The sequence below is a fragment of the Filobasidium floriforme genome (genome assembly GCF_021052385.1).
Source record: "Filobasidium floriforme strain CBS 6241 chromosome Unknown HD553scaffold_13, whole genome shotgun sequence".
In the NCBI taxonomy this organism is placed as follows: domain Eukaryota; kingdom Fungi; phylum Basidiomycota; class Tremellomycetes; order Filobasidiales; family Filobasidiaceae; genus Filobasidium; species Filobasidium floriforme.
Window position 1 is genome coordinate 1 of NW_025763634.1, and position 63,067 is coordinate 63,067.

At 52.6% G+C, this 63,067-nt stretch overlaps 22 protein-coding genes across 22 annotated transcripts; 12 read left to right on the forward strand and 10 right to left on the reverse strand.

Moving 5' to 3' along the window:
* Positions 1-963: 963 nt before the first annotated feature.
* HD553DRAFT_324392 (uncharacterized protein) lies at positions 964-2,777 on the reverse strand (the record flags this gene model as incomplete). Its single annotated transcript, XM_046181485.1, has 6 exons — positions 964-983; positions 1,103-1,170; positions 1,452-1,518; positions 1,802-1,860; positions 2,133-2,262; positions 2,645-2,777. The coding sequence occupies 6 exons, from the start codon at positions 2,775-2,777 to the stop codon at positions 964-966; spliced, it is 477 nt and encodes a 158-aa protein (XP_046035864.1).
* Positions 2,513-4,731, forward strand: HD553DRAFT_312472 (chaperonin 10-like protein). The gene is made up of 5 exons (XM_046180102.1): positions 2,513-3,190; positions 3,311-3,535; positions 3,621-3,692; positions 3,831-4,210; positions 4,290-4,731. The coding sequence occupies exons 1-5, from the start codon at positions 2,988-2,990 to the stop codon at positions 4,589-4,591; spliced, it is 1,182 nt and encodes a 393-aa protein (XP_046035865.1). The 5' UTR covers positions 2,513-2,987; the 3' UTR covers positions 4,592-4,731.
* A 260-nt stretch (positions 4,732-4,991) lies between these two features.
* On the forward strand, positions 4,992-6,126 carry HD553DRAFT_45154 (uncharacterized protein). The gene has a single exon (XM_046184235.1). The coding sequence runs from the start codon at positions 5,054-5,056 to the stop codon at positions 6,044-6,046; it is 993 nt and encodes a 330-aa protein (XP_046035866.1). The 5' UTR covers positions 4,992-5,053; the 3' UTR covers positions 6,047-6,126.
* Positions 6,127-9,098, forward strand: HD553DRAFT_45155 (fungal-specific transcription factor domain-containing protein). Its single transcript, XM_046184236.1, has 12 exons — positions 6,127-6,361; positions 6,461-6,862; positions 6,965-7,140; positions 7,212-7,320; positions 7,390-7,830; positions 7,903-7,960; positions 8,027-8,167; positions 8,233-8,311; positions 8,369-8,524; positions 8,595-8,674; positions 8,736-8,859; positions 8,921-9,098. Exons 1-12 carry the CDS (start codon positions 6,207-6,209, stop codon positions 9,019-9,021), a joined length of 2,022 nt encoding a protein of 673 aa, XP_046035867.1. The 5' UTR covers positions 6,127-6,206; the 3' UTR covers positions 9,022-9,098.
* Positions 9,046-11,331, reverse strand: HD553DRAFT_45138 (uncharacterized protein). The gene is made up of 9 exons (XM_046184234.1): positions 11,121-11,331; positions 10,965-11,003; positions 10,547-10,908; positions 10,397-10,457; positions 10,218-10,306; positions 9,949-10,120; positions 9,641-9,843; positions 9,361-9,562; positions 9,046-9,293 (listed from the first exon to the last, which is right to left on the reverse strand). The coding sequence occupies exons 1-9, from the start codon at positions 11,157-11,159 to the stop codon at positions 9,084-9,086; spliced, it is 1,377 nt and encodes a 458-aa protein (XP_046035868.1). The 5' UTR covers positions 11,160-11,331; the 3' UTR covers positions 9,046-9,083.
* Positions 11,332-11,964: 633 nt separating this feature from the next.
* On the forward strand, positions 11,965-13,581 carry HD553DRAFT_328976 (alcohol dehydrogenase; the record flags this gene model as incomplete). Its single annotated transcript, XM_046181900.1, has 7 exons — positions 11,965-12,172; positions 12,239-12,333; positions 12,430-12,496; positions 12,628-12,815; positions 12,902-13,178; positions 13,288-13,341; positions 13,418-13,581. 7 exons carry the CDS (start codon positions 11,965-11,967, stop codon positions 13,579-13,581), a joined length of 1,053 nt encoding a protein of 350 aa, XP_046035869.1.
* A 119-nt stretch (positions 13,582-13,700) lies between these two features.
* On the reverse strand, positions 13,701-15,746 carry HD553DRAFT_356525 (uncharacterized protein). Its single transcript, XM_046183855.1, has 12 exons — positions 15,658-15,746; positions 15,551-15,586; positions 15,298-15,473; positions 15,219-15,228; positions 14,933-15,143; positions 14,841-14,866; positions 14,729-14,777; positions 14,440-14,668; positions 14,331-14,355; positions 14,174-14,256; positions 13,915-14,087; positions 13,701-13,827 (listed from the first exon to the last, which is right to left on the reverse strand). The coding sequence occupies exons 1-12, from the start codon at positions 15,697-15,699 to the stop codon at positions 13,769-13,771; spliced, it is 1,119 nt and encodes a 372-aa protein (XP_046035870.1). The 5' UTR covers positions 15,700-15,746; the 3' UTR covers positions 13,701-13,768.
* A 475-nt stretch (positions 15,747-16,221) lies between these two features.
* On the forward strand, positions 16,222-18,734 carry HD553DRAFT_328977 (hexose transporter; the record flags this gene model as incomplete). The annotated part of the gene is made up of 13 exons (XM_046181901.1): positions 16,222-16,389; positions 16,475-16,634; positions 16,701-16,758; positions 16,822-16,855; positions 16,937-17,010; positions 17,085-17,466; positions 17,537-17,644; positions 17,718-17,893; positions 17,960-18,014; positions 18,075-18,121; positions 18,195-18,280; positions 18,448-18,472; positions 18,524-18,734. 13 exons carry the CDS (start codon positions 16,222-16,224, stop codon positions 18,732-18,734), a joined length of 1,584 nt encoding a protein of 527 aa, XP_046035871.1.
* Positions 18,735-19,271: 537 nt separating this feature from the next.
* Positions 19,272-22,491, forward strand: HD553DRAFT_342701 (uncharacterized protein; the record flags this gene model as incomplete). Its single annotated transcript, XM_046182786.1, has 12 exons — positions 19,272-19,330; positions 19,773-20,351; positions 20,427-20,473; positions 20,537-20,859; positions 20,931-20,952; positions 21,028-21,109; positions 21,183-21,188; positions 21,270-21,389; positions 21,465-21,607; positions 21,677-21,864; positions 22,075-22,338; positions 22,402-22,491. The coding sequence occupies 12 exons, from the start codon at positions 19,272-19,274 to the stop codon at positions 22,489-22,491; spliced, it is 1,923 nt and encodes a 640-aa protein (XP_046035872.1).
* A 62-nt stretch (positions 22,492-22,553) lies between these two features.
* On the reverse strand, positions 22,554-24,617 carry HD553DRAFT_273027 (uncharacterized protein; the record flags this gene model as incomplete). The annotated part of the gene is made up of 9 exons (XM_046177802.1): positions 22,554-22,616; positions 22,683-22,738; positions 22,822-22,997; positions 23,071-23,361; positions 23,501-23,618; positions 23,730-23,901; positions 24,120-24,215; positions 24,354-24,489; positions 24,592-24,617. 9 exons carry the CDS (start codon positions 24,615-24,617, stop codon positions 22,554-22,556), a joined length of 1,134 nt encoding a protein of 377 aa, XP_046035873.1.
* Positions 24,618-25,509: 892 nt separating this feature from the next.
* HD553DRAFT_342704 (uncharacterized protein) lies at positions 25,510-26,403 on the reverse strand (the record flags this gene model as incomplete). The annotated part of the gene is made up of 1 exon (XM_046182787.1): positions 25,510-26,403. The coding sequence occupies one exon, from the start codon at positions 26,401-26,403 to the stop codon at positions 25,510-25,512; it is 894 nt and encodes a 297-aa protein (XP_046035874.1).
* Positions 26,404-27,390: 987 nt separating this feature from the next.
* On the forward strand, positions 27,391-30,065 carry HD553DRAFT_324400 (uncharacterized protein; the record flags this gene model as incomplete). The annotated part of the gene is made up of 10 exons (XM_046181486.1): positions 27,391-27,678; positions 27,793-27,934; positions 28,030-28,128; positions 28,219-28,283; positions 28,382-28,444; positions 28,513-28,773; positions 28,828-28,924; positions 29,005-29,407; positions 29,482-29,964; positions 30,041-30,065. The coding sequence occupies 10 exons, from the start codon at positions 27,391-27,393 to the stop codon at positions 30,063-30,065; spliced, it is 1,926 nt and encodes a 641-aa protein (XP_046035875.1).
* A 439-nt stretch (positions 30,066-30,504) lies between these two features.
* HD553DRAFT_324401 (NADP-dependent oxidoreductase domain-containing protein) lies at positions 30,505-32,376 on the reverse strand (the record flags this gene model as incomplete). The annotated part of the gene is made up of 8 exons (XM_046181487.1): positions 30,505-30,662; positions 30,740-30,955; positions 31,055-31,322; positions 31,478-31,573; positions 31,664-31,763; positions 31,998-32,074; positions 32,203-32,211; positions 32,335-32,376. The coding sequence occupies 8 exons, from the start codon at positions 32,374-32,376 to the stop codon at positions 30,505-30,507; spliced, it is 966 nt and encodes a 321-aa protein (XP_046035876.1).
* Positions 32,377-32,971: 595 nt separating this feature from the next.
* HD553DRAFT_273041 (cellulose-binding protein) lies at positions 32,972-34,580 on the forward strand (the record flags this gene model as incomplete). Its single annotated transcript, XM_046177803.1, has 2 exons — positions 32,972-33,512; positions 33,616-34,580. The coding sequence occupies 2 exons, from the start codon at positions 32,972-32,974 to the stop codon at positions 34,578-34,580; spliced, it is 1,506 nt and encodes a 501-aa protein (XP_046035877.1).
* A 679-nt stretch (positions 34,581-35,259) lies between these two features.
* HD553DRAFT_342708 (uncharacterized protein) lies at positions 35,260-36,710 on the reverse strand (the record flags this gene model as incomplete). Its single annotated transcript, XM_046182788.1, has 5 exons — positions 35,260-35,880; positions 35,954-36,081; positions 36,154-36,437; positions 36,513-36,635; positions 36,703-36,710. The coding sequence occupies 5 exons, from the start codon at positions 36,708-36,710 to the stop codon at positions 35,260-35,262; spliced, it is 1,164 nt and encodes a 387-aa protein (XP_046035878.1).
* A 4,779-nt stretch (positions 36,711-41,489) lies between these two features.
* Positions 41,490-41,882, forward strand: HD553DRAFT_272998 (uncharacterized protein; the record flags this gene model as incomplete). The annotated part of the gene is made up of 1 exon (XM_046177799.1): positions 41,490-41,882. A coding segment is annotated over one exon (393 nt), but the record flags the coding sequence as incomplete, so codon positions are not given.
* Positions 41,883-43,099: 1,217 nt separating this feature from the next.
* HD553DRAFT_296844 (uncharacterized protein) lies at positions 43,100-45,242 on the forward strand (the record flags this gene model as incomplete). Its single annotated transcript, XM_046178525.1, has 7 exons — positions 43,100-43,469; positions 43,552-43,739; positions 43,816-43,987; positions 44,066-44,246; positions 44,318-44,507; positions 44,608-44,874; positions 44,970-45,242. 7 exons carry the CDS (start codon positions 43,100-43,102, stop codon positions 45,240-45,242), a joined length of 1,641 nt encoding a protein of 546 aa, XP_046035880.1.
* Positions 45,243-45,439: 197 nt separating this feature from the next.
* Positions 45,440-48,859, reverse strand: HD553DRAFT_342712 (uncharacterized protein; the record flags this gene model as incomplete). The annotated part of the gene is made up of 13 exons (XM_046182789.1): positions 45,440-45,651; positions 45,720-46,004; positions 46,064-46,130; positions 46,186-46,327; positions 46,385-46,398; positions 46,464-46,771; positions 46,834-46,953; positions 47,026-47,063; positions 47,130-47,140; positions 47,222-47,548; positions 47,642-47,786; positions 47,859-47,864; positions 47,961-48,859. The coding sequence occupies 13 exons, from the start codon at positions 48,857-48,859 to the stop codon at positions 45,440-45,442; spliced, it is 2,574 nt and encodes an 857-aa protein (XP_046035881.1).
* Positions 48,860-49,068: 209 nt separating this feature from the next.
* Positions 49,069-51,745, reverse strand: HD553DRAFT_312487 (sugar transporter). The gene is made up of 13 exons (XM_046180103.1): positions 51,625-51,745; positions 51,535-51,552; positions 51,407-51,428; positions 51,286-51,340; positions 50,880-51,217; positions 50,417-50,815; positions 50,337-50,347; positions 50,250-50,260; positions 50,053-50,183; positions 49,849-49,970; positions 49,668-49,779; positions 49,406-49,600; positions 49,069-49,311 (listed from the first exon to the last, which is right to left on the reverse strand). The coding sequence occupies exons 1-13, from the start codon at positions 51,681-51,683 to the stop codon at positions 49,198-49,200; spliced, it is 1,587 nt and encodes a 528-aa protein (XP_046035882.1). The 5' UTR covers positions 51,684-51,745; the 3' UTR covers positions 49,069-49,197.
* A 400-nt stretch (positions 51,746-52,145) lies between these two features.
* Positions 52,146-54,727, reverse strand: HD553DRAFT_324408 (uncharacterized protein; the record flags this gene model as incomplete). Its single annotated transcript, XM_046181488.1, has 9 exons — positions 52,146-52,733; positions 52,808-52,932; positions 52,999-53,306; positions 53,383-53,442; positions 53,507-53,577; positions 53,780-53,874; positions 54,021-54,043; positions 54,110-54,213; positions 54,245-54,727. The coding sequence occupies 9 exons, from the start codon at positions 54,725-54,727 to the stop codon at positions 52,146-52,148; spliced, it is 1,857 nt and encodes a 618-aa protein (XP_046035883.1).
* Positions 54,728-56,995: 2,268 nt separating this feature from the next.
* HD553DRAFT_285226 (uncharacterized protein) lies at positions 56,996-58,580 on the forward strand. The gene is made up of 5 exons (XM_046178222.1): positions 56,996-57,321; positions 57,388-57,780; positions 57,854-57,958; positions 58,046-58,143; positions 58,236-58,580. Exons 1-5 carry the CDS (start codon positions 57,225-57,227, stop codon positions 58,446-58,448), a joined length of 906 nt encoding a protein of 301 aa, XP_046035884.1. The 5' UTR covers positions 56,996-57,224; the 3' UTR covers positions 58,449-58,580.
* Positions 58,581-58,696: 116 nt separating this feature from the next.
* HD553DRAFT_45319 (transketolase) lies at positions 58,697-62,265 on the forward strand. Its single transcript, XM_046184237.1, has 11 exons — positions 58,697-59,207; positions 59,284-59,346; positions 59,468-59,579; positions 59,733-59,888; positions 60,009-60,182; positions 60,264-60,430; positions 60,491-61,021; positions 61,093-61,208; positions 61,274-61,395; positions 61,455-61,945; positions 62,017-62,265. The coding sequence occupies exons 1-11, from the start codon at positions 59,127-59,129 to the stop codon at positions 62,176-62,178; spliced, it is 2,175 nt and encodes a 724-aa protein (XP_046035885.1). The 5' UTR covers positions 58,697-59,126; the 3' UTR covers positions 62,179-62,265.
* The last annotated feature ends 802 nt before the right edge of the window (positions 62,266-63,067 follow it).

The following is a 63,067-nucleotide window of genomic DNA, read 5'->3' on the forward strand; positions in this document are numbered from 1 at the left end:
CCTAACCCTAACCCCTAACCCCTAACCCCTAACCCCTAACCCCTAACCCCTAACCCCTAACCCCTAACCCCTAAGTGAGTAGTAGCGAAAGGTACCTACAACTTACTCCCCACTTCGCAAACGCGAACGCGATCCCCTTTATACCCTACATCCTTGCTGCTACGGCGGCCCAAACAAAAGAGGAATTGCGGTACTAGCAAAGAGAGCAACTAGGACAATACTATTGCTATGGATATGGGCATATGGAGAGAGGATATTGTACAACAACAGCGGTATGGACGTCAAATCAACAACGGTCTCCTTTGTTTACACCTCCCGAACAATGAGTCGGACATGCGCCCATACGGATGTCCGCGCAAGGACAAAGAAAAGAACAACAACAAGACGCGCCCCATCGGGCCCGAAATTCGGGTGCCCTGTGAAACAGGTAGACGTGTGTGAGCGACGAACGCTTACCGGTGGGAAGGGCAAAAGGAGAGAACAAAGGTGCCTACATGAAACACGACCGGCGCTGGCCGATCTGGAATCTCGGCCTAGGGGGGGGATCCTGTTATAGTATCCGCGGTACGCGTACCAAACATCCGCGTCGGGTAGTTTTACAGGGACCTCCGATGAGAGTTCCCGTACGGAGTATATCTAGAACACCCCCTATGTGTTTACTGTAATGTAGTACTAGTTGTACTACATCCGTTATTACATCCATTCCCTTACCCTTACCTTCTAGTCCCGTGTGATACTATTCCAGGCTTGCAGGCAAGCCTAATAGATGCACTCCGGTGCACATGAGGATCAACAAGGACAAACATTTCAATTGTTGCACAAACAGTTGTCCCTCTGTCAACACACAACTATCTGCATGTGCGCAAACATGAACAGACCATTCAAGTTTGTAAGCAAACGCTTGACCACCCATGCACGCATGCTGATGCATTTGTCAACTAACAAGAACAGATATTTGCAATTTCAAACAAACGATGGTTGACCTGTGCACAGACAACAATCCACATATAAACAGGCATAAACAGGAAATGTAAGGCTGTGAACAAACAATTGTTCACCTTTGCACCAACTCTGGTGCACAGTAGAATTGACAAGAACTAACATTGAACTTGTTGCACAAACGCCAGTGCGTCCTTGACAGACATCTGTTCATCTGTGAGCAGATATGAACTGGACATACAAGGTTGTGGGCAGACAGATGATCAGTTGTGCACAATCTCCAGTGTATCCATGAATTGACAAGAACAGACATTTGTAATTCTGCACAAACACTTGTTCACTTGACAACAGGGTCCTGTTCACATATCAACAAATGTGGATAAGACATGTAAGGCTGTGCACAAACAGCCGTCCCCTCATGCACCGTCTCCGATGCACCCATGATTGAACAGCTCTTCAAGTACCAACCCGCATCAACAGGCAATCAGGACCAAGCACTAATGTCTTCCCACAACTCGACATGCAGATGTTCACATGTGCGCTGATGCAAACAGGACTTGCAAGACTGTGCACCAACATCTGTTGACAAGTGCACAGTTGTTAGTGCATGCCAGGCAGAACCTTAGTTCTCATGCCCAACAACGTAAACTGTCATGTGGAGATAAGCACCAACATTTGTTCACCAATCAACATCCGCACGTTCACGTGCAAACAAGAATGAACAGGGCATTTGATGTTGTGCTGCAATATCCGTTCTATGGTGCGCACACATCTGTGCACCTGTGATCTAACAATGGTTCATGTGAGAATTGTTGTACTCCGGAAACATGGCTTGTGCACCACCGTTAGATCACTTGCATACATCTGCGTGTGTTGTGGTGATCAGACGTGCACCAATACAAGTTGGTTGTGAACATACATCTGTTGACATGAGCACACATCTCACGTCGATGAAGACAGACATGTGTTTGCATATTCACTGATGTGCACCGACAGATAAGGCCAAGCACATCCACTTGTTCATCCGTCAACTGATGTCTGCGCACGTGTGAACAGCTGTCACATGTGATGCACAGACCCTGCCACCAATTGTGCAGTTGTAAGCAAACATGTGGTCTTATGTGAACAAGACTCGGTTCATGTGCAAGCACATGTACATTGGCAATTCAGAACAAGCACTAATGTTCGCTCACTTGTCAACAAACCTGTGTCCTACTGTGAACAGACTCTGATCACATGCACCAACGCCAACTGACGGCTGTTCATATGTGAACACACCTTCACCACACGCAAGCAAACACCCAGTCACAAGCCAACAGACAGCTGCTCACATGCACACACACCGCCAAGCACAAGAGCACAGATACCCGTTCACTGTGAACAAACCACTGTTCACCTTGCTAGCCTGTGTGAACCAACTGAGCCGCACCTAGCACCCGCGTCAGTTCTCCCTCAGCTGCGAGCACAAGCACCCACACTGCGCATCGACTCCCCTCTGATCACCAAGTCTTGCACCAAAAGCGTCATCCCTGTCACTCGGATCGATCAATGTACATACATGCTATAGGGCCCATATACGCATCCGATACCCCTCATCGTCCATTTCATCCTCAAGACGTCGAGGAACAGAGCCGTGCCGCCGTCTCAGCGAGTAGCGAGTAGACAGGATCTGTCGTCGTCCCCGAAGAATCTCGTTCCCACGCACAAAACGCGGTTATGCGGGAACGACGTGGAACGAACGAGGAAGCGTACAGCTCGACCTCCCAACGGCTCGACGGTTCGACGGTCTGATATCGTAGTCGGCGATGAGCCATACCACGGGCCACGGTACGAGGCATACTCGGGCTGCACACAAATACCCCGGTATACATATAGACAAAAACGACCACGATGTCGATGTGGACGCACCATGACATCGCACATCGACATCAGCATCCCGTCGATACGCCATCGTTGCGACTCTTTTCAATCCCTGTCGAACCACCAGCTATCATCGATAACCGCCACGTCCTCCCCTATTTAAGTCTATCGAACTATCTCAAGTCACCATGTCGCCCGTCAACACCATGTCCCATGCTAATGGACACGTCAACGGACACGTCAACGGATCCACCACCACCAGTAGTCGCACGATGAAACCGAGGAAGAACATCGCGCTCGTCACCACCCCGGATCACCAGATCTACATGAAAGAGATCCCCTTCCCCATCGCTGGACCCGACGAGGCGATCGTACACGTCAAAGCCACAGGGTGAGTCTGTACATGTCATCCACCTAGTTGTTTCGGACTCGACTCGAAGCTACCACGATCGTTCATCGCGCTGACCCAACTTTTCTCTGGGCCCAACCCCTCCGTACATTTTTCTCGCAGGATCTGCGGCTCGGACGTCAAGTTCTGGAAGACGGGCGGGATCGGGGACTACGTCGTCGACAAGGACATTGTGCTCGGTCACGAATCCAGCGGGGTGGTCATCGCCATCGGGTCGAATGTCAAGAACGTGCAGGTCGGGGACAGGGTCTCTATCGAGCCCGGGCAGAGTTGTTGGGCTTGCGGGCAGTGTAAGAGCGGGAGGTACAACTTGTGCCCGGATGTCAAGTCAGTACCTTGCATCGAGTCGGACTGCTGTTGAATCGGATTGGAGGATGCTGACATCCGTCCGTCGGCTTGGGGTGTTGAACAGGTTCGTCGGAACGCCGCCTACGGACGGCACCTTGGCGAGGTACATCGCCCACAAGGCGTCTTTCCTCTTCAAGTAAGCATCTACTCCTCATCCGGTCGTCGGCTCTGACAGACCGAGTTGCCCTTCTCGCTCGAGCTCACATATGTCACTTTCCTCTACAATTCTCCCTCTTACGCTCGGCATCATTGTACGCCCGCTCTGCGCTCTCAGGATCCCAGAGACAATGTCCTTCTCCACCGCCGCCCTCGTCGAACCCATCTCGGTCGCCTTGGGCGGTATCCAACGCTCCGGCCTCGTCTTCGGCCAACCCGTCTTGATCTGCGGAGCAGGCCCTATCGGTCTCAACGCCTTGGCTATCGCCAAAGCCGCTGGAGCCTACCCTATCTTGGTTACCGACATTGCCCAGCACAAGTTGGAGCGGGCTAGAGAGATGGGTGCGGACTTGGTACTCTGTTGTCAGACGAGTTGGGATGGCAAGGAGGTGGCTAGGAGGATAAGAGGGTTGATGGGCGAGGTCGAGGAAGGGTTGGAACCCGAGGTCGCGCTCGAGTGTACGGGAGCTCAGACGAGCTTCTATGCTGCTGGTTATGGTGAGTCTCCTGCCGACATTCCCCTACTCGCAAACACCCGTGAACTCCCCTACTAACAGCCATCTCTCCCTCGTCGCAGCCATCCGATCAGGTGGCGTCCTGATGGAGATCGGCAACGGCCACAACGAACAGATGATCCCTCTCCAAAACCTGAGCATGCGCGAGGTGGACGTCCGTTTCCTCTTCCGTTACATCAACACCTGGCCCCTGGTCCTCCGTATGCTCTCCGCTGGGAAACTCGTCGGCGTACAGGGGATGATCACGCATACGTTCAAATTGGAGGAAAGCGTCGAAGCTTTCTTGCTGGCGGCTGATCCAAAGGGAGGGAGCGTCAAGGTTCAGATCGTGGACGAGGATGAAGACGAGGATGAGGAGGAGTGATTAGATCGACGCATCGCGGCAAAAAGGCACCGTGATATGAGAGAACGTACCGTTGTATATTCCTTCTCTTCGCTATTTGATGATATGTCGACACTGGTCTATCCATGCCCATATTTCCCAGCATGGCTTGCAACTCGGGAAGGATCTGTGTTACCTTTTACGTATCTATAGAAGCCTATTCATTGAAAGTTGGCGAGCAAGTGGTGTGTCAATGAACTGATTAGCAATCTCGCGCGTGGAATTAGCAGCTCCATTAGCAAAAAATACTAATGCACTCGGATTACGGTTAGTCGCGAAATGCTAATGTGACCGGGATCTGATAAGTAATTCGCTACTAATCCTGTTTCGCTCGTGGGTCTCGGCTAAACGGGTCGAAGTGATCATCATCAACGTCACATCCACTCAATCCCTATCGATACCCAAGCATTATTGTAGATCATCAGCCCAGCCTATAGCGACACCATGTCACTCCCCAGATCCAGTCCGACGGCGGAAGACCTCCCTCTGGACCCTACCACAATCCGCAAGAAACGACGTCGAGGTCCCGTAGCCTGCTACCCGTGCAGGGAGAGGAAACGCAAGTGCGACGCCCTCCGACCCGTATGTGCGAGCTGTATAGCCGGAGACTGGCCTTGTCACTGGCCAGAGGTTGACAAGCGGAGGAGACAGTTCAAAAAGGTCAGAGCAGGGCAAGAAGCTGGGTCGGCAGGGGGCGTGGGAGGGGCAGGGCAAAAGTCGAGGTCGAGATCGAGATCGAGGTCCGGGTCGGGATCGTCGGATGGCGAACGGGAAAAGGAAACTACAATTGATCGAGATCCGACAGAGGTGCATCGAGGCTATCAAACTGGAACAGTCGGTACCAAGGGACTTGCTCGTCACGAGTCCTCGTCGTCCTCTCACCATCGAGTTCGAGATCGAGTTCGAGCCGACCCGGGAAGAGAGACCCGTTTCACCGATAACGATATAACCACCACCAGCACGACGAGATCATTCTCCTCATCGTTCGGTGTTGCCGATGACGGATCACAATCACATTCACAGCCTCACCAACTCTTCCTCCCATCGACGTCCACATCGTATTCGCATTCGCACTCGCATTCGCATTCGCATTCGCATTCGAGATCACCACCAACAGACGGGAACGGGAGATTCTCCGCTCTCTTGAATCCGATGGTCCTACAATCCTCAACCCACTTGGACGATCATCGACCAGCGTCTTATCAATCGAGATCAGAGCTTCAATCGGGTCAGCAAATACAATCGCACTCTGATCATTACAACTACCAGCATCACCATCTTCAAGCTCCTACCGGCTCGCAGCGACCTGCCTTCAACGACAACTCCAATGGCAGAGACAACGACAACGACTACCCGTTGAATTCCCACTCGGCTTTGAACCTGGATCTGAATTTGAATCTGAACATGAACTCGACGTATTCCGCTGCGGAAAAGTGAGTTCCAAAACATCAACACCCACGCTGAACGAGCCCTGAGCTTACGGTACCGTAAATCGCGTTTCCTTCTCTTCTATCTTACCGCTAGCTTGTTGAGCTTCACCAACGGTGGGTTGGGACCAGACGATGGTGGTGGTGGTGGTGGTGTTGAGAGTCTGGGTATGAACATGGAGTCGACCGACGCAGGCTTGGAAGCTGCGGGTGAGAGTACAGTGCATCCTGTGGGAGACGGAGTGTCGAGAGACGGGGACTTAAGGGAAGAGGAAGCGGAAGAGGGAGAAAGTGGGATGAGTGGGCTTTCGTACGAATATCTTCGGTGAGTTCGATTCTCCTCGTCGTACAAGGAGGTGGGGTTCGGGTGAGGGGAAACGCTTACCGTCTGAATGGTTCCGACTGGAATCGATTTGCGATACAGACCGTACGGACCTACCGCCATCAATCCGGGTTTGGGAAGAGTGCGGCTGTCGATCCGGGGCCCGACATCTCGATCTGGACTCCAGGTCGACAATCAACAACACGCTTCGACTAGCCACAATCACAACCAACCTCGCGCTCAATCGAGCACGACCACCCATACCCAAGCTCCTTCTTCCAACTCTCGGCACCTTCTGGACTTGCCCCGACTTCCCCTGGTCGACCCGCATACAAGACTACCCCGGCCTGACCTCCGTGCCCCGCTCATCGACGTCTTCTTTCAACACTTTGGCTCGATCTTCCCGTTCATCGAGAAGAAGGCGCTCGATGGCAAACTGGCGGGCGAGATGGTGGATGCGGGGACGATACTGATGGTTAGCATGATGTGCGCCTTGAGCGCTAGGTCAGTGTACAGATTCCTCGGATGTCTCCGTGCTCGGACGGCGTTATCCCGTATGGTACTGACTGGATACCTTGTCGGCTCGGGTTCACGTCGCCGTCACAGGTTCTGTCAGATGGACGAGATCGTAGGGATCAGTCAACATCCTTTCTGTCGAGGGAGCGCTTTTGCCGACAACGCGAAACAACTGCTCATCCCCCTCTTGGGAATGCCTTCGAACAACGTCGTCGCCGCGCTGTTGTTCCTCGCTTATTACGAGCTGGGCATGAACAACGAAGCTGGTGAGCAGATGTCGCCGATACCTGGCTAGACGACACGCTGACGAGAGCCTTTACGTTGCCGCTTCGATCAGGACTCTGGGCGTACACCGGGCTCGCCATGCGAATGATCACTGATCTCGGCGGGCATCGCAAGATGTCAGGCAGATTCGCGTCTCGATCGTTCCGAACGCTGTTCTGGTGGTGAGTCAAACATATCCGTCGTGACTTACACCACCTATCCCGCCTGACCAGTAAGGCTCCTTTGCTCAGCGTCTACCTGCTCGATCGATCGCTTTCCATCGGAACCGGTAGACCAGTCACCTTTCTCGACGCCCACATCGAGATTGCTCAACCAGACTCATCAAGCCAGACATTGTATGCCAGTACCCCGGATCGCCCTTCTTTGGCTTTTGCCTATACCATCCGTCTTACCCAGCTGTATGGGTCTATCGCCCAACTCGTCAACTCGTCACCGTACTGGCTACCCGGCTTCACGGGCGAGAGCATAGGGCCAACGGCACCGAGCAGTCCAAACGGGACGAGGCCCGGATCCGCGTCGAGACGAGCGTTGAACGGCGGTCGGGTCGACTGGGAAGCCTTGGTGACCGATCCCGCGTTTGCCCTGGAACTGGATGCGCTGGCTCAGCTCGAGAACTCGGTCATCACCTTGTACGAGGCCTTGCCCCCGGTCTTGACGTGGAACATTGACAAGTGAGCGTCGTACACTCTTTTTGAGCAACAAAGGCTTGCGAAAGCTGACCTCCTCGAGCTTGACGGCACTAGCCTGACGAGACATGTCCGCATCGGCGATGGAGACATGTATCTTCACCTCCATCTTTGGGTCAGTTTCGACCCGATTGCCTGGGAAAAGTCATGATACTAACCTTCGATCCTTCGACGCTGGCAGTACTACTGTATCCTGGCCATATTACACAGAGAACCTTTCATACATGCCCGAGCCGCTTTTGCTCAGATGCAAGCTTTAGAAGCGGTAGAGATACAAAAGACAGCTGCGAGGAGTATCCAGGATATCGTCGCGTCGCTCGATGTGAGTACGAGGTTCGATTCGCAATGTCATGCTGTCTCGCTTACCCTCGGCTCGATCACTTCTAGTCACAGAACCGCCGACTTCTGCTCAATAACCCATTCATCAACCAGTGCTTTTACGTGGCGGCTTCCACTTGGGCTTCGGGTGAGTGCGATAACTTGGTCGAACCGAACCCTCAGCTGATCTAGGCGTCGACCCCAGAGATCCGTTCGCAAGGACAAAGACCCACTGTTCCGCTACGTCGCGCCAAGACACTGCTCTCGACATCTGCTCTTGTCAGCTTTACGGTCTGTGCGAAAGTGTTACGAGAACAAGCCGACGTCTGGCTCGGTGTAGGATGGATCGCGGCGGCTCTAGGCAAGTCTTGCGATTCCGACCTGCTGGACTCACGTACTGACCATCGCTAACCATTATACGAACTCGATAGCCAAACGAAGCGACCGGTTGATCGTGGGCAATGTCGTCAAGGGCGGTGCGACGGATACTATACTATCTGAAGCCGAGATGGTGAGTTGGGTTCTGGTTGCGAGCAAGATGATAGAGGTCTAGTCTGATCCTTCAACGACAGCGCATCATCTCAACTTGCGACCGGTCCGAAGGCGATACAAACGTTTCAGAGATGGGACAACTACGCGATTCCGTCTTTCAATCGTTGGACGGTTTGGTGCCCGATGAGACGGGATATGAAGCTGGTGAGCGCCGGGTTGAATCGACATCTAATAGTGCCCTCTTATTGACTTGGATCCTCGACAGCGGTCCCACTTTGGGATGCCGACGGGCTGTTCGGCGATCAAGACTTCAATCAGCTCTTTTTCGATCTGACGCAATATGGGGACTTTAACTTTCAGGCATGACGAGCCATGATTATCTCATCGAAAACATATTGTCACTGTCGCTCGTCAAAATTACAATGCTACTACTTGCTCACGGTCACGATGACCCGCTTGTATCGAGTCAATGTGGGAACGCCGTCATCGGTAACCTTGAGGATCAGATGAAAGTTCTGGCTAGTCTCGTTGACGGTCCTGAAACCGATGCTCGTCGTGGTATCGGTGGGGAAGGTGACCTTGAGTTGTGCCGACCTTTCGGTCCCGTGGAAATCCAACGTCTTGACCTCGAAAACGGCCTGTGCGCCAAGGGGTCCCGTCAGCATCTGAGAACAGGCAGTCTCTGTACGAAGGCGATCTGCTCACGGGGAAGAACGTGTCGGCTTCTTTATACTGCAACCACTCGAATGACAACGAGTCTCCGTCCACGTCAAACGACTTGCTGGCGTCGATGGTGATCGTCTCGCCATGCTTGACGGTGATCGATAGGGGTTCTTGCGAATCATCCCCGTTGACCACGACGGTAGGGGGGTGGTTGGGTCGCGTCTTCGGCGTGTCCAAGGTCCATCTGACAATAATCACAGCACAGCCTTGTCAGATTCCTTTCGTCGAGTCGTCGTCCTGCGATCCCGACGCCTATACTCACTGCATCCTGGCCGCGAAATCGTTCTGGACCTCGGGCCGCCACCTCCAAACACTGGTATGCGTCGTCGAACGCTCCTTGCCATCCACGGGACTGATCACCTTGTCATTGGAGTCGTGGTAATGCCTCGAGCCAGGATCGAGGAGTTTCTTGTACCGCCCACCCCAGCCGCCCCAGTCGATCCGTTCGGGCACGTTCAGGCCGTTCTGCGATACCAATAAGTTCAGCCCATGATACCGTATCAGCTCTCCTCTTCACTAGCGTGGATCACCAAGACAATCGACTCCAAGACCATGGACTCTGCGACTCACGGGAATAATGCCCAGATAAGCAGGAGTATCTCCTTCCATGATAAACTTGTACGTAGGGTACTTGGCACCTAAGGGTCCGATCTGGATGTTCTCGGCGATCCATTCTTTGGAGACGAGCGTCTTGTCCGGTCCGTCGAAGACGTTACCGATATCGCCCGAGATGCCTGTCCATCTACAGCACGCCGGGTTTACAGTTCAGCAATCCCGATGTCAGTATGGCACAGTGCAGTGCATCTCAGCGTCAGGGTCGGGATGGAGGAGGGACTCACGTGGCGAATCCATACGCATTCTGACCGGCGACGGTGACGATATAACGTAGCATGGGGAAGTTCCGTCTGATCCAAGGCCCAGCGTCGTCCTGTGACACAGTTTCGAACGGCATTCAATCTCAGCCTCAAGTCGCCCTCAAGACGTAGAGGGAGATCACATCACAGTACAGCAAACTCACCTGATCGCTGATAGCATAGACTTGGATCTTTTCGATAAACTTGTCTAGCTCTTCCTGTGATCTGTAAGACGAAGAACGTATCGAGCAGGATCATCGTTTCAGTGCCTGATCTTATTACTTATTGATTGACATGCAAGAGATGGGACTCACCGGGTCGACCTGACTTTCCAAAGAGCTTGAGCCAGAGTGTTCGCCCCTCCCCACAGACCCAGGTGTAACATCCTTTCATCTTCCTTATCAGCGGCCTTGATGATCAGATCACTGCCAGGCGAATCATGTCCTTCCCCAATCTCCTTCATCCCATAAGTCGGGTTCCCTCCGACAATGACCGAGTCCATATACTCTGCCGTCGGGTAGTCCTTCGAATGTTTAAGGAGGTTCCCGTGGACCGCTCGGTAGCCGGTGACGATATCGTTCAGGGTCTCTGGGTGGACTTCGTTGGGAAGCCATGTCGAGGTGACGGCGATGACGCCTTCGATGTCGATGTCGTTCGAGTACAAGAGCAGTCGGACCTGCAAAGCGATTACGTCGGTACGGGACTATGTTTGAGACTTGAGATGGGCCTTACGAATGATTCTGCATCGTCAGGCTCGTTGTCGATGTCGGTCTGGGGTGGAGGTTTGAAGTCGATCAGCACGATGATGGGCGGGATAGGGGTCAAAGAGGTGCGTGATCATCAGCGCCGGCCATTGTCGCGTGGACGTTTTGGGGAGGCGCGACCTACGAGGGCGATGTACCGCGGTTTCGAGATGGCAGAGGGCATGTTCGTCTCGTCGCTTTCGTCTGTTAGCTGATCCTTGAAATCAAAGAGTGCCTCCAGATGTTCCTGCTTCGACACGGGCGGCAGGTCGTTGTCAATTTATAGACTACAACACGTCGGTCTATCGGTATAGTATCTGCTCCGTCCACTTTGATCGTCCACGCGAGGATAGCCAACCCGGTAAAGCGGCAAGCTCATCGATCTAGCACGTGACATGCTGGAGTTCCCGGCCTCGGTACAGCGGTGTGGGGGTGGTCGTGTCCGAAGGCGATGCCGTCGGGGCGTAATTAAACCCCATACGATCCCAAGATCTGCAAGTTGCAAGGTACGTTCGCAGCTCCGACCAGAGCGCGCGCGCGTGTTAATGCAAGTCAATGGTTGTTGCGATCGACAACGATCACACAATTCATACAAGCGATTCAACGGAGATCACAGCGTTACTAAAGCATCAAAGCAAGCTATGAAAGCCATGCATTCCCTGCTCTCCTGCTTCCGAGAATCGTAACATAACAAGATCTTGATTACAGCAATCCCGGACGTTCACGGAATGCCTCGCGTTCTCGACGGTGACAGAACGGGAATTGCTTAGCAACATGAACACGATTCTCGTGTGACGTCTTCCACCGTTTACTAGAATCCCTTGACAGTGAGGTGTTTTTTCAACGACAATGATGTATGTATATATAAGTATCACATCTGTGGAGATCATGGATCGCAACAAGTCGTCCTAGATTGCGCGAAGACGCATCCGCCTGACCACACTGTCTGTTCCCCAGCCGCCTTCGCTCTCATCTCCACCTGGTAAAATATGCCTTCGAACACGATGCAACAGTACAAACTCTACAAACAAGGCTCGACAGACGGTTTGTGCTTGGAGACGGTCGAAAAGCCCAGATTAAGATCCTCGACCGAAGTCCTCATCAAAGTCCACGCGATCAGTCTGAACGCTAGGGATAATCAGATCGTCAATGGGACTTATGGCGCACCCGTCCGAGAGGGGGTCGTCGTCGTCTCCGGTAAGTACATTATCAATTTCCGACTGCGATGGTGTGCTGTGGGGCTGAAGCAGCTCATTGGCGCAGATGGAGCGGGCGAGATCGTCGAAGTGGGTTCAGACGTCGATCTATTCAAGGTCGGAGATCGGGTCACCGCGATGCCCATGCCGGGACACAATGCCGTGAGTCTACCATACCAATCGTCAGGGTTTCAAATACTCCAGTTCTGATGGATGTCCAAGTGCTGATCATCTCCTTGTCGGTGCGTCATAATGCAGGGCGAGTATCCTGAACCTCGGTTGTACACGAAAGCGCTCGGTTCTGGTACCGATGGTATGGCAAGCGGTAAGCAAACGTGGCTTTCCGCTTACTGCGCTTTTCCATCTTCTTCTGCATCGAAGTGCCTCCCCTCTTCGTCACCATACGTCTCAGTTATCAGACAAGCATGCTCACCTCGCCCAAACACGATCTCGCAGAATACTTCAGGGCCAGCCAAGAGGACGTCATCCACATGCCTTCGCACATGACGTATGAGGAAGCTGCGACTCTTCCCATCGCTTGTGGGACCGCTTGGTCAGCCCTTTACGGCCGCACCAAGCAGGTCACTAGCGGTGACGTTGTCGTTTGCATGGGAACGGGGGGCGTGTCGTTCTTTACCGCTGCTGTGAGTATTGGCTGCGATCGTCATTTCGGCCAAGCACGTAGAGTCCGGTCCGTTCACGGAAACTGACGTACGAATCGTTGCGACAGCTCGCTCTTGGCGCTGGAGCTCGGGTGATCATGACATCCTCGTCTGACGAAAAGGCGGACAGGATCCGTCAATACCTCTCCCATCTCATCAAGTTCGAAGACGCATTCCAGGTCATCAACAGGAAAAAGCATTCCAAGGTCGAGACCGAGGTCGAACGCTTGACCGGTGGCAACAAGGCGGATTTCATCATCGAGATCGGGGGCGTCAAAACTCTACCTTCGTCCATCAGGTGTATGAAACCAGGAGGGCTCATCGCGCTGACGGGTATGCTCACGAGTCAGCAAGAGGGAGAAAACCCGACGGACGGCAAGTGGCAGTTATGGCAGGCTCGACCGATACCGTAGACTGGTCGGAACTGATCATACCGCCGTTCACTGTTTTATAGATATCGCTTCTCTTCTCTTATGGGGAGGCCCCATCGCTCGTGGTATCGGTCCAGGTGAGCATGGACTTGCACGATCACCCACCTGTCGCGACGCATGCCGGGCGCTAATCGTGTTTCATCTTTACTGTAGCCCCGCGCAACGAGATGAAACGCATGCACAGGGCTTTGGAGGCGTCTCAGTTCCGTCCGCTCGTGGACAAGGTGTTCGACTTTGATCAGCTCAAGGAGGCGTATGAATATTCCCTCGGATCGAATTTCTTGGGCAAGATCGTCATCAGGGTCGCCAAGGACTAAAAGTCGGCTTTGACTGGGATATGCGCGTCGCACGATTGTATGCTGGAACTCGAATTGACAAGACCAGCCTGTGACGTCCTGAATCTGGAAAGTTCGATAGATAATTCACTCATAGAGACAATCAGCGCACAAATTGTAATTTCCAATTACGGAAATGTGATATGCATGAGCCTTCCTTGGACTAGGATTAGCAGAGATCGACCAGGCGCTCCATAATCATATCAAAGATCTCTAGGTCTTTGTCGGCTGAAGGCAGTATGAGGCGAAAAGTCAGCACATCCGTTTCTATACCGGCCCACAATCAACGAGCTATATCGAGCGTTTGTTACTGACCATCTTTGGCATCCGTCTTGACGGGATCGCCATCGACAATCGCCCCATACATCGCTTCGTATTCGAGCGTGTAGGCATCTTTGAATGTCGGCCGGATGTTCTCTTCGACGTGATCGCCATTGGACTTGGTCGAGATGACGGTGGCCGTGATTGGAAGACCCTTGATATACGGGCTAGTGAAACGTGTAGAGGTTGAGTATTCATGACATCAGCAGCTAGTCCGATCAGAGAAGGGTCCTCTTTCTCAGGCATCACTCACGTATCGTAGTTTACTCGAATGTGACTATCCTGAGTAAAGATCTCGATATGCGCGTCGAATTGCTTGACCGAGTCAACACCCATCTTTATGATGCGAGGCAAAGTGAGAGGGGGATCATTCCAGGGCGGGTGACCGTCAATCACGCGCCCAGGCTCACCTCATAATGGCAACAGAACCCTTCGCTGTATGTAGTTGATGAACATGATCGGGATCAGCGATGGGTAGGATGAGAGGTGCGTGGGCCTTGGCTTACGACCCCGACTTACTACTCGAAAAGGACCGTCAGAAACAAGCCGCTCGGACTTCTCGTAGCAGCCAACACGCTCTTTGGCATCCCGATCAGTTCTCGCAGCGCAGACAGATCGTGACTCGCCAGACCTGTTAACAATGCCCAGGTCATGATATCACGGGGGCTATCGGCCTTGTCTCCTAGTGCTCGGGAGTGAATCTCTTTCGACAGTTGACGCCTCTCCTCGCTGGCGCTCTTGGGAAAGTCTAAAGTTGACGCATCAACTTGACAGAGGCTCGGTCGACGCAGGATGAATGAGCGCTCACCTGCGAATTGACGAGGAAAGGTACCGCTCTCGTCCACAAAGAAGGCATTCTGGAGAAGTGGGTGAGCTACCTCAGTTGAGAAATCACTACCCATCATCACGATGCAGCTCACCTGTCCGATGATGTCTCGCACTTTAACTGGGCATTCCACGATTTCGATGTCAATCTTGACGTAACTGGACTTGTATTAGCCATGGAGCTCACCGTAATTGATCTGCCCTTTGGTCAAGGACGTTACGATTTCTTTCACCCGAAGGAAGGCTGTAGCATACCTCCGCATGTAGCCGACAAAGACGATCCGGTCGGCATGTTCTCGAGCACTGTCGATCAGCTGTGCGTCTTGATGGGAGATGGCCATGGGTTTCTCGATGAACACGTGTTTCCCCGCCTCGAGACACTTGACAGCGTGTATAGCCTGTCGTGGTAGGTATGATGAGCGAATCACTACTTAAAGGGTTGATTCATGGTTGCTTTCCCTCGTGGCACTGACATGATATTCGCTAAGGATCAGACAGGACAAGGCAAGTCTAAGCATTCCGGCTGAGCAGACTTCCCACAAGTATGCTCACTTGGCATTCATGATCATGACAACGTCTACCTCAGGGACCTTTTGCAACATCTCGTCCACGTCCTCGAAGGTGTTGGGAATGTGAAACTTTTCGGCGCAGTGTCGAAGCGCATCTCGGCTGATGTCGACGATGGCCAGGGTCCGAAATAGATGAGAGCACAGGAGGAGGGTCGGTAGCTGCGGGTGGCGATAGAATGAAAGTCAGGTCAGTGATCTTGAAGCGGACGTACGCGCGCGGCCCGATCGATACCAACGTGAGTGGTCATGGCGACCTCGCCGACGCCGATAATCTATATAAAATGAGGACACGTCGAGTTCAGCCATCTCCGTTGCCGCTCAAGCACAGAGATACGAGACTGACTGCGACGTTCAAAATAGGTCGAGGCTGAGTGGCGGCGGGCATCTTGACGGTGTGAAGGAAGCGATGAATTGTGTGCGTTGCAATTGATAGGCTGCGCGACAAGACTGATAGTCGACCAAGAGCGGTACCAGAAGTACGTACTTTATATTCTCAGATTCGGCTGATTAACAGTCTGTCAAACCGTGGCTCGATCGAATTTACCGTGCCGCTGCGCGCGCTTGCGTGCTGCCTATGTTCTAATCAGAGACGTCATCATGTGATACATCGTTCTATCCTCTGCAGATTTCACATCTTCTGGAGTTCTGATTCCTGTCCTGCTATCCCCTATGCCATCCTGGACCAAATACACCGACCGGCTAATATCAACGCCTTTTCCTTCTTCTTGGCGTCCCCACACCCATCCAGCGGGTCCCGCGACTGGGGTAGTCGTAGAAACGCGACAGACCATACAATCATACATAAGGTGTGATCCAACAAGACTTTGATATACTTAATCGTATTCGAAACTGAAACTGACAAACACACACGCGAAGATCATCAACCCACACCACGCCGCTTTTCGCTATGAACACCGCTGCCGCTACGGGATGGGCCAGCAAGGCCAACGGAACTCATCCGAAATGGTGGAAAGATAACGGCCTTCGACGATGCAACTTCTGGATCGCTATCTGCTTCTTGTCTGTCTTTTCGGGAGGATACGATGGATCACTGTTGGGATCACTGCAGGCTATGGTCCGTTCCGTTGCGCCTTCTCACATGCCTGTGCGCGCGCGCGTATTCTCAAACTGATAGCGGGAACACTTTCTTCTCGGTTCAGCCTCAATGGATCGCGTATTTTGACAACCCTCAGGGAAGTCGTCTCGGACTCATGGCTTGCGTCCAATCTATCGGTTATATCCCTGGAGGTCCCGTTTCTGCCATCCTGGCTGACCGCTTCGGGCGGCGTTGGGCCATTATCACTGGCGCCTTGATCTTAAGTACGGGACTCAATGGAACTCGTTTGGTCAGTGAACGCCCATTTATATCCCATACGATTCTGCTAGCTTTTGGATCCTTTCTTCAAGCTTTTGCTACGAATACATCGATGTTCACAGGTTCTAGGTAAGCCCAATCGGCAGCTTTGCCATCACTTTCCTGAGCCCCATCATATGACGCGCTTGACAGGTTCTTGATCGGGTTTGGGGGCGCTGTCTGTGGCGTGAGTGATTTTCGTGATGTCCTTGTTACTATGCAAATGTGCTGACAACGATAAACTCTTCGTTCTGGGATGATGACGCAGCCCGGAGCTGTACTCGCTACCGAATTGGCCCATCCGCGACAACGAGGACCCGCAGTAGCCCTGTACAACACTACGTGAGGCTAACCCTTCTTAATCCCTCCATCTTGTCCTCTGAGTCTGAACTCAGCTGAACTTGATACCCCTGCAGCTATTATATTGGATCAACTATGGCCGCTGTGATTAGTTTTGCCACCCTTCGGATCGGTGGCGACTGGTCCTGGCGTCTCCCTTCCCTGCTGCAATGCGCCGCTGCCGTCGTTCAAGCGTTCGCTCTCGTCTGGGCCCCGGAATCACCTCGTTTCCTGGTCGCCAAAGGGAAATCTGAGCAAGCTCACAAATTGCTCGCCAAATATCATGCCAATGGCGACATGGACGATGAATTAGTCTTGTTCGAGATGGAAGAGATTCGCCTAGCGATGGAGTTAGAGAAACAAGCTTCGGCTCGAGGTTGGATGGAATTGGTCCGAGGCGCTGGCAATAGGAAGCGGACAGCCATCTGCACTTTCGTCGGGTGGACATCTCAGTTCAATGTGAGATCGTTTCAACGCCGCCTTATGAAATGGCGCAAGTGTTGACGAATCTCGCCTTTGCACGGTTCAGGGTGTCGGCATCGTCAGTTACTATTTCGCGCCTGTTCTTCGAACGGTCGGCATTACGAACAGCACCCAGATTCTGGCCATCACCATCGCTCTGGGAGTGTGGAACTACGTAGGTTCTATAGCTTCATCTCCATAACAAAACTTGTAGATGGGCTAACAAGATGAACTTCTGAGGCTTTCAGTTGGCGGCGACCGCAGGTTCGCTCTGCGTGGACAAAGTCGGCCGTCGCAAACTCTGGCTATTCTCTACCGGGGCCATGTTCGTCTGCATGTGCTTGGTAACTGGATTATCAGCGGGTTACGAGAAATCCCCTAACGCCGCTATAGGGGGCAGCGTCATCGCTTTCTTGTTCCTCTAGTGAGTCCCCATATCGACTCTTGCGATCGGACGGGAGTGAATGTTGATGAGATGTTTTGGTGATAGCTACGGAGCGTATGACTCTGCGTTCACGGGTCTGACGATCTCCTACCCTTGTGAGGTAGGTCCAGCCGTGGCAACCTGGAATCTGAGGGCAGATTGACAGGATGAAGGCGAATAGATCATGCCCTACTACCTGCGGACGAAGGGCATCGCCGTCTTGAACATGTATGTGTACCAGATCGTCCGCGTTTTGCTTAGGCAGAAAGCCGTTGAAGCCTCAACATCTCGTTCTACGTAGAAACGTTGGGGTCGCGCTCTGTGTCAATCAATACCTCAATCCTATTGCGCTCGAAGCCATCGGATGGAAGTACTATCTGGTCGTGAGTCTGGAACCTCTGTGGTTTTTGGGATATGTCACTGATCACATTGAGTCGTTCATGCCATTGCCTTTTGAGCAGTATGTCGGCATCCTCGCGCAAGTTCAGGGACATGTTGTATGACGCGAGCGGCGTTAAAGAGCTAATTGATGTCTCACTTGCCATGCGTTGCAGTGGCATATTCGTGGTACAGTTCTTTGTGAGTGTCGTCGCTTGTGAACACAGCTCCATCACAGGCAATACTGACAAGTCTTCGACACGCGCAGTACTTTCCGGAAACGCGCGGATATTCTATCGAGGAAATCGCTCAGATCTTCGATAACAAGTCACCCGGCGCTCATGAGCTATCTGAGACTGGAACGACTGTGCAGTACATCGGCGACGAAGCGATGGACTCGAAGAAGATGGACCTGGCGCACATCGAAGGGCCGGTTTTGGAATCGGCGCCTCGCAAGCATTAGCACGCGCGCGCCTAGACATTCGATCCATCACCTATCGGTGATCGGTGATCAATTGATCAGTCGAAGACCTGATCGGTATCACAATAGTCCTTATCATCTATCACCGCACCGTTCGCGGTGCAATTTCGTAGGACCGCCCCTGATCGCTTTGAGTAAAGGGGTGTTGTAGAGCCATTTCTTTGCCGTATCCATTCGTTTGTTCTGTGTAAATCGAAACCTTGCGTGTTGCTTCAAGAATGCCGTAAACTCTTTGCTTCGGGTCGATGTCGTGCGGTAATCAGCCGATCCAGTGATCCAGTGAGTGCTATCAGCCGGGGGACTGTACTGAAGGGCTACAGGTGAATAGGGGTCGATCGCATCATCATTAAGTGTTGGCTCATCGCACGGACTTAGTGGCATCGCAAATGACTAGCAATGGAATCATGGAATGGTGGAATTCCTGCATCGACACGTCTGTTCTTCTGATTCTCAGGGATACCTAATCTTCAGCATAGGAAAATCATCCTTGAATCGATCCAGAACGGCCAATTTGAAGCGATGCCTCCTGCAACATCCAATACCACCAAGGATGCCAAGAAACAACGTCTGACACAAGCGTGAGTCATTTTGGCACCTGTCACTTAATCGCCGGGAAGATACGTATATGGTGCCGGTCCGAGGGATTCGACTTTACGGCTGATGATCGTGTCACAATCTGCGAGGGATTACCAGGTGTCTTCCATGTCGTCAGCTCAAAGTGAATCATTGACTTGGCTTACATCGCTTAACGAGTGACAGCCAAATAGCTGATCGTCACCTTTTACGCTTCAGGTCCGCTGCATACAGGACTTTCCACACGATAGGGGTAGGGGAGAGCCTCAGTCGCCGTGCGAACGATGTCGGCGCCTGAGCCTGGATTGTACGTACCGATCAGAGAAGCGCGGTCGAAAGCCGAGAGCTTCGTGAGTGAGGTTTCCAGCATGAAACGCAGTTAAGATACTATACCTCAGGGCAGAATTGAGCTGATCTGCTATACTATACTGCCGGTCGTCTCCGCAGCAAGCCTTCTGGGGAAGAGAAATCGTCAAGCTTGAACACGGGACGAGGAGGGTCTTCGGAAGTCGGAGATCGCGACGACGGATCATCTGGCCTGATCGATGCCATCGATGCTGGCGACCAAGAAGGAAGAGAGACGACGGAGAGGACGAATTCGAATACGTGCACAACCAGGCAGGATGATTTAGGGGTATCCGCGCCTAATCGCCAGGGAGACTCGACTACTCAATCTGGCTACTGCCTCGGCATCCCGACCGGCATGATATTACAGGCGACAGACGATCAACCTTCCCCCAATGTCGATGTCATGCAACTCGGAGGAACACTCATGGAGACCCTCGTACAAGGACCCGTCCAGGCTGGGAACACGCCTACGGACTTTTCCCCGAGCTCGAGCTCGAGACCGGTTGCTGAACCTGAAGCGAGCGTCAACGTCATACAATACCTGGATCCGGGTCATCAACCTCAACTCGTGCTGTCGGAGTCGTCAGGCCCAGGGCACATCAGCATTTCAAGACGGTTCGGTGATCCTATCGATATAGGCCTATTGGCGGTTCACGAGGCTACGCATCTCGTTTATCTGTGGGTCCACCGACTAGAAAGCATTTGACAGGTCACGATCGGAAACAAGCTGATCGGACGACTTTGATTCACTAGCTTCCACAATCGATTACAGCCTTATATAGCTCTGCTAGATCCATCTTGTGAGTCGAGTTCATGAAGATGTCTTCCCGTGGCTTCTCGCTCATCTCTTACAAATGGCCCAGATCACACGTTCGAGTTTTTAAGATCCAGCTCAATCCTGCTGCTTACCGCCATCCTCACGGCGTCTTCCCGATTCTTCCGGCCGGACCTATGGCCTGCTCTATCAACCCAGTGCAATCAGGTCTTAACGAGGGCAATGTCCGAGGGCATGTGCAACATTCAACTAGTCCAAGCGCTCTGTATCATGGTATACTGGAAGTCGCCTACGGATAACACGGCGTTCTTGAAGATCGGTCATGCCGTACGCATGGCTTATCAACTGAACCTGCATCTGCCTAGACGATCGTCTATGCCCACAGACATTGTACAAGCAAAATCCTTCATGGTAAGTTCGAATCTTTCGCCGTCCCGCATCCGTCACCCACCCAATTCTGCGTTGCTCACACTCGTGTACAGGATAAAGAGAGAACGTGGCTGTGTAAGTGGCTGCCTCATGTAGACGTGATCAAATCAGTCCCTCGCTCATCTCATTGTGTTCAGGTCTGTGCTGTAGGTGATGTCTCTCGTTGCAGGCGAGTCGAGCTCGACTTGCTGATCTCGACCGATCATTGGTTTTGGCAAGGTTTCGACGCTTCGTATGATGGCCAAGCGATTTATACCTCGCATGACCAAGATGCTGACGCCTGTTGGTCATCTCACCTCCTTCAGCTATAGGTGAGTTTCCCATGCGCTTCCGGGAGACAGACAGATCTGAGCTGACACCCCGTCCTTGCCTCGTGTGCCGTAAGTACTCAGCATGTGGTTCGGACGGCCTCCAATCATTATTTCACGTCACATACCCGATATTGAACTCTGGTTTCAAAGGCTGCATCCGTGGGCCATCCCTCTGGACCGAAAGCTAGCGTGTAGTATCGAGTGAGTCGAGCCCAGACGGCGGAGCTTCCCCTTTGCACACGTCGCTGACTTTGGGCTCGACACGTACTTGTGCAGCGGTTTACCAATTCTGCGCAATCGATTGGCGATCTCTGAAGCTTTATTCGACATTTCCATCTCTTCTCATATTCGCGAGTCTCTGGCGCGACACCATCGAGATCTGATGAGACGGTATACGACAAGATGGATAGATGATCGAGGTGAGAGCAGCAGCTCCTTCGGCTTGTGGATACGCTCAGCCGCTGACAACGCTTGTCACTCCCTTCAAGCGCTTCAAACCTGGCCTATCCCGCCTCGAGCTTATGAAGCCTCATCGTTGGCGATCTTGAGTCAAGCAGTTCAGGCAGAAGCTACGCTTGCCGAGATCACTCTGGCGCCTAGCGACATGTCGGCACTGCTCTTGACGGCAGACAAGCTGGTCGCCAACCTGAGAATGCTGGCTCTTGACGACGGTCTGGTGAGTGAAAACAGCTCGAGCCGTCGTCCAGAGGAGAAGGAAAAGACTATGCTCATATCGAGTCGAAACTACACTAGCTGCACGTACAAGACATCCTTGCGATAGAGATCAGCACTTTCGTTCAAGTGATGAGAAAGGCAAGTCTGGAACAAGGAAGGCGCCGTCGCGAACGCTCTCTCGCTGATCACTACATCGGCAAAACATTTGCAGGCCATCGGATTCGCTCCTGACCATATCCAAGCGGCCATCGTGGGCTTGCTCTTGAGCGTGCACGAATTGTGCGATGGCGTCTCGGACCAGACATCCGCCCCATCATATGTCGCCAGATTCATCTCCCGAAGCTTGCTCGACCTGTATCAGACGTCTGCATCCCGTCAACCAACGCGCCAGCCCTCGCCCATGCATTCAGGGGCAGAGGCAGAAGGAGGGTTCCCATCTCTTCAGTCCGATCTGGACTTGGCACTACCGGAGCTGGTTAGTATCGGTTTCGCTACTTCGTCAGCCATGACGTTCCGTTGACGGTGACATCTCCTACAGCAACGGTTCTTCGAGGCCCACGACGCCCCGGCAGACTTTTTCGACCAAGACTATTGGGATACGCTTTTGGGCATGAACACGACTCGGTGAGACGGGTTATCAGAAAGTTTCTTTTCGTAGCAATCACATCCGTATGCGTCTTCTCTTCAACACTACATCTTCTCGAGGCCGGCTGGCAACTTGTATCCTCCTTGCTTCTGAACTTCGTTGATGATCTGTGGCAAAGGACGATCAGCGCTTCATGTATGATTTGCCATCATTATGATTTCGACCGGACTCACTTCCAACGCCAAGCGAGTCTCGACGTGAGGCATACGTTCGTTCTCGATCTGGCCATCTGACAAGGCACGATCGAGGGGGAGGACGTGCGAATCAGCTATGCGCCACCGCCGAGCCAGGTCTCAAGGCCAGACGACTCACCTCGGATGCTCCTCGCCACAGCGTTGGCTTCGAATATCAAGCCGAACCCACCACCGACCGGCATCTCGATCGTCTCTTCTGGCAACCATCGAGGTTGATACCAAGATTCGCCAGGTTCGTGTCTACGGATCGTGATCTTGGTCCAATTGTTGGGGCCATCGTGGACTATCACCTCGCTGGAAGAAACAGACGAGCGCGAAGGAACATCAATATGGCGCAATCACTTTTACAACGTTGATATGGACTTACCCTTTGTCGCCGACGATGGTCACCTTCGTCTCCTTCGAAGTCGCATACGCGAAACTGGTAGTACCCACGGCGACCGCTCCGAGTCGGTCGAAACTAAGCGTAACGCTCGTCGACAGGTCGACGCCGGTCCTGGCCTTGAGCATGTGTCCAGTAACTTGGCTCGGACGGGTCCGTTCGTTCTTCGGGTCCCGAAAGAGAAGCCACAAGGGGGCGAGGAGGATGTACGGTCCGAGGTCGTACAACGGACCGCCAGCGTATTCCATCGCGATAGTCCGGTGCGTGTCCGGGAGACTTGTCGAGATGAACGAACATGTATAGCGTGACAATTGAGATTGCCGATATGGGGTGGATATAGGTAGCGTCAATAATCAGGTATCAGCGGTCGTTGTAGAGAGATGCTCGACGAAATGAGCGTCTCGTCACGACTCACAGGTTATAAAACGGCATAGAGAGATCGGATTGGACGAATTTCAGATCGCCAAGGACCCGCTCATGATGAAGTTTCTGGACCAGCACGTCGGCGATGGGAAAGAACCGACTCCACATGCCTGTATTAATGTCTCAAGTCGATGCAGTCAGCTACTTGATCTCGATCAACTTCATATCATCCCAGTTCTCATCGGCCGACAAACGACCACAGCGAAAGCGGCAGCACTCACCTTCCATCAGGAACAAGTTCTTCGACTTGGCCAGCCCGCTCAGACAGTCCCACTGTTTAGCATTCAGACAAGCCGGTTTCTCCACCAAACAATGTTTCCCCGCTTCGAGGGCCGCCTTGGCATCGGAAAAATGCGCGGTGTTGGGAGTGCCTATGTAGATGATATCTACGGACTGTGGGGTCGAGGCGAATAGGGATAGGGGTCGAGGTGATCAAGGATAGGGGTCGAGGTGATCAAAAATAGGGGTCGGGGTGATCGAATTAGGGGTCGAGGTGATCAAAAATAGGGGTCGAGGCGAGGTGAGACAAAAGGTCAGACGGTTGCCATTGCAGATGCGATCGCGGGCATGTCAAAACGATGAGTGACAGGGCGGAAGACGGCTTGGCTCACCGGATGATTGTAGACATCATCGTAACTCCCACAAGCCTCAGGCCTGACGTCCGTCAAACCCTTTTGCTGGCCGTTGGCTCCGGCTGGACAGTGAGACTGCCCTCTCAAACATGCAAAATCCGACGAAAGGAAGAACCCAAAGCAATAATAGATTCAAGATGAAAAGTAGCGGTATGTCGTTATGTCAGCAAGAGATCACATCACGATCGAGATCCGAAAGACATTCATGCGTACCTCGATAAACGTCTGAGCTTTACTGACATCCCTCGAGCCGACCGCCGCGATGGCGTGATAGACATCGGTGACATCGTCTCGCTGGATCGAGATGTCCTTGACGAATTCCCCTGAAATCCAACCGCAGCCGATAATACTGATCGAGCGTATGAGACACAACGTCAGGTCGGACGAGGGAGTGGATGTTAGCTTGAGTGCGAGACTGAATCAGTGTAGGCATTGTAGGCGACTGACTTACCCCCAGTGAATGACGAAAGGTGGCATGTTTGCAAGAATCGAGGTTGATATTTCGATGTGTCTAATGTATATCGTTGCTATCGTTGAGGATCGATGATACGATGCTGGTTATCGTTCACATGCCGGATACGGTCAGGCGGGATGATCCCAAGACCTTCCTATAGCTTATAGCTTGTTCGTACTGTGACTTGGTGACCACAAAATGCCGTCGATGTCGATCTGTACAAGGTAAAACGCCTAAAAGGTGAGATGCGCCGCATCGGTGTATATCGATCGACGTCCCCCTCGATTCCAGACCTCGGTGGACACGTAATCAGCCGATGAGCGAGAATAATGAATGCCAAGGATCATGTTTTCAGCTACGGGGCACAGTAATGAGGAGGTTCACCGAGTCCAAGCTGGCTGGCGGCATGAAGGTCGAGGCGGCGGTGCAGGAGATGGAGGTTGACTCGCATTCGGGTTCGTAAAAACGGGTCCGAACACAACCGATTGTCGACCTATCCCACCTCGTTCATTCACGGCCTCCAGCAGCTACAGTGAACTATGTCGTTTGCCCTCTGTATCTTGGCGTCGGGCTCACTCTCACCTCACCGACCTTCAGCTTCAGACGGGATGGAACTGTCGTTATCGGCAGGTACTTTGTGCAGACATGCAGCTCAGCTCGGCTTGGGGATCTGAGGAGTTGAACGTGTCGAGGATCCCTGAAGTTCGGCTACTACAGTAAAAGATGATAAACAAAGGAGAAACGATGGCCGTCCGGACTGTGACTCGGGCTATATCGAACTATGCGTGTGTGGCAGTGATGAATGGCTCTTCACAGGAGATCGTGGACGGCTAGCACCAAATAACCTCGTATAGTCGAATCATGTTCGGGTCATACCAGTCCGTCCATCGCGATTCTAATCACGTCTCCCTCGTCCTAAAAAACCACGTTCTTCTTCCCCCAGATGGCCTTGATGTCCACAATCTTGCCATCTTCGTCAAACGTCATGACATCGATGGTATGGATCCGAACCTTTCGTCCGTCCATGGGAAAGACGATGGAGGACGCCATCGCCGCGGTCCTCCCAAACGACGTCCTTATGGGACCTTCCAGGTCTACCCGATCGGCCATGCCTTGATCGTAGAACGACGAGATCTGCTCGAGACCGCGGAACGGAGCGGTACCCACGGGGTCCACACCGACGATATCCCTATGATACATGTCCAACAGCGCGCCCGGGTCTTTCTTGTTGATCCCATCAATGTACTTCTGCATCGCCCTGCGCATGTCCGCTTGGAAGGCCGCTTCCCTTTCCAAATCCATCCCTGGTGGTAAGAACGCCTTGACCAACTCCTCCCGATCCCCGCTGATATTGCGCACGTTGTCCAACCCCCAGTGCGCTTCCACGGAGACGACCTTGCCACCAGGGCCGAAGGTCATCACGTCGATGATATCGATCTGCGTCTGCACCTCCCCCAGGCAGAACTCCAAGGTGAAAGGTATAGCCGCAACGCCGTCGGTACAAGTCCGGATGGACGAAACCAGCTTGGCGTTCCTACACCCATCCAGCATCTTCCCCATAAACTCTCCCAATTGCGATTTACCCACAAAAGGCTTTCCTCCTACTGGATCGCTAAAACGAACGTCCTCTGCGAACAAGTCGAGGATGGCCTCCGAGTCCTGTTTATTGAGCGCGGCAATGTATCGCTCGCAGGCCTCGTGCATATGTTCCTCCGTGACTTGTTTGTGGATGGACTTTCCCTCTCCATACGCCTTGAGGACTTGTCCTAGGTCGAGGGTGTCGGAAGTGTGGGTGTGGGTATCGGCCATGATAGGGAACAGGAACAACTACGAGAGGGATCGTTATCCAGTGTGCAAGGTAAGGTATCGAGGTTGGTAAAGGAAGGCTCCAGTCGTCCGATGAGCGAGGTTACGAAGTTGAATATAATGGCAAGTTGAACGATCGAGCGCGACGAAAAGAACGGTCATGGAGGCTCATCTCTCAGAGCAGCTGCCGGATTATAAGAAGGTTGACGGCTAGCGATGTCATCAACGGATCCAACGTTCGAGAGGTGTGTACTCACGTACTCGTTTTGTAATCAACGGGAAATCGACGGCGGCGGCACGGATACGATGTGGTGATTGCACGATGACGATGATGATATGATGATCAATCATCACTACGTACTACGCCACCTACTTATTGATCGTACAAGCGCTAAATGGGGGTCGCTCCACCAGTGGGCACTTGGGGGGGAGAAGGAGGATCTGTACCTCTCTCCCCCGGCCGATCTTGACTTGGAAGTTGCCAGAGCTGGTTAGTCGCCTTCCGTTATCGACGATATATTCACACCCATGATCGACACCTGCATGAGTGGTGGTTTGCTTGAAGCCCGGGGGAGGAACAGGCAGCTAGCGGATGTATCCTCATCACGAAGGTCAGCTCTGATCAACATTCTGGCTATTATATGGGGCAGAGGACGTCGTCGGCGGCATGCAGTCTCGTTCGTGTCTGACGACCGGAACACGCTGTACTTGCATATCGAATACATGAGAGGGCATCGAGAGTGCCTGTTGTACCGCTATCAATACTCCTCATCCCAGCAGCAGCACTAGTAGTAGTCGTACTTAGCGTTTCCTCGCTGACAATTCTGGCAACCACGGGAACCCGATCTCGAGATCGATCCTTCTTATCAGACAGAGGATCAGAAGACAGATAGACAACGCTCCACACACAAAACCTCATCTGGCGTCTAGGCTGCAGCTCGTAGCGACAGCCCATAGGAGAAATCACATAGACCTCGATCAGCTTCAAAAATGACGCCCTACACCGTTCACCTACACCGAGTCCTCCTCATCGGCATCGTTGCCATCCTCCTCCTCGTCCCCGCCGGATTCGGCCATCTGGTACATCGCTCAGATACAGACGACGATGACTCGCTCGACTGTCGACCCGTCGCTTTCGTCCGGGCTGCGGACCTTGTCCCCAACAGCGTCGTCCCAGGCGAAGCGAGACTCGTCATGCACGGTACAGGATGTCGGAACGTACAGAAATGGGAGATCGGCCTGAAGCTGAAGGAACGAGCCATCTTCCGATATTGGCAAGTACAAGCATAAGGGTTATACTACTGTATACGAGAATTGGCATCTCACCGAGGTTTTCTTCGTGTCTCGACTCCGTAACTTAGGGCAGAGAATGCGACTCTCCCAACGACCCAGCCCGAGTTTCTCTCCGAGGCCGAACCCGGTACCTGTGACGAGGACGATGAGAGCGCAGCTTACATTCATACTCCCGACATCCTGGATCGTATGGGCTTTCTGCGCAGACGAGCATGTTTGACCCCGGAGCAGACGCAGTATTGTACGTGTACCTTGCCCGATGATCACAGTACAGCGATTGGGTGCGGTTGGAAGGAAGGAAGAAGCTGATTCTACTCTGTGATCTTCGAACAACAGATCGGACGCTGGCCAACCGGACCTTGTGGGATATCAAAGGGGCGGAACGTACCGCATTCGACTCCCGGGTAGAGCTTGCCCTTCAGGAAGAGGGAACCTGTACGTCGATGATTCGAGCCTCATGCTCTTGTCCTTTATCCTGTGCTGAGAGGCGGACAATACGAATCGGAATGGATTTGTTACATAAAGCTTTGTGGGAAGGCGAGACGTTCTATGCTCAGAGGAATTTCTCCGTTCATGTGCCTAATACCAACGTACGTATCGCAGAGGGAATACAGTGATATTAATTGGCAACCGAGATTCGAATGAAAAGGCTGACCCTTATCTGACCTGTCGTACCCACACGCTCTAGTTTCCTCCTCAACTCGAAAGCGCAAGATCATGGGGCGGTCGGGGAGACGATCCACAAACAGAGGTGAGCCATAGTCATTCCAACGACACGCAGGCGCAGGCAGGATCATGCTAATCCTCTCCATTTTCCAGGCTTCTTTCACGGAGACCATGTTTGAATATTACTTTGTCTTGACCTACAAAGGCGGTTCCACCATCGAGGTCCCCGCCGGACGTGCCGCCTTCATACCAAGAGTCTTTGGCGATACATCACCTACCGATGGCATTATATACGACAACCCTAGCTCGCTCCGAGTCGATCTGCCGGATGATGAGCGGATCGTCGCCCAGCCGAGGTTCGTCTTGAAGGATTTCCAGCGAGATCTCGGCGGGTTCGATAAGGTCCCTGCATGTGTGAGTCGCTATCGCGCTCGTGACTCTGCTGAAGACTCTGCTGAAGATGATAAGGGTGTTCATGGTGGCTGGGACGGGTGGATGCAGGATGCGAACCGTTGGAGCAACTTTTCCGTGGAAATGTCGCTCCAGACGCCGGGCGTGCGTAGCGGTGAGTGGAATCTTTTCTCTTCTGACCACGAGGGGTACTGTACGCATTTGGTCTTCTCACTTGTCCGTCCTCGAATCTAGATCATACACTTCCTGTCAAGATCAAGATACATCAGAGCGGCAACTCGACCGCTTTCGTCGACAAGGCGTTGCTGACCCTGCGCACATGCCAAGTCGATACCTGGGCGCTCTCCCACGCTCGAACTCTGAACCAACGCCGGGAAGTCGATGGTTGCCGAGGCAATCCTTCTACGCAGGACGATTGGGTGGCTGCAGGTGCATCGGAGGACGTCGCAGGGATTCGGACAGGCAATCTCCTCCGGCAGAACAGTGACATGAAGGTCATCTGCATCGGTGAACCTTTCGATGAAACATACAAGAGAGAAAAGGAGGAGCTCGAGGCTCGGTATCGCCAGGTCGCTAGGAGACATCACAATAATGAGAGCTCTACCGAGTATGATGCCCTCGAGGTCGATCTGTACATGTAAGCCTACAACCTGTGTGCATACTATAACTCAGATCCGGTTAAGTCGCTGATCTGGCTCGTGCTCATCATAGCCCCAAATCGATGGTCCCTGCTTTCAACACGTCCTTCTTCGCATACGACCATCTACTAGATCTTCGACTGGTAACCAGGTTCGAATGCGATGCGCCTGAGCTCCCGACTCCGGAGGGTCAGCCTAGCTTGGCGTATCTGAAGGTGGAAGATGACTGGAGAAGGGGGTCGATGACAGACCCCACGGTTCCGAGGCATCAACGGATACTCTACGCATCGACGCCCATCCATCTGCAACCGATCAGCTCGGAGCATCCACACGTATCGCACTACACTGATCCCGGTGCCGATGCGATATATCTCACCTCTCCCACGTCGCCCAAAGGCGAGTCCTTGAAGGCCAAAGTGAATACCACTTTGCGAACGCTGAGCCAGGATCACGAACTGGTCACGAACAAGTACAACATCTGGCAACGACTCGGTGAGGATGGGTTCTCCCGGGGCACAGCGTTCGAGCTGGTCAGCGACATTTGGCAGAAAAAGGGGTGTGCCGAATGGGCGCGACTGACGGGCAATGATGGTATGATTTCCGATGATAATGACGAGGACGGCAGTCTACAGGCACAGGAGACCACTCAGCAGCTGATCTTCGAATACAGCGAACTGTTACCAACGTTGTATATATATTCACTTTCCGGATGTGCTAATCAGGATACTGACTATCCCCTCAGCCGTGTATATATCGCTGTCTGAACATGTTCGTCCGGTTCATGGGAAAATGTCGTTGGTTTATGCTGGTAGCCTGAAAGTTCACGAGAGCTAGAGTACAAAGCGCTGGACGTCCCCGATAAATAAGAGGAATCTACAATCATATTCGAACTTGGACCACGACATATGACACAACGTTACCAGCTGCCAGCTGCAGATGCAAAAGGCCAGTAATCTCTGACCAGAAGGAGCGAGCATATGGAGACTCCGTCACCACAATCGCCACCAGTAAAGAGCACCGACTATGTCTCGCCCGTCGTCCCTATGTCTGCCTTTTCTGACATACAACATACAAAGCTCATCGCCGCCTAGATCACCTACCAGACCTTGACACTAGCGTCCTTTTCCTCGGGAGTGTCGAACACGTCGATATCCCACTGAGGCGAGTACAAGTAAGGTACGTTGTATCGTACTGCGTTCTTCCGACCGAGCGCGGTGATGGTCTCGACATCTTCCTTGGAGAGCTCGATCTCCTCTGTGATGCGATGTCGTCACGCGATACGATGCTTCAGTCAGCTCGTTGTTCCACTGCGAAATGAAGAGGAGACCCACGGAAATTGCTCTCGATCCGACTCGGAGTGACGCTCTTCGGGATCACGCTGAACCCCTTCTGAGTGATCCATGCGACGAGCACTTGAGCCGGATCCACCCCTGCTGACTTGGCGATGGCTTTCACCTCGTCCGAATCGACGATCCGCGGTTTTCCGGTAATGTTGTTACCAAGGGGAGAATAGGCCGTAAAGTGGATGCCCTTTTCTTTCCCGTAAGCTGTTGGCAAAAGGGATGAAAAGATGTCAGGCATCATCAGTATATTTGTCATTGATGAGTCGACCCAGCAAACGACCTCCCTCGACGCTCGACACTCACCTTCCAACTCGTCCTGCTGCAAACCCGGATGAGCCTCGATCTGGTTGACCGCCGGTACAACCCCCGTAGCATCGATGATCATGTCCAAATGCTTCTTGCTGAAATTAGAAACCCCGATCGCCTTGACCTTGTTGCTGTTCTTGTAGATGTCGACGACGGCCTTCCAGGTCTCTACGATCCCCGGTGCTTCGCGGTCGATGACGGTCTGCGATTTATCGGAGGTCAAGGGGGAGAGGTTTTCGCCGGGTGCGAAAGGGACTGGCCAGTGCTGCCATACGTAGCAGAAAAGAATCCGTCAGATATGATTAAAGTGACGGGACGGGACACACAGGAGACGAAAATTGTATGGCCAGGCGGCTTGAACGATATGGGTGAAGTAGGAAGTAGGAAGTGGGACGTTTACGCGAGAGCGATTCGACGTACGATGAGCCAGAGGTCCAAGTAATCCGTGCCCAACTGCTTCAAAGTCGTCTCCAGATCAGCAGCAACGTTTTCAGGTCTGTGCGAGTTGTTCCAGAGCTAGAAACGAAGCCGTTGAATGACGGAACACGATGTGAACGAAGTGTTTAAGCCGGTATCGTGTCTCGATTCCGGAACACGGGTGCATACCTTGGAGACGAGGAAGATCTCTTCCCTTTTCACGCCCGAATTCTTGATCCCTTGACCGACTTCATCTTGGTTGCCGTAGATCAGGGCGGCGTCGATATGTCTGCGAGGTTTCGATGGAATCAAGCGAAAGGATGATGACCGAATCATCAACCGGATCATTAATTGATTGATCAATTGATCGAGTGATCGAGTAATCGGATCCATCAATGATCAATCGAACAATCGATCAATCGATCAATCAGATAACGATATCGTGAGGAATAATAACAGAACCGAATGAGCCTCAAAAGTGCGATGATCATGATAACTATGATAGTGGTAGATCTGGACTTACCTGTACCCACTCCTCAAAGCGTGTTCGACGGCCTTTTCGACCTGTCCCGCGGGAGATTGCCAGGTTCCCAGGCCGAGCTGCAGGTACAGGACAGGTAGTTATGTGATGGCGATGTGATGAGCGATGAGGGGAGGATGAGGAAAGGGGTGCGGAGGATGATCAGGGTCAGCTCCAAGTCGTCGACGTCCTTGCATCGAGGACTCACCCTGGGCATCTACAGTCGGCGTAAGCAGGACGTCGACAAGAAAAGATGATGAAGATGAAGAAAAGAAGAAAAGGGGCTCGTGAACACGCGCGCAAGGAGTCTGATTTTTCACTTCGATTCGGGATGACTTACCTGGACACCGTTGTTCAGGGTGATGCTCTTGTTGAACGACATTTTTCGACTGAAAGATCGAAGGTAAGGGCACTAAGCTAGTTTTTGATGAACAAATTGTCTTGGAGAAGATTCGGTCTGGAAGAACAATGTTTGATCGTTGTCTACGTGGACAGGTGGCAGGGCAGGTAGACGAGACTCGATCGTAGCAGAATATAAGAGTCCAAGGAATCTCTCGCACTCACAGTACGGAGTACGCAGTACGAATTCACACCGAGACGTTTAACCGCCTTTAGCCTAAAGAGGTCCCTGGTAGCTTACGGCACATGACGTGGCAGCGGTCGTCGTCAAAGCGTCCATGCTGTCAACGCCGACGAGTTCGGGGCGGCAGCCGACGGGGGAACCACTGATCTCTCCGGGAGACAGTGTTCCATGAGGGGGGAGGATAACCACGCATCCGCTAGAACCGGAATGAAGGCCGGCTCGTTGTTGTTCCGTGGGTCTGACTCTTCGGATGGAAGGGTTAGGGATTTCTGAATAAAGTGGTATCACAGCTCGTTCGCACGCACGCAAGCACACGTCGAATTCTTGCGATGACAATCTGCTTGAACTGCACTTTTGCACACCGCACCTCCCCTCCCACCTCTTTTTACTCGCCATGTACAAACCCCGCGTGTTCATCCTCACCGACATCTGCAACGAACCCGACGATGCCGAATCCCTCTGCCGCTACCTCGTCTACAGCAACCAATTCCACACTCGGGGGCTGGTCGCTTGTAACTCGACATGGATGAGGGACGCGGTCAGGCCGGATGCCATCCACGAGATCTTGGACGCTTACGGCAAGGTGGTCGACAATCTCAACGTCCACGTCCCCAAAGACTCGCCTTACCCGAAAGTGGAAGACCTGAAGGCGCTCGTCTCAACAGGTCCTTCGGTTTACGGCCGTAAAGCCCTCGAATATGATGTGCCCCTGAGCGAGGGTGCTAAGATGCTCATCGATAGGGTCGACGAATCTACAACGAAAGAGCCGCTCTGGGTGTTGTGTTGGGGCGGTACGAACGCCCTCGCTCAAGCGCTCCGTCAGGTTCACGATATCGAGAAGCGGTCCGAGGGCGAATGCAAGGCGTTCAGGGAGAAATTACGGGTGTACGCCATCTCGGATCAGGACGATACCGGCGCGTTGATGCGCAGGCTTTGTGAGTCGATAACCCCTATCTTCGCGATCGTGCCGAGGGGTCAAGGGATGTTCATGTTCGCTGACCGCCAGTCTTAAATAACGATTCCTTTTGCGCACCGCAGACCCCGACATCTTCTACATCGCCTCCGTACACGGCTGGAATCAGTACGGTCTGGCCGCATGGACCGGTATCTCCGGTGACAAATTCTACAAGTTCGACCGTGGCGGTCCCGATTTCAGCAAGATGACGCCCGAATGGATCAAGGAGAACATTCAGATCGGTCCTCTTGGAGCGGTCTACCCGGATTACATGTTCATCCCCGAGGGTGATACTCCGACGTTGCTCTATTTGATCCAGAACGGGTTGGGGGATCCGGAACATCCCGAGTGGGGTAGTTGGGGAGGACGGTATGCACCGTCGAGCGAAGGCGGAAGGAATCAACATTATGGCGACGTGGCCGATACCGTCATAGGTCAAGATGGAAAGGAACACGTCTCCAACCAAGCGACCGTTTGGCGTTGGAGGGACGCTTTCCAGGACGATTTTGCCGCGAGGATGAAGTGGACCGTGAGCGAGCGTTATGAGCAGGCGAACCACGCCCCGATGGTCAGCGTGAACGGGAGTGGATTCTCCAGCGAGGTCGTCCATATCACCGCCGAGGCTGGTACACGGGTCGAACTGGACGCTAGCGAGTCTTACGACCCGGATTCGGGGGACAAGTTGACGTTCACTTGGACCCAGTACAAGGAACCCACGGCGACGCAGTGGCAGGTAGCTTTCGAAGTGGCTCCTTTGGTGATCACCGACCTCTCCCCAGACCCGGCCGTCCCTAATCGAAAGATCGCCGTCGATCTCCCTTCGCCCGGCCGATGCTGTATGAGCCCCACCACTCGACAACCTGTCGCTACAGGACAATCTTTGCATTTGATCCTCCAAGTCTCCGACGACGGAGCGCCGAGGATGACCACGTACAAGCGTATCGTCATCCATTGTACGAACACTGCGCTCAGTGACAAGTTGGGAGAGGGGGAGAGGGACCCGATGGATGATTTCAAGGAGGCTATCGAGAAGATGCGAAGGGTGTAATGTGACACGGATCGATGAGTTTAGCGATAGGAGGAAGCAATCTCCGGCGCTCCTGTTGGTGATGATCTAGATACCCGTCATACAAACAGGATAGTGGAGACCGCTAGCATAGCTAGCATCATCATCGCGTCGTATTCAGATAAACACACATAGACACAAGAACGCATACGCACAGATCATCCCATCCGGCCGGCGTAGCGTGTGCATGTTGTTGAACGGATCCTCTGCCGAAAGATACAATCGAGTCACAAACCGGCTGGTCAGATCGCGGTCCATTGATGGGATCGATACGCTAAGCAAAGTTCCGATCAGGGCAAGTCCCTCGACCTCTCAAACAGACCGTAACGTAAGACCAAGTTCGTCGCCGGGACTTCGCCGAACTTCGTATCGCCAACACCCTTCACTACTCCTGATGATCTCTGTGCACTTGATAATCTACGGGGGTATCAAGAACTGATCGGGACGCGGTCGGAATCTTACGGGCGCGGTCGAAAGCGGGGCATAGGTGGAAATAACCGAGACCCACGCGTGAGAAATATTTCTGTAGACTTAAGACGGCAGTAATCGAGCGCAAGAAATATTCCAATGTGAAACGCGTAAGATATGATAGTATCAAAACATAAAATCGAACAAGTTACAACACGAGCGTACAAGTCAGAGAATTATTTCGATCGCAATATTACTCGGCTTTCGCCTTCCCCTTTCCCTTCCCCTGTTCCTTCTTTGGGAACGTCTTGAGCATCTCCACGATCGCAGGGGTTGGCGTAGCGTCGTGCGTGGGAGGGTCCTCGCCTTCGATCGCCAGGCCTTGCTGTCCGTGGCAAATTCCCTCTCGGAGAATTTCGAACGCTTTTTCGCCCTGCTCGTCCCGGGCCGCGCGAGTCGTCCATTTCGTTCCCTGCGCGAAAAGGAGAACGATTTTTGCGAGTCGAAGAACTCCGGCGACCGTGTTATCGTCGATGTTGAAGTTCCACTCGTCGCCGAGGCCTCCGTTACATTTGGTACCCGCCGACTTGCAAGGCCCGCAGGACGAAAACGCTGAACCGGGATCGAGGGGATGCGCCGACCGGCATATTCCGACGCCACCGTACGAGCAGGCGAGAATCAGGGGGTTCGAGTCGATCTGAAGCCCGGTAGCTTGATCCGGGAGCTCGTTCTGGCGGAGGTCGATGAAATTCTTCTTCGCCGGGGGAACTTGCTCCGAGAGATATTCCGGGAGAGTCAGACCGTCGCCGTCAGCCGTCCCGTATTTTTCCTTGCAAGAAGGACAAATAAGGCGCCAGCCGCCTTTCCACTTGCCCTAGAATTAGTACGAAAGAAAATCAGCGAGTGAAATCGAGCGGACGAAAAAAAGCTGAAGAAATTATACTTACAAGCCAAGCCGAAGCTTGGGTCGTGTCGAAGTCACCGCTTCGACCGGGAGTCGTCAACTCCTTCCACTCGTTGGGGGGGGGGACGGGGAGGAGCTTTCGATCCTCTTCTTGAATGAGCCAGCGGTGAACTATCGGCGAGAGAAATTAAACGTCAGAAAAATTTCCAGAGATATCTTGCGAACGATCAGGGGTGAACTCACGCGCGGCGTCATCCCCGTTCCACACGACATATGCCCCCGTCGAGCACCGCATCGCCTTCCACTCAAGGTCGAGTTCGAGCGCGGGAAACTCACCCTTGTTCTTCCCTCGCTTGCCGGCCCAGACTTTTTGCACGGACGAAATTTCCCGCCACCACGCCTGAACGGTACCGAATCGAGAATCCCAAACGTATATCTCGGGGGCGGGGACGTTGTCGGCGAGCGCGAGCAGGTTCTTCACCTGAAAGTCGGCGGGAGGAACTTCCCGGGAGGTAGTGGGCGGGGGACTGATTGCGAAAGAAATACGGCGAGAGAAAGTCAGCGTTAGAAATTTTGCGAAGGAAATGAGACTCAAGACTAACATGGCCTCGGTTGAGGGGGCCGGTCGTTTTCGAGCGCCGGATCCCGAGGCGGCGGCGTTGACGGGGGGGGCCTCGGCCTTCTTGCCCTTCTCGGTGGCGGTGTTCTTTTGTTGAGCGGCGTTCCTGCGAGCAGAAGAAATATTCCGAGTCAACATCAGCGATATGGGCTTTCGGAAGATATGTTACTTACTTAGGCATTCTTGAGGATTGTTTCGATAGATAAGTTGCGGGGGGAGTAAATTTGATAGATCGGGGACGAGTAGGTCTAAGCGTGTGTATTGTAGTAGAAGAGAGTAAGTTTGAAAGTAGGGGAAATCGCAAAATCGAGGGGGGGAGGGGGGGATATATATATGCGTTCAGGTTCTTAGCGAGAGTGGCAAATCGAGTCAAGTCGACAAGAACAAAGAGAACGAGTGAACAATGACGACTGTATCATTTCGCTACTCATGACATCATGAGTAGCGAGTCGACAGGATGATTTCGGGGCCGAATTCCCCCAATTGCCGAATCGAGACGTTTGAGAAGCTCGATTTGTTACTTAGAACAATACGTTTCGCGTAGGTTCACATGAAACGTTCCTGATCGACGATCTGTATAGAACAAATTGGTCAGCCGAGTTACAGCGGAAACAAACCCCCTCCTGCTTACGCCAGAACAAGAACGATGTCAAACAGCTCGTCGAATTTAAGCGAGAAGGATCAGCGATAGAATAGTCACGAGAGCAGAATAACAATAGGAATTTCGCAGCATGTAAAGAACCTTTACTCGCCTACGCGAGGGGTCCTTTGACGCCATTGTTCTAGTAATAATACCCCCGAGACTGCGAGGAAGGTGCGATAGGAGCGGTAGATGGTCCAGCTTGCGGTTGATAGGGAAATTGCTGTGGAAACTGAGCGACCGATTGAACAAAGTAAGGTGAAACTCCAAGAATTTGTTGCGGTTGAGATGGCGCGCGGAAGAGTGGTTGCGGAAACATTTCACGCGGAACATTCCTGAAGACAGTGGCTCCAGGAATATCGCTCACGGGAGGCGTAGCCACACGAGCTTGTGTCGCTTTGATTCTGTCGGCAGCTTGTGAAGTCTTCAACAATTCACAAGTTCTCCTGTCATGACCAGTGTCGCCACAATGTTTGCAGTGTCTGGGTTCGGTCGCCTTTTTCCTGTCGGCTTTTTCCTTAGCCAACGCGCGTTGAGTTGCCAGCTCCGCGCCAGTATGCCAGCGACCTGATCTCGCGGAACTTCTGACGATTTCTTCCCCTGGAGCTAGTCCTCTGCGGATATCGGTATGAGTTCTCTTCCTCTTCTTGGCATGTCGTCTGTTATAATGCGGGCGGTGGACAGGCTCCTGAATAATTACAGCGTCGGGAGACATCTCTCGGAGAATTTCCTGAGCATCTTGCCCGAGATATTCATTCACGGGCACGAGAGATGTGTTGGCCATTGCTGTGACAGCAATTTCGACCAGGGGATCTTCCACATAGTGGGTATAGAAGGTTCCCTCCGTGACATCCTTGATCACGAATTTTAGCGCCAGGATTTTTGCCTCGTCTTGCAACTGACGTTGTTGTTTGAGATGCCAAAACGCGTGGATTTCTCCAGGGTCGATCAATGGTCGAATCTCTCCGGGAGATAAAGTCCTCTCGAAATCATGCTGACAAACAAGCCCCATAGTCGCTCGCATGCTTCCCTTGCAAGCAGGCAGAGGTTGACGTCGAAAGTCAGCGCTTTGCCATAGACGATATGCTCCCTCGAATATTTTCCACTGAGCTCGTAGGGCAATACGCCCCCTCAGCTAAATTCCGACAGAAATATAGCTCAGTAAACATTCCGACTGCTACAGACCAGGGTATTATGAACTCACTTCAACCATCGACAGGGGGAAATCGTTCTCGATTTTGATAGAATCGATTGAATGTTGTTTGAACAACACGCGATGTGTCGCCCGCATGTGTTTGGTCGCAGCATTTACTGCGGAGAAAAGATCCGCCTGCGCACCTTTGACAGTGTTCTTCAGCGCTCGATGAAAGGATTCAATGCGCGAGGTGGCTGTCTCCCCGAAATTTCGCGTCCGGGATAACGCGTGGGCTAAGAAAAATTCCCCTTGCTGCATCTGTTCCTGTACGTACAGCCAACAGAGCTTGGTCTCTTTCTTCGCCAAATATTTGAGGCTGAGCTGTTCATAGGCCTCGTCATAGGAGGATTTCGTGGGCCGCAACACCAGGAAATCGTACGACGCCTTCAACTCCTCGAAAATCTCCTTTGGCATTTTTGCCCTGAAATTCTTCACGAGGTTTTGAGCGAGGTGCCACCGACATAACTGCTGTCGCCATCGAGGGAACACTCGACTGATAGCATTCCTCAAGGCGGCACATTGATCCGTGAGGACAATTTCGGTGGGAAGATCCTCACAGAAATCCTTCAAACAATTCATCGCCCAGAAATATTCCTCCTCTGACTCTGTCGTCATGAAGCAGAGAGCGACCGTAAAGGATTTATTCGTCGGAGAACTTCCTACGATATGTAGTAGGGGCATGCCGTATTTATTCGTCTTGTAGGTCGCGTCCATATGAAGGACATAGCCGTAATATTTCGTGAGAATTATCGCGAGAGGGTTGGTGAAGAATAACCCTTGCAGTTCATCAAGGTCGTTCAGAAAGACCGCGTGGGGAATTCCCCTGCGGATCATTTCTCTCACAACCGCGTCGGCAGGAGTTCGACCGCTCATCGCTAGTTTTCTCTGGGCTGCTTTTAGATTGTAAATTTCCTGCAGTGACACAAAACGAGGTCTGTTTTCGTCCGCTGCAGTTCTGTGGAGAGTTTCCAGAACAGCACTCGGCGACGCATTATTCCCCAGAGCTGTCAGCGCCGAGGCTTTCTCTCTGGGCGTCAATTTTCGGTGCTGAGCGAAGGCAAAGGGGGAGGTGTCGATGTCGTGATTGTGCTCAAGATTTCTGATAGAAATTTTCCAGAGATCGTTGACGGTCGGAGTTTTGCTGACGTAAAGTTTCCAAAGGCAGCCCGTCTTCTTAGTAAAACCGTTTTCACCTTTCCCTCGCATTCGACCGCTCGTGTTGAGGTACTCGTGGGTATTCCTGTGCTTTCCACTGCGAGTACAAACAACTGAGAAGTTGTTGGGCTTGCCTTGTTCCTTGCGGACAGCAAAACCTTGTTGCAGAGCGACGCTTTGAATCCTCCGCAATATTTCGGTCGCGTCGATTTCCCGAGCCCATTGTTCTAGGGTTTTCCACGGGCATAGCTCTGCGGGAGGTGGGGGGCCGTAGGTGACTATCTCAGAGTCTTTCTCCTCTTCATCAGATGAATCATAATCATCTGAGGAAAGAAATCGTGCAAGGTCTCGCGACAGAGTCTCCATGATTGAATTTGTTCGACAGGAATATTGCTAAGAGACTATTACACGATAGTTGCCTGAGGTGTGTTGATGATGTCGCGTCGGTGGCCGTTTGGCTCACGTGATTCTTCCTCAGGAATATTTCTCACGTGATATTTCTCACTTATTTCCACCCTGCCCCACTTTCGACCGCGCCCGTAAGATCTCGACCGCGTCCCGATCAGTTCTTGGGGGTATCTGCAAGCCGTGTGCGCACTAGTCTATAATTCAGTTGATCTGTCTCATCGAAGAGGCGTATCGGATGCCAGGTCCGGGAGGCGTAGATCTTCGGTCACGATTGAAATTAATGTCCGAACCGATTGAAGTCACATGCTTTGCACGATGGACTCGGATAGTGGGCACAGTGCGGCTCCGTTAAACCACTCTTCCAACGGACTTACATATACACCCACAGGCACCGGCTTCGCGAAGGAGCCCGGGCTAAGGGCGCTACAGAGATAGGTGCCGCGTATTTTCTACTTAGTACGTAACTGCAGCTGAAACATCTCATAGCTGTGTTGGGGAGCGTACACTTATCTGCAGGACCATGTACCAAACAGTAATCGTCGCCTGATGCACGATCCAAGCGAATCGGCACAAGCCACATGATGGCTTTTGTTCCCTAAGAACATAAAGCCGCGGCCCATCTCAGGGTCGCGATATACATTGGCGATGGGGCATTGAGCTATTATTTCGAGCCATTAGCAATGCCTCATCGGCATATGTATGCGAAAGGACGTTTGAGTTAAGATCCGTACGATGGTGCTGAGGCTTCGGACCTCAATCAAGCCTTTGCCTTGAGCGTTTCACAGTGCGCTAAATGGACAGCGGTAGCTAAAAGATCACAACATCGTCCCCAAAGACTTGCCACTGGTGGCCAATCTCCAGCCGACGTTCTCTTGTTTTCCCCACAATGATTGACGAAAACAAACCATGAAATGCATATAAGGCCGGAATGAGACTGCTTTCTTGAAGGCGACAGGATTATGTTTGGTCTTGAACAAACCCAAGTACAATCTCGTGCTGAACTTCCAACGATAATTTCCCCGCCACCTTCTTTCAAATGAATCTCCTCGCCTATGCGATTCTGGCTTTAGGCCTTCACATCAACTTTACCACCGCTCGGACTGGCTGCAACTGTGCCCCTCTCACTTTCTCCTCCAGCGCTGCCGTTGGAATCTATCCGGCCAATACAAACTTCGTGAGTCTGCAGGTGGTGGTCCACATCCCTTTCGCGGCGCTGATCATGCCGTTGCACACCCGGGCAGAATATGCTTTACGCTGGCCGTCCTTACTATGGCGTCGCTCCGGACAGCAAGACCAACGATGGCTAGTGAGTCGAGCCTGGCAGCCCCGAGATGGCCGCGCCTGACTCATTCTGACTTCAACTTTACAGCTGCATAGTCAACGATCAATTGACGCAGAAGACGATCACTAATATCGAGACCGGTTTCTTGAACAACCAAGATACAGCCTACGTCAACATCACCGGGGGCAACTACTGGTGTCGCAACGCCGCCGGTCAAACAACTCAACAAGGTTGTGCCAACTACGCCAAACAAAAGAAACTCGAAAACCTCAAAGCTGGGGTTTACAGTTGCACCTACCCGACGTCCAACTTTGAGCCCGTCGACTGCTTCTGCGGCTTTGTCTGTACAAACGGCTATGTTCGATGCGGAACGAACTGCATCAACCCGGCGACCCAAGTTTGCAGTTCGGGTGCGCCCGCTCCCAAAACCCGTAGGTCGCTGCGAGCCTGCTCGCCGGGATCGAAGATTTGTCCCATCGGCCGGATCGGTTGGGAATGTATCGACACTCAAAACAGTCTGGAATCTTGCGGTGGATGCCCCAACGCTGGTGGCCAGGATTGCTCCGTCCTACCGGGTGCGGACCAGGTCGCCTGCGTCGAGGGGGCCTGCAGGATCTCGAGCTGCATCAGAGGGCAATCGTTGGCTCTGGATGGCACATGTGTCCGCGATTAGTCGGGAGGCAGACACCGCCAGGACACTCTACGCGATATACAGATCTGCCAATCCCCACGGACATTTTGATATAGACTCTGCACGTTTTCATACTTCAACACATTTCAACATCTCGATATTTGGTCCCTTGTCGTCCGTCACGCTCTTTGAATAAAAAACTATCTCTTGTCATCCGTTGCGCTCTTTATGTCATGATTCCGTCTCTGTATGGTATGATCTGATTAATACTATTGAAAGGCACGTCAGATCGACATTCTCTGGCTGAGGTGTCACTGCGAAAATAGAGTATAGCGTAGTAATCAAATTTGATGTGAGCGAGTAGCGATGCTCACGGACAGCTTGTCGTCGAAAGAGTCGATAGTGCTTATAGTGAAATCGGTGATAACGAGCTCGTACGCGAGTGGGCCCTTGAAGGCAGCCGGCAAGCTGCAACTTGTTCCCATGAAAAGGTCAAGAACCAAAACACTGAGGGCGAAGCTAAGCGCAAATGCGAGCAAGTCTATCAGTTCAAAAAGATATTCCTGAGGCGATGTAGCTGGGAGGAGGAGCGAGCTGGAAGTCTTGTTTTTAGTCTAAGCTAGGACATTGCCGTCGGTCGTCCACCATTCTGGCACATACAAACACACGCATAAAGTACACTTATGCTTGTCAATCAGCCGTGTTGTTAAATGTCTCGCCGCTCGATCTCGCGATTGCTTAGGACGCGCAGGTGCCATGTGTGGACCTCTCAAGCTGACCTCGACCAGGAGGGCTTTACGCCCAGGCTGGAAATCAGGCCTGCATCTGCGTACCTTCGGCCAACTGGATGCGCATCTCTTTCGAAGCGCAGGGGAAGTGATACCGTATGGCCGCCTCCGGCGTCCGGTCCGGTCGATCGCATCCCTCCTAATGAACAGCCCCTGGCGGCAAGGGCTCCGCAATGGCGGCGCACTTGAAGAATTTGTGTGAACCGGTGTCTTTAATCCTCTACGCCAGGTTGCAAGGCAAACGGACCAGCTGATCCATCCCAAGCGCTCTGTTACAGGGCTGCGCAGGCACCTGATCTCACGCAGTCAGATATCCGCTTCCCGCACAACCGTAATACATTGTCGAAACCCCAGATACCTCGCCAACCGAAATGACATAAAACGGGGGGACGATTGTGGGGTTGTCGGTCTTGAACGTAGGTGCCCCACGATGCTCGATCATCTATCAGCTCAAACCACACGCATACGACCATGGCGCTACAGGATACCAAGCAAGATCTCACCCTTGCCGATATCGACCACGTCGAAGGCAAAGACCTGGGCACGGTCGAACACGACGAGTTTGTCGGTCAATTCGCCGAACAAGAAGCGCACGAAGAGACGCCTTGGCAAGCGCTCAAGAGTCACCCTTGGTCCTCGGTCTGGGTCGTTTACGGGATCGGTATCATCATCGCCTGCTCGTTCGACAACAATGCCGGTGGAAATGTCATCTCCATCCCAAGGTTCCGTCAAGACTATGGGTCGCCCTTTGATGGCAATTATGTGCTTCCCGCGCAGTGGCAATCGGCTTATTCGGGTGGACCCGCTGCGTCCTCCGTATTTGGAACGTTTGGAGGCAGCTGTGAGTTTCACATACCACGCGTACCAGCGCCTCTTCTTGCCATCCACAGCTGATGGAGGTCTCATCGTATCAATTACCGCAGACATCAGCGACAAGATCGGGAGGAAATGGACCATGGCCATCTGTTACGTGCTCTTGTTCGCTGGAATCACGGTCGAGGTCATCTCCCACAACCAATCCAACCCGAACGCCGTGTTCTTCGCCGGGAAACTGATCAATGGGTTCGCCATCGGAGGTTTGCTAGCCACAGCGCTGACCTATATCGGGGAGGTCAGTCTCCAGAGAGCTTCTGCTTTAGATGGTGGGGATTCCTGGCTGATCGCTTCGCATCGTGACATCTTGGCAGATCGCGCCCTTGGCTCTCCGAGGCATCTTGCTTGCCCTTTCTGCCATCGCGTTCACAGTCGGTGGGATCATCATCACCTTGATCATCAACTCGTTCGGGACCCTAGACAGTGAGTGGGCGTACAAGTCGTGTTTCGTAGCACAGTACGGGGTCACAGGGATCGTCGCTGCCTGTGAGTCGCGATCGCTATTTCGATGCAACACACGATCATCCAGAACGCTGATTCTCGCTCGTCCCCCTTGTCGCGCAGTCTGGATCTTCATGCCCGAATCCCCTACTTGGCTCTTGTCCCGAGGTCGGGACCAGCACGCTGCTCAAGCGTTGAAGCGCATGGGACATAGTCAGGTTCAAGGAGAAAAGGCTATCGCCACCATCAAGCTCACCTTGGAACGAGCTCGTGCCGAGACCGCGGGCGTGACGTACCTCGATTGGTGAGTTTAAGAACGACATCTCCTTCCCACGTATCTGTGGAAGCTGACAACCGATCTCGTCCTCACTCTAGCTTCAAGAAATCGAACTTGCGCCGAACCATCATCGCTTCGATGCCGCTCTCGATCCAGGCATTCTGCGGAGTCTTTTGGGTTGCCGGATTCAGCACTTACTATATGCAGCTCGCTGGGTACTCCACGGCCATGTCGTTCAAGTTGGGCATCGTTCAACAGGTCATCAGCATGGTTGGGAACCTTTGCGCCGTGAGTAGAGCGTCCTGCTCTTGCGCCTCGTATCAGCCCTGTCCAGCGCTCGACTATTCGTATACTAAGGCGCCTTCGCGCTTCGCTCTGCCATAAACAGTGTGTCCTGATCGAACGAGTCGGACGTCGAGCTCTCACCCTCTGGGGCATCGTCGCCCTTACCATTCTGCTCATGGTCACTGGAGGTCTAGCATGCGTCGGTACCCCGTCTGCCAACAAGGGTACGGTCGCCTTGATCCTCTTCTACTGTTGGCTCTACAACGTCACCATTGGCGCAACGGCCTACGTGGCTCTGGCCGAGATCGGGACTTCGAGGCTGAGAGCCAAGACGGCTTCGATCGCGATCGGTGTCCAAGGGTGTTTCTCCGTGAGTCCACCATCGCATCGTTTGCCTTCTCCTCCTTGTGCAGTGTTTGGCTGACATTGCGCTTCACACATCTTCTCTCGCAAAACCATTTGCAGTGCATGTGGAACTTTGTCTTGCCCTACCTGTTCAACCCGGATCAAGCCAACCTGGGAGCCAAGACGGCGTTCATCTTTGGCGGGTTCTCCATCTTCTGCTGCGTCTATCTCTATTTCTATCACCCCGAGACCAAAGGCCGCAGTTACCAAGAGCTGGACGAGCTCTTTGCAAAGGGCGTTCCGGCGAGGCAGTTTGCCAGCTACGTTACTGACGCTCAGACCGAGGCGATCCAGGTCAAGCAGCGGGTGCAGGATGGGGAGTTATCTTTGTGAGGGAGCCGGACGAGGTGGTCTCGTTTGTCGTTCCAGTGTTATTGGGAATAGGTCGCCCGCAACTGTCGGTTTACTACTCTTTTGTATCATCGGATATTGCCAAGGAAGTTCGGAGTATATCGATGGATGACTACATGAGCACCACACTCATGATACCGATGACGACGGCGCAGTGCAAGAATGCTTCGACGCCATGCTCATGTCATAGGCGCATCCCTGCATGGCGTCTCTAGATCCGCCAAGAACGCCTCGGCCCAAGCGATATCAAAAGGTACGAGCGATTGATCGACGATGGCTGGCTGAGTGGGACTGATCGATTCCGGCTGATTCCCGACCCCCGGAGGGTAGACAAAGGTATAGCGATGATCGGAGGGCGAGTTCATGGTCCCCGTAAGACCGAACCCCAACACTAACAGAGGCATTTGTGGAAACGTCAATAAGAAACGGTGCAGTGGCGCGGCGCATTCGAGGACTCACGATCCTGTGATAGCCAACCGTCTGGCGTCGCATGGTGTCCCTTTGCAGGATTGCTATTCGCTAGACGGGAGGTCTCGGTCGCAGACGCAGACAAATCGGCCAATTCTATACCATCCGCCCTTTGTGAAACAACCTGACGGATATATCGCACCCCAGACCAGGTAGTCTCGAGGTTTGCTAGGATTACGACTATACGTTGGTAGTTTGCACTGGCCGTAGAGGCGACGCGAGCTCGACTTGGGGCAGGATTCTGGCCGTTCTGCTGTTGACGAAGGGTTTGTGCAACTGTAACAAAGCGTTGATCAGGCTCCGAAATCCGTTCACACACAATCAGGCGTACTTACGAAAGACGCGGGAAGCGATGTATAGAGGATAGTTGATCCAGGGTTGAGAGATGGATTTGGGGTCGATCTAGAAAGATCACGTCAGTCGAGATCTTATGACATTAGAATGAATTCTCACTTACTAGCTCGGCAAACGACACAATGTCCAGGATGCTTTTTGCAGAGCTGATAGAGATTTCCCTGCCATCCAGATCCACGAGATCAGGTCCTGGTGTATGACGCTCCAGCAGTAGCGTGGTAGGATCATGGACGAGTATGATCAACCTGTGGATGGCATCCTGTCAGTCGCAACGACTCAGGTGGATGCAGAATCGCACTCACGCATGGAACCAAAGCTGCGGGACAACGACATCGTAAATCAGTTGGATTCTGCATTCTCGATGACCATGTTCGGCCTCACGTGGATTAGGACAAAGGCCCCTCCCTGTAATAGTGGGACGTAAGACCTGAACGTCGCCGTCTGAAAGCGTAGCTCGTCCGGTAACGCAGCATCGAAGCCGTTCAGCGCCAATTGTAGAGCGTTCAACTGCTCGCTTTGATATGCCGGTGATTCTTGAGCCAGCATGATTTGTGTTGTCGTTCCTGCTACGGCGAGGATGTTTGCGAGGTAGGGAAAAGGGTCTGGTAACATCTGTCCGTTTGCTATTGATAACGTTGGAAATGTATAGACGGGAGAGATTCGATGTTGGTACATCCCATTTCGTCCAGCTGCACGATCAGAACGTCTGGTCAGTCGCGAGATCGCCACCGACCGAGCGATTTGCACTCACTGCCGATGGTCATGATGGCGTCCATCATGCAGAGTGCGAGATGTAGCCTGAGCGACCGGTCGACCGGTCCGGACCCGTCTCTTATGGAGTCTTGACCTGCGTCCCACTGTCTGTCGAGACCTGAAAGGTTTCGGGTCTTCCCGTCTCAGATTCGATGCCGATGCTAGCAAGAGCTGTTGAGCATAGCCTCACCTAGATCTTGCGCCATCCGAAAAGCCATCCCAGAATACCTAGTGACGACGAAGGATTTGTAAGCCCTGACTGGGCGGTCTCGATATTTGACCCGAACTGCTCACATCCATAGCCCCTATACCATGACAACAGGGCAAGAAGAAGTCAATCAAACCGAGCTTTGGTGAAGATGATCGGATCGAAACCCAAGACTGACCCCATCTCGATCTGCGCTAAATTCGTACCAGCTGATCATGAGCAGAGCCTCGACCAGGTCCAGATTAGCGACCGCCAATTGCCTGTTCACCTGTTCCTTCGCTGTTGACGACCAGACGTCGGCAGCAGAGGCGAACGGTCCACGGTCCGCTGTCGTACTAGGCGAGTATGTAGGTGTGAATCTAGCTGCCAGTGCGCATGCGATGTTTTGTATGTAGCTGGGTTGACGGTCTAGGCCCGAGTTCTCGTCGAGCGATTGGCATAGAGGGAAAAAGTAGAGGAAGCCTGAGCGAAATATGGGGCAGAGGTGATCGATGGCAGTAGGATGCTAATGGCGAGAGGTTTACCAAAAGAGTATCCGTCGACGAGGTTAGAATCGTCGTATATGTATACATCGTCTGGTCATACATAGTCCACTCACCGGCCGTTCCCCATCTTCAGACATGATCGCTATAGACGACGCCGTAGTCATCCGCAAACTCGACCTCGATCTCCTACTTGGCGAGGACGGTGCCGAAACGTCCGCGGTGACTCGTTTATAACCGGGTGCGATGGCTGTAGCACCGCTACAAGAGATTTGTCGATCAGACAATTTGTTGGTGAGAAACGTCATCCGAGGTCGAGTAGATATTGCTTACAAGTAGCTGTCACCCGTCCAATCGCGAAACAAAGAGCAATCCAAGTATAACTTACTGTCATCAAGTAGTTCTGCATGGAGAATGTATCTGAGTAAAGCTCACCGGAAGTAGGGTACACGTAACCGAGTCGACCCGCCAGAGTCACGATCGGTCCCTGCAGTAGCAGACTCCTGCACACTTCGCGAATACCTGCCCCTTTCCATATGGTCCGTCTTGGAGTACTCGGAAGGTCCAGCTTGATGAGTTGAGGGCGTAGTAGTATCGTGCATCTCCCCGAAGAGAGACCAATCGTAATCACACCCTTGTACTCGTTCATGTTGTTGTTGTTGTTGTTGCTGTAACTGTAATCCCGTGTCCAGCTCGCTCGCACCGCGAGACCTCACGAAGTCTGGGGCGGGCCCTGATATCTCTATCTGTAGTTGCTGTGTCTCGACATCCTCTGTGCGAGCCTTTTTCGTAGGAGGAAGTGTCGCCGCGGATCTCAACGTCTGAAACCTGTTGCTCGACGATGATGCTGTCTGCTCGGCTGAGAGTGATGTGCCATCTCCCGACTCGCTATGGTGCCGCTGGGTCGTTCTTGTACTTGATGTATCTTCCTCATCTACCGTCCGAGCGCTCTCCATAGCGATAGCACTCCGTTTCCTCCTCTTCGCATGCCCCTGTGGATACTGGCAAGTCTCCCCAGCTCCAGACTTGGTACACGCCGAACAGACCGGTCGGTCGCCTGAGCATTTGATCTTTCTTGATCGACAGTGGTTGCACGCCAAGGAGGTTCGGGCGGACTTGGAGTCTTGTAAGTCTACGGTGAATTGAGCAAGCTGGGCCTGAAGAGCGGTGGGGAACATGGAGAGGTCGAGAGTCGTGGAGGTGGCAGAAGAGGGACCGGTGTTGGCAAGAGGAGGATCGGCAGATGCGTGAAGGACGACGGGCGAGACATTATCAATCCTCTGTCCTCGCAGCTCCGTCGATGATGACCCGTCGGTATCGCTAAGTGCGCTCATGGTATCTGTGGTCCTTTGAATCAAGGGCTGGGCCCTTTGGCGAGTAGCGACTTGTGGATCGTCACCACGTCACCACATCCATCATCATTTAGCGATCTGATCTGATCAAGTCAACCCCTAACTTATCCGCGCGGGACTTGACCCCGGTCACGTTCGGGACATCCTGGATTGATCAAGTTCGCCAGAAATTAGGCATCTCCCAACGACCGGTGAGTTATGGAATACAGCTCTGCGCCAACAGAACGGCCATTGATAATCGCAATAGCCCGCTACCCTTCTGATTGTCATGACTTTGAAATTGTACGTGGAGAATATTTATCACTGCCGCTCCTTTCCTCTCATTCCTTGTGTTGCATATACATCTTTTCAGCATCAGAAGACGGTTCAGTCTGTACTTCACCATTCTCTGCTGATCCGTATACCGTCTCGCCGTGATGACGATGACGAAGAGCCTGCTCAACCATAACACCGCAGAGCCGCCTTTTGTAGTCAGTTTTCACACGCCTCGTTGCGCTTGCTCGGCCCATTCCGCTCAACTCGACTTACCGGCGGGAGATGTAACAAAACCTTGTCGCCGTTGAACAGTAGGTCGACGTCTTCCAGTTCGAGATGTTTGGTCTCCGGGTAGAGGAAATAGATCATCGGTACGAAGCAAGCGTTGAAGACGCAGAAGTATATGTAAGTCCTGTATCCGATGTTCTTTATCGACACGGGCGTGATCTCGACGACGAGGAATGTGAACTACAAAGAGATGATGCTGGATGGTCAGTTTCGATAAGAGAGAGACACCGCTGGCAGATGACCTTACAATCCAGTTGGACGCAGAAGCCAGAGCAGCGGCCGGCGCTCTGATCGGTAGCGGCGCATATTCCGATGGCAAAAGCCAGGGGATAGCTAAGAGTCCGATGGCGAAGAAGAAGCTAGATCCTCCTCACTTCAGCACGATGATACATCTCGTTGTAAGCGCCTTTAGTCGCCCCTCGACTCACTTGAAGAGGAACAACATGGTAGCCGCGACGATCCCAGTCGCCTTGTACGTGACCGAGGTCGTCCCCGCGAGTACTGCCATGCAACAGCATTGACCCACCGCCGCAAAAATCATGAGTTTGCGCTGTGCAATACAGGGAAAGATCAAGTCCAAGTCAGATCAGCTCGGGCTAGCTCTCTGTGATTGCCCCGGTTGCAGAACTTACTCGGCCGAACCGGTCGATCAACCAGATAGGAATCAAAGACGACAAGAAGTAGGCAACACCGTTAAAGCCCGAGAGTAGCAAGGATATGTCCCGAGACAATCCGACGGATTGCTCAAAGATGACAGGTGCATCTGTATATTCCCGTGAAACACTGTGAGATATACGACCGATGTTGAAAACAGCGGATCATTGCTTACAGTATGTGATGCTAGAATTTCAGCCGGCATCGGCTGATGTTAGCTAATGCTGACTGTTTGAATGGAGGAGGGAGCCATCATACTTACAGGTTGATACCCTGTGTCAAGCCATTCGTCATGCGTCAGTCACCGGCATTCCATCTCGAGGAAAGCCTGTCGTCACTCACACAGAGCTGCTGCATGAACTGAGACCCCACACCGAGCATGACACGATGAAAGTAACGGTCTTTACCATTGGTAAAGCACGCGCGGATGTTGGAAATCTTTTCTCCCTTCTTATTCTCCAACGTCGCAGCTTCCTCTTCAACGAGGGTCTCTTTGATCTTGGTAAAGTTGCTCTCCAAGATCTCGCTACGACCTTCTGGAGGTAGTATCGATAGCTGATCCAGTACCGCACGCGCTTCTTCTTCTTTGCCGTGTTTTAATAGCCAACGAGGTGATTCCGGGCAGAACAGGATGAGGGCAACGGTGAAGATGGCAAAGACTACTTGAAGTGCCAGAGGCAACTTCCACTGAGCTGGGTTGTTGACAAAGCTCATACCGTAGTCGATCCAGTAAGCGGACATCTGGACGAAGCGCGCCATCAGCAAACGATACAGGGCGACTCAGATCAAGATGTATCTCACTCACCACACCGAAAATGTTGATGGCAAGCTCGATCCCGAGCGCTCGACCTCGGTTCTTGGGGAGTGTGCACTCGGAATGCCAAACGGGTACGGTACTTGTGTTCATCCCATTGCCCAATCCCGTAACGATACGTCCGACGATCATCTGAGGGATCCCGGTCGATGTGAATTGGAGTATCGCGCCGATGCTCAAGATGGTGCAACCGAGCATGATGGTCCGCCTCCTTCCAAATCGTTCACCGAAAAAAAAGGTAAACAAAGAACCGAACAAGCATCCTATCTCGTAGATGGCCACTACGGTCCCTTGCAGACTGGCGGACCCATTACCTTCGGGCGTCGTGTCTGATAACGAACCTATCAGCCCACGCTTCCCACTTGCGCGCCTCCGCGCCCTATGCAGGCGAACCTACCAATCTCTGGAAATTGCGAGGTGAAAGCTGTTCCGGTTAACAGACCAGACATGACCTGGTCGCGATCGTGATAATCTACTCAGTACATGCCTTCAATCGATATCGGTTCAGAAAAACTCACCCCTTGGTCATACCCGAACAAACTGTTTTTGGGCGAAAGAGAAGCGCATACATGGTCCGATGTTAGCGCGCGTCCTTGCCGCCGAGATTGACCTGGTCAAGGTCGTGTCAATCAGAATTGATACTTGCAGGAAAGCAGAACCACAGCTGTCAAAGGCGGAAAGTAGCGATCCTCAGTACGACGTCAAGGATGCGAGCGTCATCGCATGAATCGCTCACCATGCAGTGATGGCCCAGTTGGCGGCTCGGCCCCGAAGTATCTTTTGCAGGTGCATCATAAGGGTGAATATCGTTTCTCTCGTAAGTCGTCATTCTCCCCGCCTGACTGAGAGGAGATGGGTGCCCCATGGGAGGATCAAGGCATATATAGTCGAATCTGCCCGATACAGTACCAGCATCAGCGTTAGGCGATTTCACCCCATTTGACGAATTCTCGATGAGCCCCAGCTGCACGGAACCAATGTTTCTCCAGCATCCTGGAGCTAACGATCTAGGAACGACCCGAGGTTCGTGCGGCCCGCGGAATTTCTAGGCGCGTGCCATTTTTCTTAGATACGTGCCATTTGGTGTGGGGTAAGGGTGGAAATAGCGTCGCTGTAGTTTGCCCGAAGGTTTCCGCCGGAAAGTTTATCAAGAAATATTATGACGCGTAAATAAATCGTATTCGAGCTCGAGAATTAATACAAGTATTATATGAAACGTAAAGTCGAGAGTAAATAATCAGAAGAAAAAAATATATCTTAGGCGTTCCTGCTGCCCCTCGGCTTCGCCTTACTCATCCCGTCAATCGCCGCCGTCAAAATTCTCACGACTTCCTCCGAGGGGTCGGCGCCGTGTTCTTGTACGACCCCATCGATCGCCGGCAACTGGAAGTCGTGGCAACAAGCGTCGCGGAGAACTTCGAAGGCTTCCTTTGCGGCGGAGAGCTTCTCGTGCTTGAGCTCGTAATGTCCGAGGTAAAATCCCCGGATATATTTGGCGACGCGCAAGATCGCAGACTGCGAGTCGTCCTTGAGGTCGAAGTCCCAGTCGTCTTTCGCATCGCCACCGGGGTCGGTGCAGGTGTCGCCGAGAGACTTGCACCTGCCGCAGGAAGAGAACGCCGAAGATTTGGCGAGGGGAATTGCCGCGCGGCAAAGGACGAGGTCGCCGTAACTGCAAGTGAAGGCGAGGGGATCCTTCCACTTAGATTCGGCGTCGGCGGAAATCTTGAGCTCGAATTGTCGGAAACCGTCTCGAGCGCGAAAGTCCCGGTGCCCCTTGCCGACGTCGGCGTACTTCGTATCGCAATGAGTACAGGCGACTCGCCAGCCGCCGCGATACTTGGCCTGAAGAAACGCGAGATAAGTCTTCCGCCGGAAAGAAAAACGAGAGAACATGAAGAAAGATAAAAAGAACTCACCAGCCATCCGTTGATCGCCGCCTCGTCTATCCCCGTTCGACCCGGCTCGCAGAGTTCTAGGAAATCCTCCGGCGGGTCTTCAGGCAGGAACGGTCGGGCCTCCTCTTTGATGAGCATCTTCTGGACTGAACGAGAGATAAAAATGTAAGGGAAAAGATAAGAAAGAAATATTGCTGCGGAGAATAACTTACGCTCGAGATCCAAATTAATCTCGGCTAACTTCTTCCCGGTTGGGGGAATCAAATACGCCCTGGTCGAACAACGAATCGCCTTCCAATCTTTCCCGATTTTCGGCGTCGGAAAATCTTTGCGTTTACTCGCCGGCGTTTTCGTCCACCGCTTTTGATCCTCCGCCATATCCGCCCACCAATGCGCCAGCGTAGCCTTCCGGGGGTTGAAGATGTAGAGGTCGGTGTTCCCGAACTCTCGCGCGCACTCGATAATATTCTTGACCTCAAAATCGGCCGGGGGGATGTCGGAGTGAGAGTCGGGAAGTTGGCTAACGCAGGAATATAGCGAGAGAAATTCAGCGCCGGAAACTTTCTCAGATATCTTCCCGCGTTCATCAAACTTACTATACGACGTGGTCGTCGGCGGCCCTCTTCTGGGGAGCTCCAGCTCCAACGGTACCAGGACTACGTGGGAATAATTCTAGATAAATACCACGTCGGAGCAAAAAAAAGAAGACGTTGTACTTACATTCGAGGCATGTTGTTGTTGTTGTTGTTGTTGCTGTTGTTGTTGACGGCGGAGGTCTTCTGGAGAAGGTACTAGTACGGAGTGTTTATTTCGCTAAGTTTGAAAGAAGAGAGTAGAGAGTAAGTTCGAGAGGGGGGGGGGGAATCGAGAATCGTCGAGATATATATGCTTCTCGAGAAGCAATTCGGGCGAGTCTTGACGTCGTATTCAGACTGACGTGAGCCTTCTCGAGAACCGATTCGGGCGAGTCTTGACGTCGTAAAGAAGACTGACGTCAGCCTTCTTTTGTTCTTCTACCGAGTTAGTACTCGTCTTCTTTGTTCCTGCGTCAGATATCGGACCCGATATCCTACTATTACCACTTCGAGCTGTTTGTCGCGCGCGATATGCGACAGAGAACAAAAGAAAAAAAGTCCTTTAACATGAAACGTTCCTGCGCGTCGATCATCAAAGAACATGAACGTCGTCAGCTGACGGCGGTCTTTGTCGGTGTTAGAGGTATACTAGCACTTACTGTAAACGACAATAACACTGCTACTACAGGAACAGACGTAGATCGTCAGTACAATAGAAAGAAGCGATAAAACGCGCGACATGTTTCACCGCGCGCGTAAGCGACGTAATGTTTCAAAAGGTCCTTTGAGCCTATTGTCTTGAATAGGGGTAATAGCCGTTTTGGGAAGACGGCGCGATACATGAGGAAGTAACTGTGACCTGGGAATATTCCGGGCGATATACTCCGGGGGAAGAATGGGAGTAGCCACCTGGCGGAGGTCTCGCCCAAGATTGAGGAGGCGGCAGTTGTGTAGACGAGGAAGAGGCCTGCGCCGTAGGGTAGTAAGCTGGGAAGGATTGCGCTGGAAAGTCGTGAGGAAAACTTGGCGCCGGAAAATTTCCTGGGAAATTCTGCGAGAGGAATTCTCGAGGAAAAGTTGGCGCAGCTGAAGAAAATGGGGAGAGTTGAGACGGCATAATATTCTGGGTGCCAGTCAAAGGGGCAACTCTCCCGGTAGATGCTGCCAACTCTGCCGCCCTGGTACGTTGTGCGGCGAGAATTGCCGCCGCTTGGGCCTTCTTGTAGTCAGGGCACGTCTTGACGTTATGGTCGGTACCCTTGCAAAACCCGCAAGAACCCTTCTTTTGCTTAGATTTTTTCTCCGCCGCGTCCATTCGCCGGTTGACTGTTTCATTTCCTGTCTCCAGGCGATTTGTCGACGTCATATTTCCCACAATATCTTCCACCGGACCAATACCATTGAGTATCTCCCCGAGCTTTCGTTTTTTCGCCTTGTCTTTCTTCTCTTGTGCTTTTACGAACGCAGGGCGATGCAGTGGCTCCTGTATAATCGCAGCGTCGGGAGACATCTCTCGAATATTGGCGGCGGAGCGCTCACTCAAGTACTCGTTCTGGGGAACCGCGCCCCGGTTCGGCTGAGGAACGGAAGCCCGTACTTCATCTCCCTCCGGGTAATACATGAAGAAAGATCCCTCCGAAGAATATCTTTCAACATATTCCTCCGCCACCTCGTCCGCCTTTGCCTGCAGGCTGTTTTGCTGATGCAAATGCCAGAAGGCATGAATCTCGGCGGGGTTAAGAAGTGGGTGGGGGTTATCCGCCGCGAGAATTCTGGCGAAATCGTGCTGGCAGAGCAGTCCCATATTGCACTTCATCGACCCTGAACAAGGGTTCAATGGCGCCTGATTTTCTGCGGCGGCTTGATACAAACGATAGGCTCCCCTGAACATAATTCGCTGAGCCCGTTTCGCCACAACCGATTGAAGCTGAGTTTTGACGAACAAGAATATATTTTAGTTTTCTCCGGCGGAAAATTCACTCAGAAACTCACCGTCGCCATGCACATCGGGTGTTCTTTGATGCGGTCTACAGCATCAGTCGCATGCTCCTTGAAGATCGACCGGTGAGTGGTACGCATGTGCAAGATACATGCGTGTACGGCGGAGAAAAGATCCGAAGTTGCCCCCTGGATAGAGTTCTTGATGGCTCTGTGCAGAGATTCTCCTCGCGACGTAGTAAATTCCCCGAAATTTAGCACCTCCGTAAGTCGGTGCGCAAGGAAAAATTCCCCCTCTGCGTCATGCAGGTTGGTAACGTATAGCCAAGCGGCGGAAGTTTTCTCGTCGTTTAAGAACGCTTCATTGAAGTGTTCGCGAAGCTCCTCATAGGTGTCTGCGTTCTTCTGGCAACGCAGTGTAAAAGCGGCCGACTTTACCCGCAGGAAATCCTTCTGCGGCAGAAGTGGTCTGAAATTTTTATTCAGATTTTCTCCGATGTGCCAGACACACAGCTGCTGACGCCACTGTGGGTATACGATATTGAGAGCGTTCCTTAGGGCATCGCATTGGTCGGTAATAACGACTCCCGTCGGCAAATTTCCCATCAAATCTCCCAGCGATTGCAATCCCCAGATATATTCCGCCGTCGTTTCGCCGTCTAAGAAAGCTAGGCCGACAGTGAAGGTTTTGTTCGTCGGAGACATGCTGACGATATGCATCAGCGGCATTTGATATTTGTTGCTGGAGTAGGTCGCGTCGATAATAAAAACGTAGCCGTAAAGTTTCGCGAGAACAATAGCCATGGGAGAAGTAAAAAACAATGATTGCAATTCGCCCATCAAGTTTGAACGATAGCGGTGGGGGATTCCTTTCTTCTTTAGTTCCCGAATAATAGCGTCGGCAGGAGTGCGTCCTTGAAGGGCGACCGATTTAATTTGGTGTTTCAAGTTATAAATTTCCCGAGGTGACACATAAGTCTCCCTTCCCTCGGCGAAAGCTTTCTGTTGAAGTTCTTCGACGATTGCTGGCGCCGGAACATTATTGTTGATCGATACCACAGCGGCATCTTTCTCCGCTTGAGTCAATCGGCGATGGTGAGGGAAAGCGTACGCCGACCCGACTAGAGGGTGGTTATGCTCCAGATCACCACGAGGGGAAACTTTCCAGAGATTTTTCGTTCTTTTAGTCCTGGCGACGTACAGCTTCCAAGTGCAACCTGTCTTTTTAGTGGTCGCGCCGGAATTTTTCCTTATCCTTCCTGCCGCCGGGATATATGGTTGGTCATCCCTATGTTCCCCACTTTGCACACACAGAACATAGAAGCAGTTTGTTTTGACACCTTCCCGCCGGACGGCAAATCCATTTGTTCTAGCGGCGTCTTGTAAGCGAGAAAAGACTACGGCGGAATCTTCCTCTCCTGGATGGTCGAAGAGACTTTGGAAGACGCTGACAAGAGGGGTCGCCTGACGAGGGCCTTGTTCCGCCGCGGGAAGTATCTCGAAATCTTCAGAGGGAGTATCACTTGAGCTAATAGATGACATAGTGGAATTGGGTGTGTTGTCGGTCATGTAGTGAATAGCATGAATAGGATGTTTGGCGGGGGCAGCGCGACTTAGAGATATTTACTGGGAAACAACACGCGTGAGAAAACTAGAAATGTTTGCTCCGCCGGAGCAAGTATTACGCAATAATTATTTCCACCCTCTACCCCGCAATGGCACGTATCTAAGAAAAATGGCACGCGCCTAACAATTCCGTGCGGCCCGACCATTCGACTCCAGGACGTCAGTCAAGTTTCCCTACAAGCGTTGCCTCGTTCGAGCCTCCATATAGAGAGGCTTTTCGAGATCATGAACGCCGTAGCACGATGACGCGCGATGGAAGCTAGGTCACTACATAGACCTCTTTTCTGGACAGCAACATCATGACTCCCATCGCAACCGCAGACAACACTCGACTCGAACAAGGTTCCACCACGGTCGATCCTGGTATCGCTCCGATCGATCCTCAAGCCACATCAGGTTAGCTGTTATGTGTAGACCGATTAGGTGTCTCTAGCTGATGCGAGATCTGGCGATCTCTTCCAGCTACCCCTATTCGCAAAGCATACGATCTCTTTTCCCTAGCGAACCAAGGTGTCATCGTCACGGGGGGTGCTCGAGGCTTAGGACTATGCATAGCGACCTCTCTCCTTGAAGCCCACGCCTCTCATGTCTACTGCTTGGACATCCTCGACGCCCCGCTCGAAGCCGAATGGCAGCAGGCCCTGCGGACCGCTAAAGAGATGGGAGGGAGCATTTCCTACCGACAACTGGATATCACCGACCAGGCCGCTGTTCAAAGGGTCATTGGGGAGATCTATGACGGGTGCCAGGTCGAGATCACCGGGTTCTTTGGGGCGGCTGGGATACAACAGATGATCCCCGCACTGGAGTACCCGGTGGACCAGTTCCGAAAGATGATGGACGTCAACGTGACGGGTGAGTTGCCGGTTTCTTGCGCAACATCAATTACACAGGCTGAGACGTTGACTCTGGTGCTGTGAATGTCCAGGTACGTTCTTGACCATCCAAGCGGTGGCCCAACAGATGAAACGACGTGGGATCGCTGGGAGCATCGTCATGACCGCCAGCATGTCAGGGTCTATCGCGAACAAGGGTGAGCCTGGCGTTCAGATCTGTGCCGTCCTCAGCTCGATAGATGTGCTGATACCAGATTGCCTGCCTGCACCGCGAAATGTCAAAGGCTTGACATGTCTGGCTTACAACACGTCCAAATCGGCCTTGTTACAGATGTGCCGGAGCGCTGCTGCCGAATGGGGCCAGTACGGCATCCGAGTGAACGTGAGTCCAGGATCCTGTACTGTAACACGAAAATCGCTAAGAACTCTCCATTGATACAACTTGTCTCAACTTCATCGGGCCCCCGATTGTAGACCTTGTCCCCCGGCTACATCCGTACGGCCATGACAGACGGTCTCCTCGCCACCCGTCCCGACCTAGAAGAAGAATGGTTACGAGGCTCGATGCTCGACCGTCTTTCTACCCCTGATGAATATAGGGGTCCGGTCATCTTCTTGTTGAGCAAAGCTAGTAGTTTCACCACGGGCGCAGACTTGATCGTCGATGGAGGTCATACGGCTTTCTAGATAGGGGTAGACAGCTAGACAGAGGCCTTCACGCTGTTGCCGTGGAATAGTAGTAGTGATTGGCGGATTGCAATGATCTCGGTTCGCGCTTCGATAGAAATAAAGACTTGAAATCGAATATTTATTTTCTGATCTTCCATCTCGGTCTCGCCACTGACGATCTGTGGACTCCGCCCATGTCAAGTACTACTTGCTGACTTCGAATGGGAGACCCTTGAGAAGGGTAAACCTGATGTGCGCAACCTCCTCGATCACCTCCCGAAGATCAGCGTTAAGATCTCGTTGATACGCTGATGTGACGTTCGTCTTCGGAATTTTTCGCACCAAAGCCAGTGCGACGAAATGCACCACCACGGGACCGGTGTTCTTGACAACAGCGCATGGTGGTCCTGGAGCAGCGGCTCAGGCACTTCCGTGCTGCCTTACCATGTTGCCACTTAACCGTTCCCCCCGACGTGTTCTCCCCCGTCCATGAGGTTCATTCGTACTGCACACTCCTTGTCAACCGACGACACCCTTTGCGGACGGTTGACCGCTATGATCCTTCATAAGCAGCACCTCCCATACACCTCCCATACCTTCAGCTGATTCCGACATGTCTTGCGAAATGTCGTATTCTTCAATCTCTTCACTCGTCTTGACTTTCGCGCATTCATCGTCATCGTCATCACCAACAAGATGCCACACGCCATCCAAACGTCCGAGCCCGGCCACGGCGTCCTTTCTTCTGAGCCTCATACGACGGGCAAGATCGTCAAGGTCAGTGTCAAATCGATTTTGGATGCGACGATATTAGACTTGGCGCTGACGCGATGTGTGGACCTCTGTCGATCAGCCTCGAGAAGAACAAGTCGTCCTGAACACGATTCGATGCCTCGCCGCCGACTTGTGTCAACAGGTAAGCCTCTACCCCTAACCCCTATCCATCATTGATCACCGACTCATTGGCCGTTTCTGCGCTATCCTTCTACGCCACCTTCTATGATGAAACTGATCATCACGATCATTCGAATTCGCAGTACAAAGGAGGTCATCCAGGAACAGTGATGGGAGCCGCAGCGATCGGGATAGCTCTGTGGAGATACGAGATGCGGTATAACCCTCTGAACCCGGACTGGTTCAATCGGGATCGTAAGTCCAAGTTCAAGTCCACCCATGTTTGTGTTGATGACTCCCAGACCAGTATTCAATCTTCTGAAGGGAGCTGACTGTCACGACACCTATCCTCTTTCGACTTTTCCTTCTTCTCGACCTTCATCAATTCTGTGACTTTTACCTTCACAGGCTTCGTACTATCAGCCGGTCACGCCTGCTTGTTCCAATACATCTTCCTCCACTTATCAGGCTACGAAGCCTGGACGCTGGATCAGATCAAGATGTACCATTCGCCGGCTACCACGGGGTCTATGGCAGCTGGACATCCAGAGATTGAATACCCAGGTAAGACTCTCTCCCTCATCCACTCATTGCCCCCCTTACTCTTAATGAGCCGAACAGCTCGTCCATTTGCACTCGACCGCTGATATTTAAACTCGACCCCTATCAAATCGATCCGACCAGGCATCGAAGTGACCACCGGGCCTCTCGGTCAAGGGATCTCCAATGCCGTAGGGATGGCCATCGCTGCGAAACAGCTCGCGACGACGTATAACAAGGATGATTTGAAGGTCGTCGATAACAAGATCTGGTGTTTCACGGGTGATGGTTGTCTGCAGGAAGGAGTCGGGCAGGAATGTGAGTTTGATGAGTCGAGGAGTTGCGGCTGTTTGATGTGTTGGGAAAGTGGCTAAGGTCTTCAACACGCTTGTGCTGTAGCCATCTCGCTTGCAGGACATTTGGGATTGGACAACCTGATCTTGATCTACGACAACAATCGGGTCACTGTGGATGGATCCATCGACAACTGTTTCACCGAGGATACATCTGCCAAACTCGTCGCTCAGGGTTGGCATGTTATCGACGTGTACGACGGTTCGAACGATGTGAGCCGCCTCGTAGCGTTCGTATAGCGTCGAGGTCGCTAACACGCAAGATAATCTCAGCTCGCTGCCATCCTCGACGGATTCGATCGAGCCAAGAAGCTCAAGGGCAAGCCGGTCTTCTTGAACATCCGTACCATCATCGGCTTCTCCTCTCGTAAAGCCAACACCGGCCCAGCTCACGGTCAAGCTCTTGGCGACGACGAAGTCGCATACGTGAAATCCCAGCTCGGGTTCGATCCCAGTCAAAAGTTCTGCATCCCAGACAAGGTGTACGACTACTTTTCTGGTTGCAAGGACAAGGGCGCCAAGGCGGAACAAGAGTGGAACGCCACTATGGAGCAGTACGCCTCGAAATACCCGGACGAATACAAAGAGCTCGAATTCCGACGATCGGGCAAGTTCGCGCCGGACGGGTGGGAAGAACTCCTACCTGCCAAGGACAAGCTCCCACAAGCCGCGCAACCTACTCGAAAGTCGAGCGGGTTGGCCGTTCAAGCGCTCGTACCCAAATATAACAGCTTTATCGCTGGGTCGGCCGACTTGCTCGAATCGACGTTTGTCAATTTCGATGGCCAGGTCGAGTTCCAGAACGTGAGCACGGTGGTCGATGGATTCCGTTTGAACATGGTAGCTGATCACTTTTGGCTGTGTGTACTCCATAGCCCGCCTCTGGTTTGGGAGACTATTCCGGTCGACAGCTACGATACGGGATCAGAGAATTTGCCATGGTCGGTCTAGGCAACGGTATGGCGGCATATCAAAAGGGGGCATTCATCCCGTGAGCAAGGTTGCTCGGACAGCAATGACGTTTCCAAGCTGACTAGTAGGCCACATATACTATAGCATCATGTCGACGTTCTTCATGTTCTGGATCTATGCTGCACCCGCCGCTAGGATGGCCGCTTTGCAAGGTCTGAGGTTCATCGGGATCGCCACCCACGACTCGATCGGTATCGGCGAGGATGGTGGGTGCGACGTTTCCGATTCCTGATCCCGATCCTCAACTGACGTTCCGATCCCACAGGTCCTACACACCAGCCCATCGCATTGGCAAGCTTTTACCGAGCTCTTCCCAACATCAACCTGATACGTCCTGCCGACGCCGAAGAATGCATGGGAATGTGGACTCTCGCACTGTCCGAGCAGTCGGCGGATACACCTAGCATCTTCGCCCTCAGTCGCCAGCCGGTCCCCTTGCTCGCCGGAAGCGACCGTACCAAGGTCTACCGAGGAGCCTATGTCATCTGGTCGCGAGGCGACGAGGCCGAACCCGAACTGACGATCATCGGTACCGGCGCCGAGGTCTCCAGGGCGATCGCTACAGCCGAAGCCTTGACGAGCGTCAAGAACGTCCGAGTGGTCTCGATGCCCTCACAAAGGCACTTCGACGCCCAAGATGCCGCCTATCGCCGCCAAGTCATCCCGTCAGGAAAGAGCTTGGTCGTCGCGATCGAGGCGTGGGCATCGTACGGTTGGGCAAAATATGCGCACGCTTCGTTGTCAATGCAGTCGTTTGTGAGTCGGTAGCCTCGCCCGCTTCAAGTGGTGTCATTTCACTCATCATCGCTTGCGCCGATGCTGTACAGGGACACTCTGCGCCTCAAGAACAGTTGTACGATTACTTCGGTTTCAACCCGAAGGATATGGCGAACAGGATCGACGTATGGGCGAAGCGTTGGCAGGGCGAGTCTAGGTTGCCGGGCGTTGGAGAATTCGAGGAGCTTTTGCTCGGTGTACAAGGTCACTGAGAAAGATGTCTACAGTATCGTAGTCCGTTGTAATGTAACGATCACAGATCTAGATCAATCACGTCTTATCGTCTCTCCCTAACAGGAACGTGTTTGCGCACTGTCACCTCGCTGTCACTGCAATCTCTTAACGATGCAGCCGATGGTATCAAAGACTCTGATACAACCCCTGCGACCACGTCTTCGAGAGCGTCAACGTCTTAGGGATTATCACAAGTTCCGTTTGACAGGTGCGTGAAAGAATACGACATCTTATAAATAGTCTTGTTCCCCTCGGACTGATCTTCTGTCTGCCTCAGTCGTCACAAAATGAGCGGGAATGCTATCGTAGGTAGAGGCGGTCGTATGTGATAAAGGCGCATGTGCTACCTCGGTACCCATTTACCGCCGCTTTGTGTGGATCTCTTTGAAAGATGAGAACGCTTTCTTTTTTTGTAGCCTTAGACGACATCTATTTCCAGCGGCTCTCAAGATCGGATTGAAACCGATTTTGTGATATTCAGGAGTGGTAGCGCAGTGCAGGATTTACGAATCGCTATGAGACTACATGAGGACCACACCGGGCAGGTCAAGATGCATGTTCAGCTCTCCAGCATCCATCTGGACTGACGGCAGTTGAAGCGCCAGCGTTCATACTTTCCACGATTGATAATCAGATGGTGTATACCTTTCCACTTCCAAGAAGCGAGCGCGGCGTTTCAAAATCGGCGATTACGAAAGGAAAGTTCCGATTGTTTCCGTTCTGTCAAGTAACAAGTCCAATCATCCTTGACACCTGTTTTCTTGCTCAGAGCTCTCCCCGACTTTTTGATCGCATTTCTCACAATGCCGTCGAAGGTCACTCATCGCAATAACGTTGTGAAGGTCGACCATCTTATCTGCTTAGCGA

Bases quoted from the DNA above. Each gene is read 5' to 3' on its own strand.
- HD553DRAFT_312472 (XM_046180102.1), top strand. From the start codon at position 2,988: ATGTCGCCCGTCAACACCATGTCCCATGCTAATGGACACGTCAACGGA. The intron at 3,693-3,830 runs GTAAGCATCTAC...CTGCGCTCTCAG, and splicing joins AAGGCGTCTTTCCTCTTCAA to GATCCCAGAGACAATGTCCT. The intron at 4,211-4,289 runs GTGAGTCTCCTG...CCCTCGTCGCAG, and splicing joins CTTCTATGCTGCTGGTTATG to CCATCCGATCAGGTGGCGTC.
- HD553DRAFT_45319 (XM_046184237.1), top strand. From the start codon at position 59,127: ATGCCACACGCCATCCAAACGTCCGAGCCCGGCCACGGCGTCCTTTCT. The intron at 59,580-59,732 runs GTAAGTCCAAGT...TTACCTTCACAG, and splicing joins GGACTGGTTCAATCGGGATC to GCTTCGTACTATCAGCCGGT. The intron at 60,431-60,490 runs GTGAGCCGCCTC...AGATAATCTCAG, and splicing joins TGTACGACGGTTCGAACGAT to CTCGCTGCCATCCTCGACGG.
- HD553DRAFT_45138 (XM_046184234.1), bottom strand. From the start codon at position 11,159: ATGCCCTCTGCCATCTCGAAACCGCGGTACATCGCCCTC. The intron at 10,458-10,546 runs GTGAGTCCCATC...TTCGTCTTACAG, and splicing joins TGGAAAGTCAGGTCGACCCG to ATCACAGGAAGAGCTAGACA. The intron at 9,844-9,948 runs GTGAGTCGCAGA...TTGGTATCGCAG, and splicing joins CTTATCTGGGCATTATTCCC to AACGGCCTGAACGTGCCCGA.
- HD553DRAFT_285226 (XM_046178222.1), top strand. From the start codon at position 57,225: ATGACTCCCATCGCAACCGCAGACAACACTCGACTCGAACAAGGTTCC. The intron at 57,781-57,853 runs GTGAGTTGCCGG...GTGAATGTCCAG, and splicing joins GATGGACGTCAACGTGACGG to GTACGTTCTTGACCATCCAA. The intron at 58,144-58,235 runs GTGAGTCCAGGA...CCCCGATTGTAG, and splicing joins AGTACGGCATCCGAGTGAAC to ACCTTGTCCCCCGGCTACAT.
- HD553DRAFT_312487 (XM_046180103.1), bottom strand. From the start codon at position 51,683: ATGATGCACCTGCAAAAGATACTTCGGGGCCGAGCCGCCAACTGGGCC. The intron at 51,341-51,406 runs GTGAGTTTTTCT...GATCGCGACCAG, and splicing joins TGTTCGGGTATGACCAAGGG to GTCATGTCTGGTCTGTTAAC. The intron at 50,816-50,879 runs GTGAGTGAGATA...CGCTTCGTCCAG, and splicing joins CCATCAACATTTTCGGTGTG to ATGTCCGCTTACTGGATCGA.
- HD553DRAFT_45155 (XM_046184236.1), top strand. From the start codon at position 6,207: ATGAACATGGAGTCGACCGACGCAGGCTTGGAAGCTGCGGGTGAGAGT. The intron at 7,961-8,026 runs GTCAGTTTCGAC...CGACGCTGGCAG, and splicing joins ATCTTCACCTCCATCTTTGG to TACTACTGTATCCTGGCCAT. The intron at 8,675-8,735 runs GTGAGTTGGGTT...CTTCAACGACAG, and splicing joins TACTATCTGAAGCCGAGATG to CGCATCATCTCAACTTGCGA.
- HD553DRAFT_45154 (XM_046184235.1), top strand. From the start codon at position 5,054: ATGTCACTCCCCAGATCCAGTCCGACGGCGGAAGACCTCCCTCTGGAC.
- HD553DRAFT_356525 (XM_046183855.1), bottom strand. From the start codon at position 15,699: ATGCCCGCCGCCACTCAGCCTCGACCTATTTTGAACGTCGCA. The intron at 14,257-14,330 runs GTGAGCCTGGGC...CGCATCATAAAG, and splicing joins GGTTCTGTTGCCATTATGAG to ATGGGTGTTGACTCGGTCAA. The intron at 13,828-13,914 runs GTCAGTAACAAA...TACTGCCTTCAG, and splicing joins CAAGACGGATGCCAAAGATG to CCGACAAAGACCTAGAGATC.